Genomic DNA, 72089 nt, shown 5'->3' on the forward strand with positions numbered 1-72089 from the left:
ATTAATCTTATCAGATTCTAACACTCTTAACATATTCTCTCATTGTTTTCCTACTAAAACCCATTTCAGATGAAATTGAAGATATTTGTCTATTTTGGGTCATATTCTTACTTACAACAGACATCAACATCACTTTTCTTGTTGTAGACTTATCTTTAGTTTGAGAGTGTTTTCCTATGTTTCTCAAACCTTGTTTAACTTTTTCAATCAGATCAATTTGCATGTTAGAAAATCTTCTCTTTTTTGATGTTGTGTCTACACCTAACAATTCCGATGCCTCTTGCAACTTCTTTTGTGTAAGCAAAAGTGAAAGCAACTAAGCTTGTTCAAGTGTTTCAGTGTTATCAAATTGAGTCATAATTTCTCTTATCTTCTTATTCATTGACCTTTTCTTAGACAAACTTAATGATTGAACACTAGCTGCAAGTTTTCTCAATTTATCCACATCCATTTTAAGTAAATGATCTAAATTCTTATGAGAAAGACTATTCTTTATAGATTGGGCAATATTTAAGAGTTCATCCATACCAATTCCTGCACCTAATCCCAACCCTTCTCTGACTTCTATTACTGGAATTTCTACAGGGACCGATCTTGAGCCTTCTCCAACATCCATTGTTTGAGATTTTGCAGGGAAAGATTCTGACCCTTCTTTGACTTCTGTTATTTGAACCTCTGTAGGGAGTGATCTTGAGCCTTCTTCAACATTCCTTGTTTGAGATTTCGTAGGGAGTGTTCTTGACCTCTCTCCCATAAGCACTAATTCTACTTCTGTTGAGTCTTCTTCAACATTTCCTTCACCTTGTTTAATTCGATGATAATGTGTCGCAGTCTTCTGAATATTTCTTTGTTCTGCTTCATTAGATCTTTTCCTTGCATATTTTTTTTGCCTTCCTTTCTTGTTTCCCATTATAAAATTTAAAAAAAAAAAAAATTATCCCTTGCCTCAAGATAAATTTCGCGCAATAACCAGATAAAAAAATCACTTTACAGATTTGTCTATTGCTGTCAGTACTTTTAAATTGTTTGACAGAAATCAATAGAATGCAATCGTCTACAACAAGGCATAAATATTCTTCATTATATGACTAAAATCTGTGAGTCGCATTATTTACAAGTGGCAAAGCACCAAATCCTTCTTAAGCCATCATTGAATCCCAAACAAATAACATGGTACAAATACTAGAATGTTTCTCCTTAAAAATAAATTGCTTTTCATTTTATGGAAAAATATCAGTCTATTTTTTCAAGAATAAATTGTTGCATAAAAGACAATGGCATCGGCTATCCAGCCATGAATTTCATTCAGGTTGGATGCCGCCTCATGCCATGGAGATGCCATGCCTATCGCCCCCATCCCATGGCCAAAGTGTTAGACATTTTTTGCCATTCGTACTAGTTAAATTGTCAAATCCTTCTTGAATCTCAAACTTAATGTTACTTGTCATGGGCAAATAGTTAGTATTTTATTAGTTTAAAGAGGTAAGTGACATTATTGGTATTGGTATTGTCTTTTAAATTTTTCTTTCTTATAAAATATATAATTGTTTTGTCTCTTTAATTTTTTCGTTCTTATTGTAGGACTAGAAAAATGGGTTAAATGCATTACATACTATGAGAAATCACAAAACTCAATCAACATACATTAGCACCCACTAGTCTACCATGAAAGCCAAACTAATCAAAAGAAGCAAACACAAGGTTAGAAACCCCCTCTTTCATTTGTAGCTCCCATGTCCTTCTTTCTTCAGAGAGTCACCTCATTTGTAATGTTGAAGGAAAAGTGGGAGATGAATTTGTCTACCAATTCTGACCAAGATTTGATAGTACCAGGAAGCTTGGAGTACCATTCAAGTGCAGGCCCACCTAGAGAACAAGGAAAAAGTCTCAGGAGGTAGGTGGGCTCATCACTGAGTTTGGTACAAGAGGCATAGAATTCTTGGATGTGATCAATAGGGTTGCCTTTTCCTCAATATTTTTGGAATCTTGGAGCCTCAAAGTGTTTTGGGAATGGAGGCATGTACAAACTTTTATCAAATGGATTAGGACATAGGTCCCTTTATGTATATAGAGCCTGTTTCTTCTGGACTCCCAATGCCTCGACTTGTTTGGAAAGTTGTTTGAATTGTTGTAATAGTTCTTCATTAGGGTTTTGCATGATAGTCTTCCCTTCAAGTCTTTTGTGTCTATGAGTAGACTGTTTGCTATGGTAAGAACTATGTCTACTCGGTTCTGACTTTTTTGTATTTGATGAGTCTGGTGATGTGTCACTTGGTGGTGGAGGTATGTTGGTACCTCAACGATAAAAGGGTTGTTGTTGTGATACCTGATGTGGTACTTGTTGTGGTATCAACTGCGATTTTTGTACCATGTTTTGTTGTTGTGTCATGTGTGGCGGTTATTGTTGGGATACCTCTGTTGGTTGTATGTGAGACCACGCATGTGATTGTTGTTGTAGAGGTATTTGCTGAGGTTGTTGGGGCACGTGTTGTTGTTGCAACAAGTGTTGTTGATATGCGATTTGTTGCTCAAGGTGTCTTTGATATTCCAATTGTTGTTTGAGTTGCTCCTGTTGTTTAGCAAACATGGCTTCTTGTTGTTGGAATTGTTGTTGATATATTGCGTGTAAGTCAAGGGGGTTCACAGTGGACTGCGTACTAGGGATGTTGGATGTTTGCACCACTTGAGGTTGTTGTTGTTGTGGTTGATGTTGTTGTTGATATGTCAAATGTGTTTTGAGTGGATTTATACTTGGTTGCACCTTAGAAATGTTATGTCCTTGTACCACTGTAGGCTGATGTTGTTGTAGGAGTTGACTAAGTCCTTGTTGTCAGGGCATGCTGATGCAAGGGGACCTATCTAGGTACCTGAGGACACTTCTGAAGCCTCAAAATGCTGTCTGGAAGCTCAAACTGTGTTCTCAGACTACCAAGTACGCTCAAATAGTACCGACTATGCCCATGGTGCAGTTGGGGCTTAGAAGGGCGCAATTGGTAGTTTAAGAGCGCAGTTGGGAAGCTGGGCTGAAACTAAGGCAATTTTAAGAGCTATGTTTTCCAGATTGATGCCGTAGTGAGGTAAACAACAGAGGACAATGCTAAGACCAGAATGAATACTCAAAATGATGTGTAGGACACCCGAAATGATGGCTAAAGTGGTCAAGATGAGGGTTGGGTATGCAAAGATGCAAGATGGAAGATGCAAAGTGCTGATTTTGGAGGTGAAATGCAAAGGATGCAAGCTTAAATGCTAATGATTGCAATGTGAATATGAGGGATACTAAAAAGGTGCAATATGAAGTCTATATGATGCAAGTATAAGGCTCAAACTATGGAGAATGCAAGTGGATGCTATGCAAGAGTGAAATCTATGTTTTGCCAAGCATGTTTAGGATTACAAGTTGCCATGTTTTCTAAGGTTTGAATGTATTGAACCAAAGTTTGTGATGTTTTGACAAGGTTTTGACAATGTTTGATGTTTTGGCAAGGTTTTACAAGTGTCCAAGGTGTAAATTTGAATGTTGGCTTTTATCTTGATTATGTTTTACACACACACAAGACACATTAAGACAAGAATAGTTGTTGTTAAAAGTGAACAGTCACACCACAACCTAGGCTTTAGGACTATATCCACTGAATTCCTACTTGAACCAAAGTTCAGTCGTGCTTATCCAAAGCAGACAACTTAGGACCTTGGCACCACAGGCTCCCCCTTATAGCGCACTCACTTCTTGGGGCTACCAAGATCCGCTTCCCAAGGGACATGACTTCCCAAGGGACTGTTGTCTCTACTAAGAACCATGAGAATGTAGGATGTCTTCACGGGCATGGGTGACCCCTTGAGCCAGTGGATAGAAAGGATTTTGGCCACTGATACATGGTTTTTAGTAAGGGCATTCCATTCAGCAAGTGAGTGATAAACTTCCTCAGAAGGTCACCCAGCCCCGAGAACCAGGGTTTGATGCACCACAAGGATACTGGAGGAGAGCTATCACTCATCAATACTGTCGACATAGCTTTCACCGTAATCGAGTTTTATATAGCAACTAGAACGTTGACTTGGCTTTTGGCCTGTTACCACTCTGAGGTCATCCCCTAGCATACCCAATATTGAGTATCTTGGTCCAAGGCATGCCTCCTATAGAAGTTACATGAATTTCTCTTACACCCAAGATCCATGAATGGCTAGGGGAGAGGATACGTCCAATGCAACTCCTAAAGATTTAAACACTATATACACGCCAAGCAAAAAATAAAAAGTTCATTTTAAGCACCAAACAAAGTGTTATTTAATCTAATAAATCCACACACATGGTTTTGACAAACACACAATGGTCTTCGACGATGTCCTGCAAAGCAAGCATTAGTAGTTTGTTATGATCATGTCTTCATCCCACGATTGCCACATGCTGCAAGGAGACCATTAGTAACACAAAATCATCTAATCTATGTTCTAGAAGGAAATGAAAACCTTAGATGCAGATTATGTGTTATGTATGTGCTCATTGTGAACCAGTTGTGCTCTGACAAAGTAGATTACACCCCAGAAGGCCAAAATGGCTTAGAACACCCCCAAGTGCACATAGACAGTGTAGAATGCATCAATGACATAGTTGGGGCCCAGTTGGGCATAGTTGGTATTTTTAGGATGCAGTTGGGAGGTCAGGTGTAAACTGTGGGGAAATGGTGCCCTAAATGAGATCTAAAAACTACAAATCTTGAAAGCTACACTCCCAAGTGCACCCAAACAGTGTAGACTACATCAATGACATAGTTGGTAAATTTTGGACGTAGTTGGTAAGTCAGAAACAACAGAAAGAGGTTTTGATGGCTTATGGGGCCCTAAAATTGCTTTCTAAGGGTCCCAAGTGTGCCCTGACAAAGCAGATTGCACCCTAGGACAACAAGCTAACAAGATGTCTAAATGAGAGTATAAAATCATATTACTAGGCCCCCTAATTAGACTAGGTGTGATAAAGGAGAGAGAATAAGCATTATACCCCTCCAAGTGAGCTCCTTCCTTGCACTGACAAGCACAAAACAAGAAAACCCAAGTTAGATATGCATGTTCACGTCGGGTTCTCCAATTGTAGGACTAGAAAAATGGGTTAAATGCATACCATACTATGAGAAATCACAAAACTCAATCAACATATGTTAGCACCCACTAGTCTACATGAAAGCCAAACTAATAAAGAAAGCAAACAATGTTAAAACTCCCTCTTTTGCTTGTAGCTCCCATGTCCTTCTTTCTTCTCCAAATAATGTAGCTCCAAAGTTGCCTATATTGCACACAAAATTGAAGCAAAATCCTATGAAAATGATAATGCTATGAGAATACTTGAAGATGTGATTTGAATGTGAAAGCGAGAATGAAGAAATCAAAAAGCTAAGGGATCGGAAATGAGAGGAAGAATGCCCATTTTATAATTAGCACGGAAGATGAGAGCATTGGATTTGTCACCCTTAGATATGTGATGTGGCAAGAGATTCCTTTGAGAATCCATACGCATATGACACAAGATGCCAAATCTAGGATTCTATGACGCATGGAAGTCAAACTTGGCTAAATGTGGAAGAGAATCTATGATGCGTCATAAGACACCTCAACCCACTTAAAGCCAAGAATCTATGACAAATAAGCCAAATATGGACGTGCATAAGAGAATAAGAATATTGGATTATGACATATCTTTGCCAAGTGTCAAAGGAGAATCCACGAGGTGTCATATCCAAGTGTCATGATGATGTCAATATTTTGTAGAATATTTGAATTAAAAATTCTTTATTCCACAAAATAGAAATTAGTAGAAAATGGAATTAATGATGAAAAATGTGACTTAGGAAATTGAGAATTTCCATGGTTTACGGATGATGAATCAATTAATTAATAAAATTAATTAATTGAGGATGTTAGTTAGGAAGAATAATTAGTAAGAATGATAGGATTAAATTATGGGTTATTTAATCCTATAGAAGAAATTAGTAAATGATTGGCTAGTTGATTAAATAAGTGTGATAGCATCCTTTGATGAAATGTGATGATGATGCAGATCAAATAAGATGATGATATGTAGACCAAAGCCATGGTCAAAATTTGATTGATTGATTGAAATGATAACATGCCAAGGACACATGACATGAATTAAGATACGTAACATTTAACTGACATTGTAAATGCTTCAGGATTGAGGTTGATTGATAAGTTTGATCATAATAACATCGACGGACGCTGTCAATATTATTAAAAAGGTTGATAATGCCATGATCCAACATTGAAAGCCTCAACAACGTCAAAGATCGGATGACATGAATGATAGTTTGACCTAGCACTAAGAGCCATTACAATACTAAGGTTAGATTGATAAGATTGATAGGTTGATAGGTTTCCAAGACACTAAAAGCCACAACAATGCCTAGGATCAGACGAATGATGATTGATTTTGGATGTTTGATATGCTTCATGATGATTATGGTTGATTCTAGGTGATTCCGAGTTGATTTGAAATGGTTTTGAGATGATATGAAATGATTTTGAAATGATATGAAATTGATGTAAAAGAGGATACATACGATGAAATATGATCAATTTGGCCAAAAGATCAGAATTAGTGGAATGAGAAGATGAGATGAGTTAGTATGAAGAAGTGATGAAACCATAGATGCAAACCATTTTTGAGCGTCTACACTTATAAAATATAAAATATAAGAATAATAAAAAATATTTTATTGAAGTCTAATATTTTAAATAAATAAATACAAAATTTTGTAAGACAGTTTTTATTATTAGATTTTTAAACAATTACACTTTAGTATTAAATAATTCTTTTTATAAATTAAAGATTTATAAAAAAAATTATTTAATATTTATAAATTGTTATATTAAATGGTAAGTCACAACTTAATAAATTTCATATTAAGAGAAATCTAATATTTATAAAGAGAAATCTAATAAATAATAATAATAAATATATGTATACATTAAATTCTATTATAAACATCTTGGAAAATATATTTATTTAGATATAATTTTCTTATAATGTGGATTAAAAATAGAATAATAAATAACTAATTTAATTTAGTTAATAAAATTGAAGTATATAAATAAACATTGAAGTTTTTCAATTTATTGTACAATTTTAGAATCTTATTTAAACTCATATTCAACTAAAGTGTAATAGTTCTTAATTAATGTGAGATGCTAAGTTATTTAATATTCAAATAAAAGAAATGTACTTATAAAAAATCAATTAAAAGGAAATATAGTTTTACATTTGATGTTCCTCCAAAGAAAACTTATATTACAAAATTTGAAACATTAAATTAGTTTAAGTTCATTATTATTTTTTAAATATATATATATATATTTTTAAAAATGAACCTTCTAAAATATAACACCACATATAAATACATACGTAGCATTTTTTTCCTAGAAGAAACCTTACAAAATTTAATTAAAAAATAGTTATCTCTTACAAATATGTTACTTTTCATTTCTCCCTTATAAACACATAATCAAGTAAGGATTGTGTTTACATCCTTTAAATTCTCTCTTTAAAAAAAAAAAATGTTTATTTATATCAAGATTTTTTCTTTATAAAGATTATTTCTTTATAGAAATTGAGAATTCATAAAGAGTTACGGCACATTTATTTTTATTGAATGAATATGATTTGAAAATAAAATAAAATACTTTTCATTAATTCAAGTTGTAAATTAAAAAATTCGATTGAATGTAACTACCGAGATAATTAAAGTGAGATAAGTAAAACTAACATGTAACCACACTTTAAAAGTATCTAGTTTGAATCTATTTAACTTCAATGTATCCTTTAAACAACTTCACTAATGAAAGAAAGAAAGAAATATTTTATATTCCATAAAAATAAAAATAAAACATATATATATATATATATATATATATATATATATATATATATATATATATATATATATATATATATATATATATATATATTACTGCTATAATGTTTTATTATAGCCATTATATTATGTTCTTGATAGTTCTTTAATTTTTTTAACAAATTTAAATATTATACTTTTATAGTTTTTTTTATGTGTATTTAATATCTATGCAACACAACAAACTTGTGCTGAATGAGAGAGTGAAAACTGTGTGACAAAGAATAGAGAAGAGTTTGCATATAGACAAAATAATAGAGCTATCTGTGTTTAATAGAAACTAAAGACAAATTTGAGCTCTGTCTTCACCTATGCAAGGTCAAGTTTGCTAAGTTGGAGCATTTATGTGTTCTATATCTTATTTCTCTAAACCATAATTTTAGAAAACTTGATAAACATGCACAAATTTCAGAACTATAACTGATAAACATGCACAAATTTCAGAACTATAAGGCATATACATTAATTTTGTATATATTGATATCTTAAATTCAACTGCAAATATTTATCAGACATAGTCTTTATGAACTCTATTGGAGTGAAATTCCACTAACCTTTTCTCCAATTTTTGCTACTGCTGTCGATGCTCCAAATTTAATATTTTGGGATGAAATTTCTTTTTTGCTAAGTTGATGCTCCAGATTTAATACCCACTGGTAAAATTGTTTTTTTTTTCTACTGCAGTCGATGCTCCAGATTGCCACCCAAATTGCAAATAATGAGCTATCTTCCTTCTACAATAAATAGATTGCGAATGAAGTTTCTCCTGCCATAAAATCAATTTCTCCCACCATAAAAATGATGGAGGCGTAAAGGAAGTCATAGCATTAATGTGGAGATATTGATCGAAGCGTGAACAAAGATAAGAAATATTGATGGAAGCGTGAATGAAGATAGGAAGAACATTAATTTGCAGATATTGAGAAATCTCTTAGGTGCCTTTGATTTGACTTTTGTGAATGAAATTCATGGCAAAGACAGGCAATGCACTACTAGGTTGATGGCAAATAGCTTTACAAATTGAACTTTTTCAGATTTTTTGACTGTTCGCATGAACACCATAGATATAGGCATGTTTGCCAGAACTAACCCTTTAAATTTTTTGGTAGCCATGAAATTTTAGTGGGTATGTTCGTGTGAACACGCTTAACATGTTCACACGAACACGTAAAATAAGGAAAATTTTAACCCTTTTTTCATTTTTTATTTTTATTTTGCTCTTTTGACTCCCATAATTGTAGCAGAATGATCTCCTACTGTAAAATAAAAAATGTCAAAATGTGCTGCTCGGAGCAAGCTTTCCAATGATTATAATTGTAATACATATTTTAGTCATTAAGACTTTCAAATATGAGTTTAACTCATTATAGATTCATTACCGATTGAACATCAACCGACTTCGACACCTCGAGAAAATTAGTAAATCAGGTCTATTTTAAAAAAAAAAAAATGTAGGAACTAGCTTATTGAGATAACTTTCTATTCAATTTTTTTTTTAAAGGTTTATGATAAATTGACTTCAAATTATCTGTGTCAAACGAAACGTATGTTTGAATTACGATTCGTGTCACTTTAAAACTTCATAAACTATACAATATTCAACCAAAATAAATCAAACCAAATGCATCCTCTAGATATTGATGTTACAAATTTAATGCCAAAAGAATTACTTCATTATCATTTCTAAAAAAAAAATTATGTGTGTCAAACAGACTGTCACTCTTTAAAAATATTAAATTTTATTATTTACCACTTTTTGAAGGAGATAAAAAAAATTGACATAAAGATTTTTTTTTTAAGATTAAAAAATATGGTTACAAAGTAGAAACAAAGTACTCAAAATCACTAGTTTATGTCATCTTGAAATTATTTATAGTTTTGGAGATATAGTCACTTGAACGTGACGTTTGTTGCAAAAATATTGATTTAAGTGTCAAAATTGGTCAAAAAGTGGAACCCATTATTGTGGGATCACCCAATATTTTTCACAACTAGAATGATCACATCTTACAAGTTTCCAAGAGGAAATGAAACATATCAAATACATATTGATTGATGAAATGAGCTTCATTGGTCAGACTATGTTAGAAAACATAGATTCAAGGTTAAGGCAAGCATTTCCACAAAGTTTAGACCAAAGCTTTGTAGGTATATTTTTACTTTTATTAGTACATGTTATCATATTATGCCATATTTAGTACAATACATAAATATTAAAGACATTATAAAATCTACACAACTTATTAGTTTTTTTATTTTAAATTTATTTAGGTATATCTATGATTTTTGTTGGAGACTTGGGTCAATTGCCTCCAGTGAGTGACAGACCTACAAATGATAGCAAAAAATAAGCAAAATTATTGTGGGAGGAATTCAAAACTATGGTAACTTTAGATAAGATTTTTAGACAAGAGGGAGAAAACATTGAACAAAAAAGATTCCATCAACTTCTAACAAATCTTAGAGATGCTAACCCACAAATTGAAGACTGAAAATTACTTATGATGAGAACTCATATCAATTTAAATTCTACCACAAATGAAGTCTTTCAAAATTGTGTCCATTTGTTCTCCACAAATGACAAGGTTTATAACCATAACAAGATAATGTTACATTCATTGAAGCATCCTGTTGCATGAAGTCTTGCAACAAAAGTAGGGAGTTTGAATTCAATAGAAGATTATTCAAATGGAGAGCTTGAATTTGAATTATTAATCAGTGACAATTCAAGAGTGATGTTGACTAAAAATCTTTGGGTAGAGGTAGGTCTTGCCAATGGAGCATTGGGGTATATTAGAAAGATTATCTACAGGCCATAAAGTAAACTGCTAGAGCCACCAACATATGTTTTGGTTGAATTTGATAATTACTTTGGGTTACCTTTTGAAGATGATCAACCAAATATAGTCCCAATAATACCAATACAAAGGGGTAGAACTCTTAAACTACCTTTAAGATTGGCATGGGCATTGACCATTCATAAATCACAAGGACTAACTCTCTCAAAAGCTACAATTGATATAGGTCCAAGAGAGAGAACATGTTTGACATTTGTGGCAATATCTTGTGTGAAGGCTTTACAAAGTCTTAGAATAACACCACCATTCACATATGACCATTATGAGAAAATGAAAAATGGCATACAACTTTCCAAAAGAAAAGCTAAAGAAAATAGACTCAAATGGTTAGAAGAATATTGAGGTAATCATTTTATTTTCAAAATTGCTTCAGTTACAATATATTGGTACATTATATAATTTCAAAATATAACGACTTTAAAATGATTGCATCCATATAAACTTGCATGTACATATAAGTGCACAAAATTGAAAAACTACAAATTATTTTATCCTATTGATGTTTAAATTTATTATCTTAAATTATATATACTAACATTGATTTGATTTTGTTTGATTCTTAGGTAACACTTTTCTCTATGGATCTATCAGAGAATGAATTTAAAATTGTTGATGCAAGTCCAAACATCTCAGCCAACTCTACTCCATCTAATGAAACATCTATTGATAAGTGCACAACATCAATTTTACAGTGTTGCTCTAAAATTCTTCAAGATATTGAAAACACTGCATTATCCATTGATTACGTTGAAGAGCTGGAAATAATGAGGATGAAAGATGTTGCACACAAGGTTAAAGAGACATATACAAAGTTTTTGCCTTCACAAGTTTTATGGAACAAGTATATCGTGATCACTTGCATAATAAAGGTCATAATACTGTTCTAATCACTCAAGAATATGTAATGTATTTGCACCATTACAATGAGGTGCTCTTTATGTAATTTCCAGTCTGTTAGCACAAAACTTTTAAATAAGAGTTATTTGAACAGTTTATAAACTCTTCAATTCTAATATAAACTACAAGGTTTGACCTATGTTTTGTTATTCTCTATAATTTACATGCTACCGGTTGTAGAACTTTTTCAACTATTTTGAATCAAATAATTAGTTTGCCTTAAACAAAAAGCTTTGTGTAATGGTTTAGATTGATGATTGTGACTTGTAATATCACAAACTTTTAAATAATAGTTATTTGAAACATTTATAAACTCCTAAATTGTATCAATACACTACATGGTTTGACGTATTCAATTTGTTATGGTTTATAATTGATATAATACCAATTATACGACTATTCCAAATTTTCTGTATCGAACAATTTATAAAAGAAAATATGCATTCATATGTTTTTCTTTTTATCAATGTTCAAAAAATGATAGATAAATTTTGTTTTAATATACATTTTTTTTAATATGTATTTGGATTTAGTAATGAACAAAATATTGTCATTAATCTTATATATATAAATTATAGTTATCATACATGTATATCAGGTGCGTGGTTGCCACTAGCTGATTTATATTTATTTTAATAATATCTATATTAAATACACTGATCGATATCTTTCCGAATGGCTTATATTTAAATAAGATATCAATCGACGTATTTAATATAGATATTATCTGAATAAATATAAATAAGCTAGTAAATTTACAAATATTGACGAATAATTGAAGAATGCTCGATATTTAAGAACTAAGTTGACGTGGAGTTACCTGTACATTGCATTGTGTTCAAAATATATGTTAAAAGTGCATGATTTAAAAAAAAAACTATGTTTACGGCCGTGTGAGAGCTGAGAAAACGATGTGACACTGGCTGTCAAATATGATGTGACAGCAGGGCATGGCATGGATGGGTATCGCATTTACATTGGCACGAAGGCGGTGCAAATCTTCGGCTTTTTAGCCAGTGCCTGTATTTGCATAGCATAGAATAAAGGGGATAAGGTTTTATGCTTGGGAGCAATTAGTCCGGAGATAAACAATTGCAATGGGAAATTCATATGCAGATTATGAGACAAGGCGGCGCGATCCCGAACCACGCAATGCAGCCCTTCTAGTTATAGACATGCAGCTCTATTTTCAGGGTATCGCAACGCCCATTACCCCCGCAATTCGACGCACGGTCGAATCCTGCCGAGCCCAAAACATTCCTGTCGTGTACACACGCCACTCCCACAGAGACCCTTCTGACTATGGAATGCTTGGCGAGTGGTGGAATGAGGTCATTCACGATGGCACTCCTGAAGCCGAAATAATGCGCGAGGTTTGAACCCTGGGCATCGTGCAAGTTACTTTTTAACATTTACTCATTTTCAAATGTATAAGTTTTCCACCATTTTATTTTAAATTGTGTATTAGCTTTTATCGATGTTCAGATCATATTCTTGATCTATCTATGATAGATTATTTTTCACTCTGTTTGCACTCTCTTATCCTATAATAGATGATAAAATATATGATCGAAACATTGATGAATGCCCAATCTAAACTAAAACAAATTACTATTTTTTCAGTCATTTTTAAAATTGTAAGTTCAAACCCTAGCAGAATTTTAAAATTGTAAGTTCAATTCCTAGCAGAATCATATTTTTGTTTATATCCTAATGAAAATCTATCTTTTTTGAAATTTTTACGTGGGCTTTTATGGTATGAAAAATGGAACCCTTATTTTCGCTGAAGCAGGACTGTAACATTCAAACCATAATAGAGCATTCATCCTTTTGTTCAAAGCCTTATGTAATCCTCATTTTTGTTGAAATCGTACCCAACTCTAACGTTGTTTCAATCCTGAAGAGTTATATTTTTTCATTCAAATTCCAACACAAGTTATTTTTGGTTAAAACTGTAACAGAAATCTGATTTTTGTTTAAATCCTTACATAACCCTCTGTTTTCTTCTTTAAACCCTGAGCCCTAACTGAATTATCTCTTTTTAAAACCAAATACTAACATAAACTTTATTTGTTCGTGATAATCAAAGGAGAGGGCTAAATTGAGAGGCTGTAACTCCCATTATGAAGCTGCAGACTGTCCCATTCAGACCAAAAACTTACTGCAAAATTTGGACTGTTATCCCGAAAATGAAGCTTCTGGAGAATTCCAACTTCCGGAAGAGCTTACCAGCTGAAAGTTTGGGAGTGCTAGAAGCATATCTCAAGATATTTATGCCCTATTCTCACTTTTGAAATAATTTCGTGATAAACTAACATGGGAAATCCTAAAATATCGTAACTAAACAGGAATACCATAGTTTACACTTTACAGAGAAACATTGAACTGTAAATAAGACAGACATTTCTCTGCAGCGGTTCCATTTCAATCTGAATTTACTTATGCTTCATTCATACTTCTGAAACAATTTTCTGTTAATTTGACATCCACCGTCAGAAAATCATGTAGCTTATGAGAAATAAATTACTTCTAAAGAACGATAATGTCCAGACAAATTCAAAAAAAATAATGTCCAGACAAATTCAAAATCGTCCGGGTTACAGAATTTTAACTAGGTTGCATGGTACCCATACCTACATTCTTGGATGCGTATTGTATCTAAGTATCGGGTACACATACCTCAGGTATCGGGTACTCAGTGGAGAACATCATAGCTAAAATCTTGATTAAGATTTCTAATTTTTATTTTAGTTTTTTGTTTGCGCATCAACTTTTTGTTTATCAAGCTTAATTAAATACGTAATCAGTTTGGAACTTAGATACAATATTGATTAACAAGAAACTTTATTACTGTTCAAGTCAGAAGAATATCATTAGCAATAAGTCATTGCTATATGATTTATGATCTTCTTGTTCATGTTATAATCTGTCTTCTCTGTTATGCATATAAACATTTATCATATATTATATTATAAACATATTGCAAATCTGAAACTGAAAACAACACATTACATTTGCAAACTTTATCACTGTTCTTGTTTTGAAAAACTATTGAAATTAAATATAATTGCAGATTTTCTAAAAAAATTGACTGATGCAGAGGTAAAACACAACGGAAGCAAACACAATAGCAATAGGAACTAGCACCAGCAAGAGACAGATTATAAAATTCTTCTATTTAATTTATCAAATGAACCGTACATACATTAGCTCTTCCTGCAGATTTCTTCTCTTCGTAACTTTGTTTCCAGAAACTTTGCTCTCAAGCCTGACCTAAACCTAAACCTAAGACTCTACTTATACTTGCTAAGATGGTCTACGGAAAATTCTAGATTATTACAAAATAGAAAATTATAGATTAGTATAGAATGGGGAAGAATGACCCCACAATGATCTGTACAAATCCCAAGAAAATTATCTTATCCTAATTACGAAATCAAGATAAATTTCTCAAGTCAGCTCATACATAAAACTTGACCTAAATACATAAAACTTGACCTACTTGACTTAAATACATAAAACTTGACCTAAATACTTTATGTGGGTTCTCCTGCACCATACTCCCCAGGAAATTTCATCTCAAGCCCACTTGAGATGAGCTCTTGTAGAGTGGTACCTTGCTTCTTGATATCTTGTTCAGTCATCCACACAGCATCTACATCCGAATAACCTTTGAGTTTTACCAAATATTGATTAGACTCCTATCCTTTTTGCTGCTTAATGACTTTGGTGTCAAGTATCCTGTCTAGTTGTGGTGTCTGCTTAAATGGTAGACATTGAATGTCTTCTGTATCAGCAATCTGTCGTGTATCAATTTCTTCAATGGTTGCTTTGAATGGTGTGAGGTCTGCTATGTTGAAGATGGGAGAAATGCCAATCTCAGGTGGCAATTGAATCTCATAAGCATTTGGTCCAAACTTCTTTAATATTTTACAAGGACCTAGTTTTCTCAACATAAGTTTGGTAGATTTACCTTTTGGTAGCCTCTCCTTCTTGAGATTTGCCCATACTAAATCTCCCACTTCAAATTCTAAATGTCTCCGTTTCTGATTTGCATGCTTCTTATACTTGTCAGAGCTGTTTTGGAGTTTTGCTTTGACTTCATCATGGATTTCTTTTATGGCAATAGCAAATTCTTCTCCTTGGGCACTAACTTGTTGCTATGAACTCGTATCCCTTAACTCAAAAATCCCTCTAGGATGAATTCCATATGCCACTTGGAATGGTGATTTTCTTGTACTTCTATTGATGGAGTCATTATATGTAAATTCAGCTTGGGGTAGGATTACATCCCATTTTGCTGCATGTTGTCTTGTGAGGGTTCTTAACAAATTGCCCAATGTTCTATTAACTACCTCTGTTTGGCCATCAGTTTGAGGGTGGTAGGTTGATGAAAATGATAAATTGGTTCCAAGTTTCCTCCATAAAGTTCTCCAAAAGTGTCCTACGAACTTCACGTCCTTGTCTGAAACTATATTGAGGGGTAGCCCATGAATCCTTATGACTTCCTTGAAAAAGAGATTTGCTATATGAGAAGCATCATTGGTTGACTTACAGGGTAAGAAGTGAGCCATTTTGTTGAACCTATCTACTACAACAAATACACTATCATACCCCTTTTGTGTCCATGGCAGCCCCATTACAAAATCCATTGTTATGCTTTCCCAAGGTCTAGATGGTATTGGCAAATGTTGATAAAGCCCAACATTTGTAGTCCTTCCTTTGGCCCTTTGACAAATCATCCATGTTGCCACAAAGTTTCTCACATCAGTCTGAAGTTTAGGCCAATAGTAGTACCTTCTAACCAATTCTAAGGTTTTATCCAAACCAAAATGTCCACCCATTGTTCCACTGTGCTTCTCTTTGATAATGTTTGTCCTCATAGAGCACCTGGGTACACATAGTTGTCCTCCTTTGAAAAGAAGTCTGTCTTGTATCAAGAAATCAGGAAAATCAACATGGTATCAAGAAATCAGGAAATTTCCAAGGAAGAGGACAAAACCATGAGGATCATAAGGAGATAAAGCAAGAAACCAGTCAAAGTGAAGGAAATTTCAGAGGTAACTTTAGAGGTAGAAGAGGAAATTCAAGAGGTGGATTTGGTGGTAGAAGGGCAAGTTCAATTGTTTGTTTCAATTGTAATAAGGAGGGACATTATGCATCTAGGTCTCCAGAGAGAGCAAGTTCAAGTTCACAAGGTGAAAGAAGAACCCATTTGTGTAATAACCCCAATAGGTGATAACTTCTTCAAACACCAAAAATCTTTATACTTAAGTTGTTTGACATTTCGTTAAACACTTTGCAAGCAAGCTCTGATACCACTGTAATGACCCTCCTCAAATCTGCCCTCAAAAATGCTGATGAAAGCTCAAAGAATTTTGTCAAACACTTTGCATACAAGGGGTCATATGACTGATATAACTTTTCAGATTGCTGCAATAGCTCTTGTTTCGATTTGCATCAAAGAGAATGCTTACAAAAGACTCCAAATTTGTCTAAACAATGACCTAACATGAATGTGCAACTAATTTTGGCAATATTCAATACAAATATGTGACTTAAACTACTTACAATATGCAGCTACAACAACTAGTGATTATGACAAATACTTTGGATGCAACCTAAGATGGCATTAATATAAACACTTAGTATGCAAAATTATGACATTGTTTATGCCAAAAAGAGAACTTACAGCCAATTGACATTTTGTCAAACAATTGGCATGCAAACTAATAAGTTGATCATCAGACTCTAGGTTTGCAATATAGATAGTCTAAAAATTACAATGCTCTTTCAATTGCAAAATCCTTGCCTTCCTTTGATACCAATAATGCCAAATGGCAAACAAAGACAAGTACAATATGAAAATAGTGAAGTGCTGATGCTATATTTTGTACTCAGCTGAAAACCTACATTTCTCAGAAAATATGCCAAATGAGAAGTGAAGAACCTGATTGTAGATGGCTGTAATAATTTTCTACAATGCTGCCCCTTCTGCTTTGCTTTTTCTGATTTGCTTTTTCGATTGCTTTTTCGGATTCGCTTTTTTGAACTGCATTTACGGATTGCTTTTTCCGCTTGCTTTTTCGGTTCCACTTTTTTTGGGTTGCTTTTTCGGCCTGCTTTTTCGATTCCGCTTTTTCGGGCTGCTTTTTCGTATTTTCTTTTTTCAGACTGCTACCCTGTTGAATCTCAAGACCATATCTTTCAATGGCGTCAAGATTTTCAGCTTGAAGGGATTTCGTCCTTCGAACTATTGAGACATGATCTCCAGAAAATTTTCGAATTTCTTTGATTTTCCCAATCATACTTAAAAGAAGCTCTTCTATTTCTTTTATAGTGTTTTCACAAGGGCTCCATCTTTCGTTTTCTCAATGTGGGATAAAACATAACTCCCTTTATGTAACTTATGTCTCCAATGTGTTATAAAATAAAGGAGACTCTTTTAATTTAAATATTTCCCACAAACTATAATCTATGCATTAATAAAGTTAAATATTTAAATTTAATTTTATAAAATAGCTTTATCAATGCATAACAAATCTTATCAGTGATAAAGAAGTCTTCTTGTCGATTTTAAACAATTACCATCGACATATCGTTGCCACTGGATGTCCGCCCATGCTTAAGATGACTTACTATAAATAGTAAGTATGCCCAAAGTTGCCTCAAAACCCCTCAGAAAAATCTGCAACTGAAACTATATAGGCCAAATGGCCTCTAAGTCCCATTAATGTCTTGGTTAGTCTACGGGACCGTGGGGAAATAGGCTAACGACAACATCATGCTATGAATGCTAAAAAGGGGACATTACAGTCTGCCCTTCCCAAAATTGCTTGTCCCCAAGCAATGGTCGAACAACAACCCAATCAATCCACCTGGATCCCAAATGTAGTCATGAACTATACTGTTGTCAGTCAACATAGGCTCCTGCAACAACCTCTGAAAATTAACCAAGAGGAATCCATAATCAAATTGGCGAATACAACTCACCCAAACTCCAAAGTCAGGAACCCATGAGAAACAAGCTCTCGAAATATCAGAACCCAAGTAGAGTAGATAACCCAAACTGCCAACATAGTAAATACCATCAACACATCCCACTAGCCTATGTGGAATGTACAATACAGTTCTGCAACAACAATGAATACTCCCACATGAAACTGTACCAAATACAGAGAATCCACACACTGCACACCTACTGCAATTAACACAACTTTGCAGATCACCGGTCACTATCTCATAACCATAACACCCATGCACTGCTGATGGTGAATAGTCATTACACAGTAGATAGCAAAAATGAGAGCCCAGACCAAACTTGTCTGCCATCAACTCCTCAACACATGGATCAAAAGCAAACCGATGAACATATCCTACAGTGTAATGCCGGTAAAAAGAACCAATCCCAGTCAAAGACTCATCCTGCAGACGTGATACAACCAATTGTGTATGATCATCAGCTAAGTCAGAGGATGATATAGCCAAGAGTGCAGAATCAACAACAACATCACTAGTTTCTGTGCCCTCCAAGTCAAACATATCACAATGCTCAGCTGCAGCGCCCAACTCAGTTGAACCTGCCTCCAGTGGAAACGGACCAAATATGCCAATACTAGTGTCATGGATAGATATATCCTCATCTCCACTGCCTCTATCAACCTCGACCATGGACATCCTCGGATCACTAGACACCACGGTCAGTGACTGTACAGAATCTGGTAAAGACTGAAGTCGTTCCAACTCCATGGTCACCTCAGCTAAATGAAACTGTGACTCCTCGAAAGCCAACTGTGTACTCTCAAGAAACTCAGAAGTCACCTCAAGCTACTGAGTAAGCTTACTCGCCTCATCTTCCTTGACCAATAATGCGTCATATGCTGTACTGCCCCACTCCATAAGATAATCTCTATCGGCTACCAACTGCATATAATTCTGTCTCAAAATCCGAATAGTCTCCCATAAAGAGTGGATCTCTGTCAAGGAAAGATAATTGCCTCCCTGCTCATCACTAGCAAGAGAACCCCATCCATAAACTGCTAACAACTGACGAGCAGTATCGAAATGCTCGCAAGCGATAGAAATGTCTCGCTCGCAAACTCTCAGCTAACTAGACACATGATTGTGCTGACTGGTCAAACTCCTATACTCTACCCCTGGTACACTGTCCAAAGGAGTAACCTCAGAATGGCTATCATCTGTAATACTGCCATCCAAATTTTGCAGTCCAACTGCTGAACTTGTATCATCAAACGGAGTGACTGAGGCATCAACATAAACCTCCGTATCAAAGGAAACTGTTGAGGAGACTAAGTCCTCAAAACTGTCCACAACATCCCCCTGGGTGTCATCTGTAATAATCAGATCCTGGGACTCTTCTGTAAACTTTGTCATATCTGAGAGATCATCAACCCATTCCAACAAGAATGGTCGACTGGATACATGAACAATGCTCAACAAAAGTGTGTAAAAACTAATTCCAGCATCAAACAAGCTGCTGGCATGGATGAGAACTACACCTGGCAAGCTACTAATCAAGTCCATGATGGTGCAACAGATACTACTACCAAAGAATGATAAATATCTCCGGTCAGAACGATCCCAAGTACTAAGATAAGGATCCCAACATCTAATCCATGAACGGAAACCAACTGGCAATTCAAGTAAACTTCTCACCTGAGTAATGTAAACAATACCAACTGACTTCATGCACCTGTCTACAGTCTCTGAATCCGGAGTGTGAATGCTAGACGTACTCATATCATCATCAATATGTGACCCGACTGTAAAAGGAAACTGAGTCCCTGCTATATGCGCTAACTCCCGAACTGAACTCACCTAAAGACAACGCTCATCCACATGTCTCTCAGAATCTTGGAGAGCCAACTTCATTGCCTCCATGCCTTCCTTGATCTGCTGTAAGTCGTCACAAGAAGAATGTGTTGTGACTCCTTTCTGTCTCTCCTACAGTTGAATCATCCAAATGTGATTCTCAATCAATCCATGTATCCTCTAATGATGAGATAAAGCCGTGACAATATTCTTGTCCCTTGTCTTTAGCTGGCGTGCCAAACCAAGTAAAGAGCTACTAGCCTCTATCTCATGTGAAGAAGCATCCAACTGTGCTTGATACTCACTTTCTGCAAAGTCCTGAATGCTCACTTTTTGATCAACTGTACTATCCTCAAACATGACAGTATCCTCAACTGCTGTAACTTCATCCAGCCCAACTGTATTGGAATCACTATCTGTGTCAATCGCACAATCCGGTGTGCCTGTGATATCACCTTCTGGCTCAACCTGCACAACGTCTGTAACCCCTTCTACCTATGAAGATGATGCAGATAAACCATTACCTGAAGATATGCTAATGTCTCCCTGTATCGAATCAACATGTCTGTTAAACTCCTCATACAAGTTTCTGCCTGTCATAGGGAAGGTACGATCCTTAGGCCTATCAAAACGTTCAATCAGTCTCTCCTTAAACTCCACATATGAGGTAATGTGTGCATGACCCATAGTGACCATACCATGATGCCACCACTTGTGTGTTAACCCATCCAGGTGAATTTCTGCATACTTAATAGTTTCTTCCTTAGGCATAGGGTTCATTTGAAAGTATGTGTCAAGATTTTGAACCCAAGCTCTTGTTGTAGACTTCCTCGAGCCATCATAATATGGTAACTGAAGTTTCCCTACTTTCTTTCGTAGCTCATAGCTCTGGTTCCTGTCACGTCCACGTGGTATATGCTTCATCCGCACATCTATATACTCTTTAAAGGTAATTGCAGCAGTAAAATCTGGACCTCCAGCTTCCCAATCTCTCCTTAGCTGGTCCTGTATATCAGTGATCTGGGGCTCTGGTACAGGCTGCTTTGGAGCTCTAGGAGGAAATGTGGGAATCATGGGCCTCAAACTCACTGTCCTAGCTTGCTGGGGTGCATGACCGAAATTGTTCCCAACTTGTTCACCTCATTTATGAGTCCCATCTTGATTATTCTCATTCTGATTGTTACCATTCTGATTATTTCCTCCACCTACGTTAGCATTCAACCCCATTTGACAAGCCATCATCTGCATCATAAGCTCCAATCTTTGACTCTGTTCCTGTGCTCTTTGCTCTGCTGATCGCTGTCCTTGTGCTAAGGTGTCTAATAACTGTAAGAATCTTTCCTTTCCCTGATCTGGACTGGCATTCATTTTGTCAAACATTTTTCTCTCTATCTGGCTAATCCAAATTCCCAATAAGACCTCCACAGGATGGTAGGAAACCGCTTTGATACCACTGTAATAACCCCAATAGGTTATAACTTCTTCAAACACCAAAAATCTTTATACTTCAGTTGTTTGACATTTCGTCAAACACTTTGCAAGCAAGCTCTGATACCACTGTAATGACCCTCCTCAAATCTGCCCTTAAAAATGCTGATGAAAGCTCAAGGAATTTTGTCAAACACTTTGCATACAAGGGGTCATATGACTGATATAACTTTTCAAATTGCTGCAATAACTCTTGTTTTGATTTGCATCAAAGAGAATGCTTACAAAAGACTCCAGATTTGTCTAAACAATGACCTAACATGAATGTGCAACTAATTTTGGCAATATTCAATACAAATATGTGACTTAAACTACTTACAATATGCAGCTACAACAACTAGTGATTATGACAAATACTTTGGATGCAACCTAAGATGGCATTAATATAAACACTTAGTATGCAAAATTATGACATTGTTTATGCCAAAAAGAGAACTTACAGCCAATTGACATTTTGTCAAACAATTGGCATGCAAACTAATAAGTTGATCATCAAACTCTAGGTTTGCAATATAGATAGTCTAAAAATTACAATGCTCTTTCAATTGCAAAATCCTTGCCTTCCTTTGATACCAATAATGCCAAATGGCAAACAAATACAAGTACAATATGAAAATAGTGAAGTGCTGATGCTATATTTTGTACTCAGCTGAAAACTTACATTTCTCAGAAAATATGCCAAATGAGAAGTGAAGAACCTGATTGTAGATGGCTGTAATAATTTTTTACAATGCTGCCCCTTCTGCTTTGCTTTTTCCGATTTGCTTTTTCGACTGCTTTTTCGGATTCGCTTTTTTGAACTGCTTTTACGGATTGCTTTTTCCGCCTGTTTTTTCGGTTCCGCTTTTTTCGGACTGCTTTTTCGATTCCACTTTTTCGGGCTGCTTTTTCGTATCTGCTTTTTTCAGACTGCTACTCTGTTGAATCTCAAGACCATATCTTTCAATGGTGTCAAGATTTTCAGCTTAAAGGGATTTCGTCCTTCAAACTATTGAGACATGATCTCCAGAAAATTTTCCAATTTATTTGATTTTCCCAAGCATACTTAAAAGAAGCTCTTCTATTTCTTTTATAGTGTTCTCACAAGGGCTCCATCCTTCGTTTTCTCAATGTGGGATAAAACATAACTCCCTTTATGTAACTTATGTCTCCAATGTGTTATAAAATAAAGGAGACTCTTTTAATTTAAATATTTCCCACAAACTATAGTCTATGCATTAATAAAGTTAAATATTTAAATTTAACTTTATAAAATAGCTTTATCAATGCATAACAAATCTTATCAGTGATAAAGAAGTCTTCTTGTCGATTTTAAACAATTACCATCGACATATCGTTGCCACTGGATGTCCGCCTATGCCCAAGATGACTTACTATAAATAGTAAGTATGCCCAAAGTTGCTTCAAAACCCCTCAGAAAAATCTGCAACTGAAACTATCTAGGCCAAATGGCCTCTAAGTCTCATTAATGTCTTGGTTAGTCTACGGGACCGTGGGGAAATAGGCGAACGACAACATCATGCTATGAATGCTAAAAAGGGGACATTACAATTTGGTACAAGATGATGACTACCAAGAGAAGGAGATGGCTGACTCAAATAGTGTACTTGAAAGAGGAGAAAGTTTAATGATGAGAAGAACACTTTTGAAAGTGCCTACTACCATGGAACCACCACAAAGGAAAACTATCTTTAGGACTGCTTGCAAATCTGGAGGTAAGGTATGTAAAGTCATTATTGATTCAGGATCTACTGAGAATTTAGTTTCTCTTGAGATGGTTGAGAAGTTAAAACTTAGGAGAATACCTCATCCTTTTCCTTATAAGGTTTCATGGCTAAAAAAGGGTCAACAAACTCTCGTAAATGAGCAAGCATGGGTTGATTTTCAGATTGGAAAGTATAAGGACAGAATTTTGTGTGATATAGTTGATATGAATGCATGCCACCTATTATTTGGTAGGCCCTGGTAGTATGATTTACAGGCACAACATGATGGAAAACTCAATATATACACCATCAAGAAGGATGGAAAGGTGATTAGATTGATTCCATTTGCTGATCATGAGGAAGTGGAAGAAAATAAGGAGAGGGAAGCCAACATTATGATGGTTAATAAAAAGGGATTCTTACGAGACATGAAGGATGAAGCTAAGCCTTGTTTTCTTTTGATGCCTAACCCACAACCACAAGAACTCAATGGAAAAGACAGAAAGGAGGTTGAAACAAAGAAAGAAATTCCTAATGGAGTGAAAGAATTTTTGGATAAATATGAAGGTTTGATTTTAGAAGGTATGCCAAAATCTTTACCACCTATACGAGACATTAGTCATTGTATTGATTTAATTCCTTGAGCTACTTTACCCAATAAGGCTGCATACAAGATGACACCACAACAAAATGAAGAGATTGCCAGACAAGTAAAGGAGTTACTCGATTCTGGCTTGATTACGAAAAGCTTAAGCCCATGTGCTGTACCTGCTGTTTTGGCACCTAAGAAGGAAGGAACCTGGAGGTTATGCATTGATTCTAGAGCCATTAATAAGATTACAATCAGATATAGGTTTCCAATGCCAAGAATTGAAGATTTGCTTGATTGTTTGGGAGGTGCAAAGTATTTCTCCAAGATTGACTTAAAAAGTGGGTACCATCAAATAAGGATAAGAGCTGGAGATGAGTGGAAGACAGCATTCAAAACCAATGATGGATTATATGAATGGAAGGTAATGCCATTTGGACTCTCTAATGGTCCTAGTACCTTTATGAGACTTATGAATGAAATACTCAAGGACTTCAATGGCAAGTTTGTCATAGTATATTTAGATGACATATTAATTTTCAGCAAGACAAAGGAAGAACACCTAGAGCACATTGACATGGTTTTGAGAAGACTTCATGAGGAGAAATTGGTAATAAATTTAGAAAAATGTTTGTTTATGCAAGAGGAGCTGACAAATCTAGGTTTTGTGATCTCTCAAGGTTGCTTGAAGATGGATAAAGAAAAGGTAAGTGCTATACTATCCTGGCCACCCCCAAAAACAGTTGGAGATGTTAGAAGCTTTCATGGTCTTGCTACATTTTATAAGAAATTCATAAGAAATTTCAGTCATATATGTGCTCCTATGTTAGAAACTATTAAAGGAGGAAGGAAGTGTAAGTTTGCATGGAGTCAATTAGCAAATGAAGCTTTTGAGTTGCTTAAGAAAAAGGTTAGTGAGCTGCCAATTCTTTCTTTACCTGATTTTAACAAAGTTTTCCAAGTAGAATGTGATGCTAGCAAGGTTGCTATAGGGGCAATTCTTAGTCAAGAACGAAAACCAGTGGCTTTTTCAAGTGAAAAACTCAATGAAGCCAAGCAAAAATACTCTTCATATGACTTAGAAATGTATGCATTGGTTCAAGCTCTAAAAAGGTGGAGACATTACTTATTGCCAAAGGAGTTTGTTGTGTATACAGATAACCAAGTACTTAGTTTTCTAAATAGCCAAGACAAATTAAGTCATAGGCACATGAATGGATGGAGTATTTACAGGCCTATACCTTCACCATCAAGCATAAGAAGGGCATATCAAATAAGATTGTTGATGCTCTTAGTAGAAGGAATCTGACTGTCTCCCAGATACAGCTAGAAAGTGTGGGCATTAAAGCACTCAAGGACATGTATGTAGCAGATCCAGATTTTGGTGACCTCTACAAGGTATGTATGGAGTTTGGTGAGAGATACCATGTTGATTTTCCTGATTTCTTGATACAAGATAGACTTCTTTTCAAAGGAGGACAACTATGTGTACCTAGGTGCTCTATGAGGACAAACATTATCAAAGAGAAGCACAGTGGAATAATGGGTGGACATTTTGGTTTGGATAAAACCTTAGAATTGGTTAGAAGGTACTACTATTGGCCTAAACTTCAGACTGATGTGAGAAACTTTGTGGCAACATGTATGATTTGTCAAAGGGCCAAAGGAAGGATTACAAATGCTGGGCTTTATCAACCTTTGCCAATACCATCTAGACCTTGGGAAAGCATAACAATGGATTTTGTAATGGGGCTGCCACAGACACAAAAGGGGTATGATAGTGTATTTGTTGTAGTAGATAGGTTCAACAAAATGGCTCACTTCTTACCCTGTAAGTCAACCAATGATGCTGCTCATATAAGCAAATCTCTTTTTCAAGGAAGTCATAAGGATTCATGGGCTACCCCTCAATATAATTTCAGACAGGGATGTGAAGTTCGTAGGACACTTTTGGAGAACTTTATGGAGGAAATTTGGAACCAATTTATCATTTTCATCAGCCTACCACCTTCAAACAGATGGCCAAACAGAGGTAGTTAATAGAACATTGGGCAATTTGTTAAGAACCCTCACAAGACAACATGCAGCAAAATGGGATGTAATCCTACCCCAAGCTGAATTTGCATATAATGACTCCATCAATAGAAGTACAGGAAAATCACCATTCCAAGTGGTATATGGAATTCATCCTAGAGGGATTTTTGAGTTAAGGGATATGAGTTCACAGCAACAAGTTAGTGCCCAAGGAGAAGAATTTGCTATTGCCATAAAAGAAATCCATGATGAAGTCAAAGCAAAACTCCAAAACAGCTCTGGCAAGTATAAGAAGCATGCAGATCAGAAACGGAGACATTTAGAATTTGAAGTGGGAGATTTAGTATGGGCAAATCTCAAGAAGGAGAGGGTACCAAAAGGTAAATCTACCAAACTTATGTTGAGAAAACTATGTCCTTGTAAAATATTAAAGAAATTTGGACCAAATGCTTATGAGATTCAATTGCCACCTGAGATTGGCATTTCTCCCATTTTCAACATAGTAGACCTCACACCATTCAAAACAACCATTTAAGAAATTGATACAGGACAGATTGCTGATACAGAAGACATTCAACATCTACCATTTAAACAGACACCACAACTAGACAGGATACTTGACACCAAAGTCATTAAGCAACGAAAAGGATAGGAGTCCAATGAAATGTCCCTTTACTGGTTTTATATGATATTTCACGCCTCTAATCAGATTTTCAAAATCAAACAACTAATATCACAAAGATCCACCAAATTTCTCAAGAAACCCCAAATCGGGTATGCCAGAAATAGTGCCAAAAGCTTCACAGCTTCACCTATTATTAATAAATCTGAAAGTGGACATTTTTACAGAAATTTGAGTAGCATAACAGCCTATAAAATGACATTTCCAGATCTGTATAACATGCACACAATAGCTCCCAAACGGAGGACAAAAACAATGCTCATCGGGCTCCCGAAAATAGAACAAAATAGCCCGGAATCACCACAAAAACTTAATAATCTATCACAGAAGTATAATCATATCCAAATACATATTTTCAGCTCTATTTTAACATTTAAAAGTCTGATATATAGAAGCAACCCAAACTGATATGAAATACTCAATCGGAAACACCAAATTCTTACAAAAAATACACTCGAAAACTCACAAATCTGCACTGTTCAGCACAAAGGCAAACTCTGCATGAGCATGCACATGGAATGGCTTCAAACTCCCGTCCCTAGCCTTCCTGGAAACCTGCAAACTCCCGTTCTTGGGTCTCCCTGGAAACCTGCAAACTCCCGTTCTTGGGTCTCCTTCTCCACAGGTTTGGCAGCCTCTGAAGAATAACAAAGAAATGAGCAAAAAATCAAGTTCTGGAATCAGCCCAAAATGCCTCCAAACCCCTTAAAAGAGGGCATAACCCTAACTCACGTCCAAGAGGGGTTAATAAAACATATTTTAATAATAATCTTCATTTATTAGTCCATTAGCTTCCAAAGATTATCCCTTTTTTCCAAAACTTCACCTTTTTGGGCCTGCCTGCTTTATCAAAGATTATTATTTTTAATTATTTGAAAAGGGGACATGACATCCAATCAGTATTTGGTAAAACTCAAAGGTTATTCGGATGTAGATGCTGTGTGGATGACTGCACAAGATATCAAGAAGCAAGGTACCACTCTACAAGAGCTCATCTCAAGTGGGCTTGAGATAAAATTTCCTGGGGAGTATGGTGCAGGAGCACCCACATAAAGTATTTAGGTCAAAATTTTATATAAAGTATTTAGGTCAAGTTTTATGTATTTAGGTCAAGTTCTATGCATGAGCTGACTTGAGAAATTTATCTTGATTTAGTAATTAGGATAAAATAATTTTTTTGGGATTTGTACAGATCATTGTGGGGTCATTCTTCCCCATTCTATACTAATTTAGAATTTTCTATTTTGTAATAATCTAGAATTTTCCGTAGACCGTCTTAGCAAGTATAAGTAGAGTCTTAGGTTTAGGTTTAGGTCAGGCTTGAGAGCAAAGTTTCTGGAAACAAAGTTATGAAGAGAAGAAATCTGCAGGAAGAGCTAATGTATGTACGGTTCATTTGATAAATTAAATAGAAGAATTTTATAATCTGTCTCTTGCTGGTGCTAGTTCCTATTGCTATTGTGTTTGCTTCCGTTGTGTTTTACCTCTGCATCATTTTTATGGTGCAGGAGCACCCACATAAAGTATTTAGGTCAAGTTTTATGTATTTAGGCCAAGTAGGTCAAGTTTTATGTATTTAGGTCAAGTTTTATGCATGAGCTGACTTGAGAAATTTATCTTGATTTTGTAATTAGGATAAGATAATTTTTTTGGGATTTGTACAGACATTGTGGGGTCATTCTTCCCCATTCTATACTAATCTAGAGTTTTCTATTTTGTAATAATCTAGAATTTTCTGTAGACCGTCTATGGTGCAGGAGCATCCACATAAAGTATTTAGGTCAAGTTTTATGCATGAGCTGACTTGAGAAATTTATCTTGATTAGGATAAGATAATTTTCTTGGGATTTGTACAGATCATTGCGGGGTCATTCTTCCCCTTTGATTTCTTCCTCTTCCTCTACTATTTTGTTCTTGTCTTCTTTTCAATTTGGCTTCCACGTTCAATGCTAGTTGATAACATTTTTGTACTGTATCTGGACATAATAAATTAAGTTCTTCTTGAATGTTCAACCTCAATCCATTGAGATATCTAGCAACTTTTATACTTTCACATTCACTCTGCTTTGACCTCAGGCTTAATTTTTGAAATTCTTCAGTATAGGCAGTGACATCTAGCTCCTGTTGTCTTAAACTTTGTCTCCTTCGATGAAGTTGGATTTCATAATCCTCAGGTAAGTATGTTTCTCTCACCTTGGCACACATCCTTTCCCATGAAGTTATCATGTTCTTACCTTCTTTGACCCTTTCTCCTTGAATGAAATTCCACCAAGTGAGGGCTGGTCCCTTCAACTTTGACTTGGCAATTTTTACCTTATCCTTCTCTGCTATATTTTCACATTCAAAATGGTTGTTCAAGGCTTCTATCCAATCCACAACAACATCAGCATCCATCTTTCCTGAGAAGATGGGTAGGTCACCTTTGGCATCCTTCTTACCAACTCTCTCAAGGGCTTCTATAAAGTATCTCTGATCTGCAGGTAAGTTAACCACCTCCTGCTCTGGGGTATCCTCTTCTTCCCCTTCTTACTCTTGCTCTGAGGAGACCTTTGCTTTCTTTTTCATCCGGCCCTTCATCTTCTCAAATTCAATCTAATAACCACTTATTGATTTTCTCTTGTTCTTGCATCTTCTTTGCTAGTTCAGCATTAGTGACCATGTTTGATGTTTCAGCTTCTGACTCCGATCCAGACATAAAATCTAATTGCTTCAAGAGCTTTCCCCAAGCTTTGATACCAAAAATGATGTAGAGGTAAAACACTACGGAAGCAAACGCAATAGCAATAGGAACTAGCACCAGCAAGAGACAGATTATAAAATTCTTCTATTTAATTTATCAAATGAACCGTACATACATTAGCTCTTCTTGCAGATTTCTTCTCTTCGTAACTTTGTTTCCAGAAACTTTGCTCTCAAGCCTGACCTAAACCTAAACCTAAGACTCTACTTATACTTGCTAAGATGGTCTACGGAAAATTCTAGATTATTACAAAATAGAAAATTCTAGATTAGTATAGAATAGGGAAGAATGACCCCACAATGATCTGTACAAATCCCAAGAAAATTATCTTATCCTAATTACGAAATCAAGATAAATTTCTCAAGTCAGCTCATGCATAAAACTTGACCTAAATACATAAAACTTGACCTACTTGACCTAAATACATAAAACTTGACCTAAATACTTTATATAAAACTTTGACCTAAATACTTTATGTGGGTGCTCCTGCACCATTGACGTATCTAAGTACCCTGTCCCCTATTTTGAAAAATAATTGTACTAATACCTTAATTACCCAAGTACCCCATCACCATGTAACCTCGAACTATTTTAATGATTACCCAGCACATGGGTCCTGTAGGTCAGTTTTGTTCCCATTTTTGCCAAAATATCAACTGAGCTCTGTTTTATTCAAACCCTAAATTTTGCTTCATCTCTTGTCAAAGTTTAATTTTTAATCTGATTGTACAGGTCAATAAAAAAGAAGATGACAAAGTCATTCACAAGCATACCTACAGTGCATTCTATAATACTGATCTGGAGAAGTACCTTCGCGAGCAGGGAAAATCGGAAGTGATTGTTACGGGAGTGATGACAAATCTTTGTTGTGAGACCACGGCGAGGGATGCTTTTCTAAGAGGTTTTAGAGTTTTCTTTTCGACCGATGCCACCGCGACCTCAAATGAGGATTTGCATGATTCCACACTTAAGAATTTGGCTTATGGCTTTGCATATCTTGTCAATTGCCAGAGGTTGGAAGATGCTTTTGCTGGTAAGGTTTCTGCATAAAAAGGTTTTAAATCCAGGGGTTTGGAAAGTGATGCTGTATATACCATGTAGTCTTTTCTGGTGTCAGTAGTCTATAAATCCAAGAGTTTATTTATTAATGGTAGTTGTGAAAACTTTAGCTGAAATCCTTAGTTCAATGCCTATGGATTGAGATATATAGATATGATGATTTGGGCTATTTTAACTTTTAAAGGGTTTAGGTAAACAGGCTTTGGATGTTCTTCTGAGGGGGCAAATTAGTATCAAGATTGCCACTTATTTAAGAAATCTGAAATATATGTATAAAAGTATTATAATTGAGAATAATACAGAAATATAGGTAATATAGTATTGCATTTGAGAATTATGTGGAACAAGCTCTCTTACGCCATGAGGGGCATTAATGCTTAGTAATTGCGAAATTATATTGAGTGATAACACTTGAGGCAATAGATCATGCTCCCTTAAAAGATCTTCGGTGGCGTACAGAATATTTATTACCTTTAACCTATTTTATTTATTTTTCATGTCTGATGACAGGAAGGGAAACAAGTTACAACAGTTAGAGTCAATGTGGCTTAATTTGTAGCAGAGCCTCCTCTATATTTCTGAGTATAGTTGTAAAGAAACAATTTAATCTTTTTTTAAAATCTGGATTTAGATTGTCTGTATCTTTTTGAGCTAACATTTTGGGTCACATTCTGTGAACTATCATTTAAGTTCTGATGATGGTTCACAGAATGTGACCCCAAAAGTTGGCTCAAAAAGATGCACACAATCTAAATTTAGAAGCAAAAAAAAGATTACTATTATGGATAGTGGAAATTAAGAAATAATATAATATGAGTAAATTGAATAGATGAATGCATTTGTAAAACTGAATGATGATTTATGGAATGTGACCCAAAATGTTGGCTTAAAAGGATATACACAATCTAAATCCAGAAGATTTTTTTTAAATTTTTTTTTAAAAATTAGAAAGCAAATAGATGCATGCATTTGTAAAATATTACCAGGAAGACGATTTATTTAAATAGAATCATATAACTTGGACTAAACCTCCTCACTCCCATAGGTAGGGATGTTACATTAAAGCTTTTCATAACTTCTGGAAGAGCAATTTGACCATCACTCGCACACAAATGCTAGCAACACCATTGTCTTCTAGACATTGGCTACAATACTTAAACACTATATTTGGAGATCCAGCATGGTAATCTGCCGCTGAAAATTATTATTATCATTATGAGATAGTAAAACAGCTGTTGCTGAAAATTGGAAGGCAATTGAATTTAAGGGCACTTGGGACCTCCCTGTTGGGTTGTCCAGTTATTGTAACAAGGGCACACTTCTTTGTGTCCATAAGTTCCAGGAGGAACACAGAGACACTTAGCACAACATTTCTTGCAGAAAAACATGCAGGGCTTTCTGTGAGAGGTTGCAGAACACCTGTAAGAACACCTTGGGGCACAATCTGCATGCAATTGATAGGACGAAGCCTTATTATTATTTGTTTGTAATTAACTCAATATCTCCCATGTAAGAAGCTCATGATTTACCATTGTGTTCTAGGCTCTTGCTTCAAAGAAAGGGAACATTTTACCAATAGAGACAAATAAAAAATTGCTCAAACAAACCTGCAGGGCAAAGACTTCCTTCTCCATAATTCTGAGCGGAATCAGCAAAAAGTTTATAAATGGTCAGCATAACATAAACAACTAAGAAAGCAACTAGTCAGACACTCTTAGACATTAATAATTGCCAACTAGGTAGCTACAAATGCTGAATCTAAGTATGTTAAGTTGGGAACTATTGTATGTTTGTCCGGACAAGTTCAAATCCTGCTGGAGAAGCTCTCTTCGGACAAATGAAAGTTAATATTGTGAAAGGAGGGAGGCCCATTGATTGTAAGGCACAAGGAAGTTAGTCAATAGCAGAAAAGGCTTACCATCCTCAACCATGCCATGAAAAGTGACTTATCATTGCTATATTGCACATTTGCCTGCAAAGTTTAAACGTCATATTAGAAATCAAAATCCCAATATTACTTTAATAAATATTATTGCCACGAACACTGCTCCCATTTACAGTGCATATGTTTCTCTGACCAATGCACTATTATATGACAAGACTTGAAATATCAAGGAGAAAGGCATCAGAGGATTGTGCTTGTTAAATGGGAAAACATAAGTGAGTTCCCTCTGACAGCACATCTTTCAGCACATCTTTCTGTAATCTATATACTATTAAATTCTAGATAATGAAACAATAGCTTGTCCGAAAGAAGAAATAAAGCCATTATGACTAATTAATATAAAACACGAATGTGGCATTGCGGTTGATTGATTATGATCAAGAATCCTACTGTAGCATTGTTGAACTGGAAACAAAAAGAATAAGAAGCTTTTGTAGTATTGAGTGAGATCAGTTCTGAGTTGCAATGTACCTCAATATTGATAACAAGCAAGCCCATCAGAGTAAGAAGAACAAAACCAAATGATACTAGATGTGCCATTCTACTGGGAAGAGAAGACTTCTCAACAACTGAGTTGTGCTTGACGGGTGGGAGCTCAAGTGGAACAAAGGACCAATTTATATAGTAAGAATAAACTCAACTCATTTCTTTAAGGACGATCGAGTTAGTCTTTTTCAGTCGGTTGGAAACCGAAAAGAGGGCATTCTGGGTCTCAGTTCTCAATTAGGATGAGGTGATGCAAAAGTTACAGCTGTACCTTTTGTTCATCAATTTTTCAGTAAATGGTATTGGAACTGAGTTGATGCAAGCGGTCAATGGTTGAAAATGAGGCAGTGAGCCAACCAAATAGAGTGCTTACATTCTTATGCAAGAGAAATGCTTAACAAATAGAGGGAAAATCTTCTTTCACTAGGACTTTGGTTTACACCAACTGCATGTGATGCCATGTGCCTTCTATGAGAAAAGCTCAATGTTAGGATTTGGCATCACTTGTTCATCAATCTAATTATGGTGGAGTACCACAGATGTAGGATGAACACCAACTACTTTGCTTGTAAAAAATCTATGCGATGAGACCAACTTGTAAATTATTAAACGAGCAGATTAAATCAATCAATGAAGAAGACAAAATATAATGACAACTATTTATCGTGGTTTGGCAAAATTTTGCCTATGGCCACACTCAAAGCAGGGAACAATTATATTAACGAAATATCTGGTACCATACAATACATGACTGCACAAGTCATTTATAGAAAACTCATCAAATATGAAGAGACGATGGAGAGGGAACAATCATGACCATTGGGCTTCATATCCCAACATTCTCCCCCATGAAGTCCAACTGGCACAACCATGCATCATGGCACTCCCTGCTTCCTTTTCTGCATCTCAGAAAATAACAAGGCCTAGAGAAGACTGCAATGTTGCCAAACCTTGTTCCAGCACACTGCGGATGAGTCTTCTCCAAGTTACATCAGAATTATAAATATCTTCTTTGTAATGCAGCCTACAGCTCACATAATTTGCATCATTCTTATGCACCACTCCAATTCCATTCCTTGTTGAGCAGCGAGTGAAAAATATGAAGGCTGTTGGGACTCGTCCATCGACAGAATTAGCAAACATATTGATTAGGGAAATTGAATTCCCCAAATCATAAACATAGGTGTCCATTAATTGCCTCCTCCTGTGACTCCCTCTTGAGCCACCCAAGTCCATGGGTATTAAACCATTTTGTATATTTGCTTTACTGAAGCAAAGATCAATGCCAGTTACGTCTTCTCCTTCATTAGCTGTCCATTTTTCTTCTTGCTCAACAAACTTTTTGTATGCTCCTTTACATTCTTGCACAGAGAAAACTGCAGTTAATGCATACCATTCTGCTTCTACTGTTGCAATCTGCAACAATAAATCATTAGGGTCGTTATTCTCTAACATGCCAAAGGCATCTGGATCATGCGCAGCCTTGAGCTCCTGGCTCTCTCCAGCCTCCTTGAGCTCTATAATCCCCGTGCTCCTTAAATCTTCAGTTGCGAGGCACTCGGAATCCTCTTGTGGTTTATTTTTACAAAGCGGAAACTTCTCTGTGGGCAAGTCATATATTTGTGCAAGAAAGGGCTCCTCTGTCAAGTAAACCTCAGCTTCCTCGTCTTCATCCTTGCTTGCTGCAGCATCCTCCTCTTCACTCCAATCCAAATTTTCAAGAAATTGTTCAATAATAAAATCAGCATCATCTTCTTCCTCCATCTCCGCTCAAGCCAAACTAGCTCTGATACCAATTGTAAATTATTAAATGAGCAGATTAAATCAATCAACGAACAAGACAAAATATAATGACACAACTATTTATTGTGGTTCGGCAAAACTTTGCCTATGTCCACACTCAAAGCAGGGAACAATTATATTAATGAAATATCTGGTACCATACAATACATGACTGCACAAGTCATTTATAGAAAACTCATCGAATACGAAGAGACGATGGAGAGGGAACAATCATGACCATTGGGCTTCATATACCAACACAACTATGAGAGAACAAATCTGTAACTAAGGAACATGCTCTCAGATTAATAAATTAAACTACAATCTTTTAATATATTTTATTACTTGTAATTTGAAAAAGAAATTTTCAAAAACGAATATCGACAATTCCATCGCTAGCAAAAATTCAAATAACATATCTCTTTCCAACAAATTTGTTTCACATGAAAGAATCAGGTTTTCCAAACTTATCCATCTAGAAAGTTACCAAAACAGTTAAAATGAAGAGAGCTTTCTTTTTTCCAGAAATTTTGTTTTGAAGATAAGAACCTGTTTAACAGATATTTGTTTGTTAAGTTCATTGAAAGTTTACATCTATCAACCGGCCAAGCTGTGGAATCCATTTTATACCGAATTGACGGTGAAAGGGGACTGTAGATAACAATTTATAGATGTGGAAGCCCTGGTCGGATGAGAATTCAACAAATGGATTGCTGTTTGATCTTATCTCTATTTCGATTGATATTAGATACATTTACGAGGTTGCTGAAATATTCAAGAAAACCAGGCAATGTTACGGAGAGAATGCATGATTACCATAAATCCAAGGAATACTACCTAGCTCCGAAGCATTCTTCATCCTTTTCGTTTCTTTCTTCTTTTATTGAATTTAATATCCTTGGAATAAACGACAAGAAATCTTCGGGGAAAATCTAACACTCGTTAAAAAGACTTTTTAAGTGTCTCCTTCTCTACACGGGCTTATGTATTGACTGACATGATAAAGGCTAAATTCGTAGGTAGTATAGCAGTTTTCTCTCAATTCCGATTTAATGTGTTAAAAGGAGGTTTCAAATTGGACGTCTTTTTGATGAAAATCATCATAATTTTCAATGACTTTACTTAGTTCAAGGAAACCATATACATCGGCAAATAAGATATATCATATTTATTAAAGAAGAAAAAGCTTCGAAAATGAAAATAAACCTTTTCTATATATTTGATTATGAAGAATACATTTTGAAGGGCTCTTGAAACCTTGATACAAAAAAGAACTTAAGATAGGCAGAATTACAGTTCAATCATCTATCCAACATAACAAAAAACAACATAGGCCAATAAAGGACAAAAGGTTAGTTTGAGAAAAAGAAAACAACAGAAGGGCCAGGCTCCACACAACAAAAGACAACACTAAACAAGCACACAACAAATAGTTACCCAAGATTCTTGAGTAGCTCGGAAACTTCTTCCTCTAGCTTGTTCATTGTCTCAGTTGCAATCTTCAACTCTTTAACCTCAGATGCAACTGAAGACTCTTTCTTTTTATAGTTGGACTTGGTCCTTCTGCTGGGCTAGAAGGATTCTAACTAGGGGGAGTATTATCATTAGAGAGCTAGATAATAGTTCTATCCTCTGTGTAATTCTCTAGTTTGCCAACTAGAATTTTGACATACTCGTTCGAGGCCTTCAATATTTTGTAGCTTTGGTCTGCAATGCACATGAGAGTAGTTTCTAGACCTACAACCTTATTCTCAAGCACTGTGACTTTGTCTTCCAATTTGATAAAGTCATCCTTGCTTATAGTTGCAATCAACAACCTCATATTTCCTCCATCAAAATTATGTTTGTCCATCCCTTGCTCTATAATCTTAACATTCTCCTCTTGAACATTAGCCCTTCTCTGAAGGGACTTGATCTTCAAATTCACCTCTTTAAGTTCATGGAAGGAGCCTTTGATTGCCCTATCAAAATCTAGCATGCCATTGCTAGCCGTGAGAAGAATGTCCATGCTAGTCTCTCTGTGGGAATTACTTAAGATGAGCATTGAAGGATCAATCAATTGAATCAAATTACTCTCTCCTTTATCCTCAACCCTAGCTGCCATGTTCATCATAGGCCTCGAGACACGAAGCCGGATCTTATCTAGATTAACACTCTGTCACCCATAATTGTTCAAAGAGATGTCTGCACAACATGGGAGGCCTCAGTTTGAACATAAGTGTGAGGTGTAACTTTAGAAACTTGGGAGCCTCTGAGAGCCTCCACATCAGACAGAGAAGTAGGCATCTTCTCTTTCTTATCGTTTTGTCCACTATCTTCTCTGTCTGTGTACATGTACTCCTCGTTCTTATTGTATTCTTCATCAGAAATCTCAACATCCTTAGAAATTCTTGACTTCTTGTTCTCAATCTTACTAGTGTTTGGTGTCTTCACAGATGAGGGAGATTTATCTTTCCCCTTAGAACTTTTTATAACCGCATCCAATCTCCCCTTAGAACTTTTTATAACCACATCCTCAAACCCACTCCCTTTAGTGTGAGAAAGGCCGTTCTCATTCTATGATTTTGAGACCTTAGTTTCCTTCTTAGTCTCCACCTTATTAGCAATGGGAATCCCCATAAGGTTGGGTTGAATATGCTCATAGATAAACACCACTAAACCATCATAGAGGGGGGGATTGGTAACCTCAAGAGAGCGCATCCCATTGATACCAGCATAAAACCTTTTCTATGTTAACTTTAGGTTAATTCAATTTTACTTTTCAATGCAAGTATGATTAATTTAGTCTTCTTTTTATGCTTGTTAATTATTTTGATGTGATTGATGAGCCCCATTTCATCCACACATTACAACAGATTTAAAAAATGAAATTGGATTTGTTCACATGTAAACCACTTTCCCCATTGAATAAATTATCTTGCTTTCACCACACAATACAAATAGGTTGTCTAGTTCCTCAAATTCTGCACAAAACAATGCAAAACTACAGATCCTGGTCAAACACACAATGGGCTACTATGTAGGGGCTGACATCATGGAGAGTCGCTGGGCATCCAAAAGCCCAAGCTCAGATCATGTGTGGCAACACTCTCAAGGGACTCCCTTGGAACCATCACACAAATGCGAAACTTTTCATTATCTTAAGTTTTATTACCACTTAGTGTTTTATTTAGTTGTTACTTATATAAAGCTCCCTCTGCCAACTTTCGGTGCCATGAACACCGAGCTGTGAGATAGAAGCCCCCTCCATATGCTACCCTACCCTACCACGCTCATCCAATGATGACTGCCCGTAGGCATGCAAATTCTCAACCCAACCCCAATGATCATAACTTTTAGAAATACCACGAAAGGTCGAGACATGCAAGTCATTCGACAATCGTACATGCACGTACTCATGTGTGACAGACCATCACCATGAAGATCATGACACAAGGATCAGATGAGAACACAAATCAAAAAGTTCCTCAATCAAATAATAGAATCGAGAGGATGGATGCAACACACATCCCAATGCAACATAAAAGTGCAATAGTGCTTTGACTGATATCCAAACGGATCATCCAGGTCTATGAACCACATTGCGTCGAGAAAACAGGGCAACACACAAAATGAGGTAAAAACCCCAAAATTTGGAAAAATGTTGAAATTAAAACCCATTTGGCCTTTGGGCACAAAAGCTCCAAAAATCCAAAGAAAAAAGAATTTGGACACCGTATGCAAAAACAGCCAGAATAATGGCTCAAAATCCTAAACCCCCATCCCGAAAACAAGAAAAATGTTCATACCTGACCAACTGGGTAGAACCAGCAAACAAAAATGGAGGGGAACACTAGTTCTCAACCTCCTAACAAATTGCTATAAGAAACGAAAGCTGAAATGGAGTGAAAACAATAAAACGAGAAAGCCCTACCTAACAGCAAAAGGGGAAGAAATTGAAACTCGCACAATAAAATAAAATGCTTGCCAAATTTGCTAAAAATCACGGCAAAGTACGATCTACCCAAGCTAAATCCAACAAGACTAACCTCGCAAAGATCCCACGCTCACAGCTCTCAAAACAAACAAAAGTCCAATCCTTCAGAGGAGGATTTTGGAAAATGCTCTCCAAATTCTAAAATCCAAAATAGAAAAGCGAGGAACTAAATTTCTTTTTCAATACTTATTCACTTTTTGAGTGAATAGTCAATTAGGACAACTAGCCAACTATAGCAGCTAGACTCCGAATCGACCCAAATGAAAGTAGGTTATTCCTCGTAACGAAAATTCACCTAAGGTAAAGCTGCTAGAAATTAAATCTGAAAAGATTTAAAACCCAAAAACCCAAAATCACAGAAAATCACTTAACAACTTTCGCTACGAAGCAAACCTCTAAATGCACAGACACACTCATTGGTCTAGTCACATAATGCAGATGAGTTTGGATTTACTAATCATCGAAAGGTTTAATTTAAACAATGAAATAAGGATACGTCGACCATACAGGGATGACATTGGTAAAATATGAATAGCTTAATCACTAACACCATAGGCCACTACCAGGGATGTAAATCCTGCACACTAAAACACACGATCAAGTGCAATTGCATATAATATAATAGCCAAAGCAATTAATGCATTAAATAACTAATTAATCCATTTACACTGATCAAGTTTGCAGAAAGCGTAAAGGTACATGAATGAAGTAAATAACCATAGCATAAAATCCAACTCATAACATAATCAACAAATATGTCCAATAAACCATATAACTAGATATCATCATAGATCTACTATCATCTCAAAATAGCATCAACATGCAAATATGGTAAATTGAATAGCATAGCAGTAAAACATCTATGGTATTGAATCAAAGTATAATATTCGACCCTTAGGTCATTTCAAAGTACATATAATAAGAGTATCAAGTATCTCTCGAATCAAAATAGACAAGGTACAAACTACAAACATGAGAGGCACTACAGTAGTGGCTAGGTACCTATGCATTTTAGTGATATGAATTATTTACCATATACACACTCTTATTCTCGTTCTTACTTTGGTCACAAGCTTCCATGTTCGATTGATCAACTCTTCAGGCTTTGGTGTTTTATGCCATCACTATCTTCGAGTTTAGTTGTTTACCTTTGTGTGCCTCTTGATTTGATGCAAATTATTCTTCTCTACCTAGTCAAGTTCTATTTTAGTTGAAGTTCTTCAGATCAACAATTACTTTTGACAAATCTTTGTAGCTTATACATGCTTCAATGATGTTTTTTATGATAATCTTTTGTTCTTATCTTCTGGGACATTCCTTTTGGAGGCCTTTTCAGTGCTTCACTAGTTCTTTTAGCATTATTTTCATCTCTTTTTGGAGTAGGGTTTTTTTGATTTAGGAGCATCCTAGGCTTTCTTGCAATCCCACATGTTGGAGGAATTCTAGTTTGTGGATGTGGACTCAGTCGCTTTTGGGCATAGTTTATACTTGGGAGCTCGACATACTTTGGGAGCTCGGCATACACTATGTTGCTCGGCATGGTCTTTGGAACTCGACATGGTCTCTAAAGCTTGGTAATGCTTGGAATTTATTGGTGCTTGGCTTGGTTTTGTTGACACTCGGTTTGGTCTTGGTTTTTGTTGGTGTCAAGTTGTTTGTGAGCCGACTTTTGGCATTTAATTTATGTATGTGTATTCAATTTACTGTTGTAGTCGACTTGTGGCTCGACCTATATTTAATGTAATAGATTTAATTTAGTTTCTAATGAGTTGGGTCAACTTGTGGCTTAGTTGGGCATACAAAGAGGTCTCGTAGAGTCTTTTGGCATGATGATTCATCTAGCTTGGAGAAGGGGATGAAGTGTAGATGCGAATTTTGAAGAGCTAGGGTTGCGGCTTAGGAACCAGATGATTGCTTGGTGGACCTAAGGGTACAAGTGTGGAACTCTTCTTGGTTTTCTTATCCAATTGTGGATTTGGACTAGCTGGAATTGGTGTGTGGTAAGTGGATCTTGTGGGATCTTGCAGAACTGATCTTGCATTATTGTTGCCTTGTTGTTGCGTTTTTGTTGTGTGTTTATTTGCTGGGGGTTTGGACATCTCCTTTGGGGATTCTCCTGCCTTGTACTGCATCAGGTGATATCAGAGCAAAGGTTGTTTATGTGTGTGTGAGCATTGCTAAAGCTGAGGCAGTTTGCACTAGGACTTGTAGAGAAGGTTGATCTTGTGGAGCTGATTGATCTTTTGGATTGATGGATCTATTGCTTTGGGTTTATGAAAATTTTGGAAGATGCCTCTAAGAAGATTGGACCCTAAGGCAATCGATGATCTTAATGATGTCGTGGAAGAAAAGATCTCAGAAAAGATTAGAGCAGAATTTTGATCTGAGATTGCTTTGATGAAGAGTGACATGATTGCTGAAATTGTGAATGCTTTAGGTGGTGTACTTAGGCATGCGAGTATTGAGGGAAGTTATGAGGAAGTTGCTGAAGTCTTTGAAGTTGATAGATCTAGTGGTGAGGACAGAACTGATCATGTAGAGAGACCTATTAGAACTAGGGCTGGTCAGTTTGCTAGACCTAGATCTCTGTTGAGGTTGAAACATAAGATGGAGGTTTCTAATTTCTCAGGTACTTTGACTCTTGAAGCCCTGATTGATTGGATTGGTGAATTGGAAGACTACTTTGAGCTTGAGGATATTGAGGATCCACTTAGAGTGAGGTTGGCACAAACTAAGTTGAAAGAGCATGTTGGTCTTTGGTGGAAAGAATTGTAGAGAGCCAAAGAAGAGGAAGGTGAAATGAAGATCACTAGATGAAGGTTGATAGTGACCAAATTGAAGGCTAAGTTCATTCTTGCTGATTATGAACTTGAGTTGTTTAAGAGGTTGCAGAATCTGAAACAGAAAGATATGTCTGTGAAAGATTATACTGAGGATTTCTACAGGTTTACTATTCGGTCTAGTCATAGAGAATTGTCAAAGGAAGAGGTAGCTCGGTACATTAATGGTTTGAGATTCAATATTTAGGATGAGGTTGGTATGTTGAATATTTCTTGAGTTGATGATGCTTATTAGTATGCTCTGAAGGTAGAAGATAAGTTGAAAAGTCAAGGTAATGCTAGAGGGAAGGAGAAGCATGATAGCTCGACATAAGCTAAATCGAGTGTAGAAGGTGAACCAAAACCTATTGATAAGAAAAAGAGGACAGGTAGAGGTAAGTTCAAAGGTAATTGTTTCGGACGTGGTAAAGAAGGGCATATATCTTTTGAATGTCCACTTAGCAAGACAACTGCTATTGTGAATGAGGTTGTAGTTCAAGACAGTCAGCTGGAGAAAGGAGAGTTTGTTGGCTCAGCGAGTATTGGTTGGTCAGAGGACTAGTTTGTTCAAGACTTGTTGTAAATCTGGTGGTAAAGTCTGCAAAGTGATTGTGGATGGTGGTAGTAGGTATAACCTTGTTGTTGAGGAGATGGTTCAAAAACTTGGTTTGAAGATAGTGAGACACCCTTATCCTTATAGGATTGACTGCTTGCAAGGTGAATATGCTTTGGAAGTGAGGGAGCAATGCTTTGTTGATATCCAGATTGGGCCGTATAAGGATCAAGTGTTGTATGATATTGTGGACATGAATAGTTGTATGTGTTGCTTGGTAGACCTTGGCAATATGATTGTAGGGTTGTGCATGATTGTGTTAAGAATGTGTTTATTGTTGAGAAAAGTGGCAAGAAGTTTTCCCTGGTTCCTTTGCAGAATGAAGAGCTCGGTAGGAGGAACTTGAGTATTGGTAGCTGAGTTGAGTTGGTAGATTTTGAGAAGGTTGGAGATTAGTATGGAAGGCAAACTTTTAGCACACCAAAGAAATAGAAGAAGACCAAGGGAAAGATTGTACAAGTGAAGACTTGGAGGATATGTATGTGAAGAACCAATTTGGGATTTATGTGTTGAATCCTAGAAGATGTTCTTCTAGCTACTAGAATATCTTTTCAAACTTGAGGTGTTTGATGTAGGAGCATCCTAGGCTTTTTTGCAATTTTGCATGTTGGAAGAATTATGGTTTGTGGATGTGGACTTAGTTGCTTTTGGGCACAATTTATGCTTGAGAGCTTGGCATACACTGTGTTGCTCAACATGGTCTCTAGAACTCAACATGGTCTTTGGAGCTTGGCAATGCTTGGAATTTATTGGTGCTCAGCTTGGTTTTGTTGACATTCGGTTCGGTCTTGGTTTTTGTTGGTGCCAAGTTGTCTGTGAGCTGACTTTTGGCATTTAATTTATGAATGGGTATTTAATTTACTGTTGTAGCCAACTTGTGGCTCGACCTATATTTAATGTAAGAGATTTCGCTTAGTTTGTAATGAGTTGAGCCAACTTGTGGCTTAGTTGGGTATAAGAAGGGGTCTTGTAGAGTCTTTTGGCATGATGATTCATTTAGCTTGAAGAAGGGGATGGAGTGTAGATGCAAATTTTGAAGAGCTAGGGTTGCAGCTTAGGAACTAGAGGATTGCTTGGTGGACCTAAGGGTACATGTGTGGAACTCTTCTTGGTGTTTTTATCCAGTTCTAAATCTGGACTAGCTAAAATTGTTGTGTGGTAATTGGATCTTGCGAGATCTTGCAGAACCGATCTTGCATTAATGTTGCCTTGTTGTGTTTCTGTTGTGTGGTTATTTGTTGGGGGTTTGGACATCTCCTTTGGGGATTGTCTTGCCTTGCATTGCGTCATTTTCCTATTTAGTTTTCTCTATTTCTCCTCTTTTAAGAGATTTGGTTGTGCTTGAGTACCTCATCAGGCCTTGTTGTTGGGACCCAATTTTACTTTCAGTACTAGTTTCTAGGTTTTTAGCTACTCCTTAAGTTTGTCTTAAGGGGGGTGTTAGAGTAATAAAGTATTTTCGTTTTAATTGAATCAAATTGATTTAATTATTAAGTCACTTATTATCTTTAGTTTACTTAAGCTTAACTTTGGACATATAATAATTAATTCTTTTATTAATTATTATCATGCAACCTAGGTTTTACCTGTTAGGGTTTTGATCTCCTTTTATAAATATTGATCTCTTTGTAATTTATTCATTCATTGTTTTGATAATAATAATCTCTCTTTTTGCTCATCAAGAATGTCTCAATTATGGACCTACAAATTCCAACCTCCATAGCTTTTGCTCCTCTCTTTTTGTGACAATATTTGCATGAGGTGATTCTAGGGAGTTGTGGGGTTGATCTTTCATCAACTTCAACAGTAACCATATTTCAAATCAATTTTAGTAAAGAATTTTGCTCGTCTAAGATGGTCTAAGAGATCATCTATCTGAGGAATTGGATATCTATTTTTCACGGTAATCTTATTTGATGATCTATAATCAATGCAGAGACTCCTTGTACCATCGTTTTTAGTTGCAAGAACAATTGGGCTAGCATAGGGAGATGCACTTGGGCATATATGTCCTTTTTGAATCAATTCTTGTATCTACCTTTTTATCTCATCGTTTTCTAAAATTGACCTTCTATATATACACTAACTCATTAGGCAATGGGGTTCCTTGTATCAAATCAATAGAGTGTCTAACTTGGCAGTGTGAGGGTACCGCTATTGGTAACTCGAACACGTTCTCAAATATTTTGTTAGAATATGATCCATTGATCTTTGTTGTTTTGTTGTGGGAATTACATTTCAAAACATGGGAGGAGAGAAAAATGCCAACTACTCCTTTTATTATACCTAGTTAATGCTCAAGGAATTTTAATATGGCACAAATAGCCTTCTCATTTATGGATTCTTCTAATATATTAAAAATTCTAGCAAAGAAGATTTTCTATGACTCTTCTTGGTGCTAGGGAAACAAAAATGTACTACTAAATTGAAGCTCATAAAATTGAGTATCTAAATCCTTTGAAAAAATTCTAGTTTGGTTAAGACTCTTAAATCTTCTATTACAATTTTGGTGTCATATGTGTTTTGAGGCTATTGGCAATTCCTTGGGTATATTTTCAGAAGATTATAAAGGCTCTCAAGAATATTTCCACATGACCATTTCCTATGGACCTCTCCAAAAAGCCCTAAGTTGATATTTATCTACATATGTCAAATAGGATTTGGGTGTAGCAAATAGATTATGAAGGCATCCCTTTTGCACACATGAAATATTTTTAGACTAATCATTTTGCAGGAAATTGCAAAGGGAAGGTCTCTCTATAATAGGAGACTTGGTGGAAGGATTTCTCCCCTAAAATGTACAATGTGGAAAGGATAATACTAAGGTTATCAAGGCTCCTTCCAAGATAAGGGTATAAAATATCTCAGAAATTGGATTACATTTTTTTGTAGGTTAGATACTTGAAAGGGTTTTCAAGTTTTGGGGAATAATAAGCACAAAAAATGGTAGTGGTGGTATAGTCTTCATAGATGGTGATTAGTCTTCTTAGGATTAGGATTGGGAGCATGCAAGTGAAGAAAATGTGCAGTGATAAAAGGAAGTTGCTAAGATGGAGGTTGGATCATAACTTGTGAAAGGGAAGAAGACCCAATGAAGTTAGTGTTTAGAGTAACATTCAATATGATCCTTCATCTCATGTTAAAGAAGGAATTGTTAAATTATCTTGATGCAATGTCACCCATTGATCTTGTATTGGGATGTTGCTGTTGCATGAGGAGATGGTCCCCCTTGTAACGAATCCCATTTCAAGGTTGGTTTAAAACCCGATTACTAAAAAAAATAGTAACTTTTTACTAACAAGGAAAGAAGACCATGGATTTCAATTTTATTTTGCACTACCAAAGCCACAATAAGGAAATATAGTGAATTTTGTACTATATAAGGGAAACTTCCTCATAACACTATATGCATAATATTATGTAGCATTTTTTAGCACAGTAAATTATTATACAAATTTCTTTTTTATTGCACGATGGTGCCTTCAACTATACATAATGAATCACCGTATAAAGTACCATCATTGAAAAATGCCTTTAATAGTACTTTCCATAAGCATGGTGCTATGACAATGAGTTTTGATTAACTCATAATGAAAATAAATTATGTGAACCAATTATAAGAACACAATTTTTTTCTTTTCAAAATTGTTTTCTTATCCTAAAGTCTTCATGCAAGTTATTTAAGTATTTCAATAATAAAAATTGTCTTTCTTATGATTGGCTAATACAATTGACATCTTATAGACCAACATTTTAGGAATGGAATGTTCTAAGAATTTATTTTAAGAAATTTTACTAAATTTTAGTAATTAAATTTTATTAATCTCCTATATATATCATAAAAAATGTACTAGATAAAGTAAATTCTCTAATTACAAAATCCTTTTTATATTTTAAGATTATCTTGGTACAATTTTGTCTAAAATGATTTACTCATAAAAATACTTCCATTACAACTAAGTCCATATTAAAATTATATTATTTATTTATATTATTATACAATTTAATTTGGTAGTTTTAATTATATATTAAATTTATCTATAATAAACTTAAAATGTTTTATTTATTATTTCATAAAATGCATTATTTTTTTGTTTGGTAGAAGGGCTAAGCCAAAACCTTTAATTAATTAATTACATGATTTCTTCAGTGAATCAAAGATCTCTTAATCCATTTACTTAGTTCATGAATAATTTAGGGGCATTCTCCCATTTGCATCATTAAGAGTTCTCAGATTGCATTCTTGATTTCATAATGAGCTTTGTAACTTTGGTATATTCTTGTTATGGTTATGGCTTCCTTTTATTGCTACATATTTCCTTGCATGCCTCCATAAAATGGCCTGCGTACATTACTTCTTGACCAAAATCGTTGTTAGATTAACCAATTGAAAGATTTAATTGTATAAGGTTACCCTTGAATTATTAGAGAAAGATTTTTAACAAGAAATCAAGACCATATAATATTTAAGATTAAAAAAGACTAACTATAATCTTTGTTGTTTCCTTATTAAAATATTTTTGTTGTCCTTAATTATTTCTTGGTGTGTATGACCTATCTTGATTAATATGTTAATTTGGTGATTGTTATAGGATGAGTTATTGTCGAATATATTCTTATGACCCGATAGTTGATTTTTGAACTGATTAATAAATGTATCTTTGATTATTAGTTTAAGGTTATAAGTTTAGTATGATTGAAATATGTTTTAGGAGGGAATCCTCACCACCTACTCCTTTGTTGGCTAATATATCTGCTTCTTTATTTCCTTATCGATATATATGTTTAATACTATTTTCTTCAAATTGATCGACTATCTTTAACGTGTATTCAAGTTTAGAGTTTAACATCCAATTAGGTCCAATACTAACTTTCTAATGTCCATTTTGATAGGCCAACACTGGGGCAAATAATAACAAAGTAATTAACAATTTTATGATGAAGTTCGGCTGGTCTATACGTGTCAATCCGAGAGCGTAAGCTTGCAAAAAGTGTCCAAGCAATATGCTATCAAGGGATGATAGTTGTGAAATGAGAGATTATGATTGCAACTACAATATGCATAATTGAATCTATGAAAAACTAAAGAAATCCTAGCGATAGAAACTGTCACTTCCTAGCAACAGGAACATTAGAAACAAAAATAAACATTAAAAACTATGATGATAACAAATGTAACAATTCACAAATTCAACTAAATCTATAGAAAACAATACCAACACCAAGCTTATAACTAAGCTAATATAATAATTCCTACCCATCTATGATATTAATTTGTTTGCAAAGCTATTTATGAAAACTAACTATTGAAATGAAGGAAAACCTTATTCTATTAAAGAACTCAAACAAACCAAACGTAAGCTACTGAAATCATTGGCATTCTTCAGAGTGGGCCCTTCCTCCTCAGTTTGCTGAGTGATGAGATTCAAACAGTTCTTCCTTAAGAAATTTTGATCATGCTAGGTCTATATTATTGATCATAATGTTTTTCATATACAAATGCTCTTCTTGAGTTGATATATAAATCTTCAATATAATAACAAACCCCAACTACTAGGGCATAAATTAGCATGGTTGGGTTTTAACTGATGACTAATAAACCCACACAATTATAGACCATATATCATAAGATGGATTTGTTTTCTGTTATAACAACATTAAATATGAGGGAAATCTTAGCCCACAGGTTTCTCCTTTGGTGGATAAAAACAAGCTTGTTATTGAGGAGACAGTAACTCACACCCATACCATAATATCCAACATTTTGTAGCAACAATATTGTCTTCAGCCAAAACAATTTGCAACAATATGGATTTAAAACAGTTTGTAATATACTGATTAGTGAGTTTGCTTTCCACATGAGACTTGCACTATTAGTAGCAATATGTAGTAATACTTGATCAGGTTTGTTTTTCTATTCACTCATACACTATCCTTCTTAACGTCTTCTTGCTGTATAGAATCTTTTAGCACAAATTTGCTGTGGAGAGAACATGGTTTTTTTAGTTGATAAATATGCAACACGAGTTTCTTAACATCTTCACTTAAATCTCCTTGCTGTCATCTCCATGTATTCATGTATGGTGGATAATATTTGCAACAAATGTGTTTATTTCATACTTGATACTTGATGGAGCTTTGTAGTGATGAAAGAGCTACAAGAAGATGATATAGCAAGTGACAGGAAGAACCATAACACATTATCAACATGTTAGATAAAGACACATTAACTTATAATTCACATACTTTATCTAATAACTAAATTGAATATTACTTACATATATTAGATCATATGTGACATAGAAAGAGAAAATGGAATATTAAAAGAGATATTGAAATGAACTTGAAGGCTTATATGAAGGGTAAAATATGGCATAATCTGGGACATAAATTGCTCTCATCACATTTCCAAGCTAAGTTTTATACCTTTGATCAAGGCCTCTAATTCTGCTAGATTATTAGAGAGTACCCCTAAGGGCTTGGCACATTTAATAATCCAAGAACCTTTCTCAAATGTATAATACATTCTAATCTAGTAGGCCCTAGAATGCTTCTTGAGGCCCCATAATAATTAAGTTTTGTCCAACATACTGGAAGGGGTTCCCATTTGCAATCCGCACTAGCCTGATTATTCATTTTTTAGTATATCAAAGGTGGGTTAATAAGCCTAAATTGGTTTTTGTTGATCCAAGAACATCCTAGGCTTTCTTGCAATCCTGCATGTTGGAGCTGAGTGCCAATGATTTCCAATTTTTCTGTTGTTGCCAAGCTGTTCAGTGGAGGCCGAGTTACTGTAGGTCCTAATGGGTGTCGAGTTATGTAGCTCTTAGTGGATGCCAAGTTACTGTAGCTCTTAGTGGATGTCAAATTACTGTAGCTCTTAATGGATGCCACATTACTATAGCTCCTAGTACATGCCAAGTTACTGTAGCTAGTGGATGCTGAGTGTTCTTGTATGTGCTGAGTGCCAGTATTGGTTTTGGTTCTATTCGTGTCTAGTTGTCTGTGGGCTGACTTTTGACATTTATTTATGTATGGGTATTTAATTTGTGTTGTGGCCGACTTGTGACTCAACATATATTTAATGTGAGTGATTTAATTTAGTTTGTAATGAGCTAGGCTGACTTGTGGCTTAGTTGGGTATAAGTAAAGGGTTTTGTGGAGTCTTTAGCATAGTTGGAGAATTCATTTTCAGAGGAGTGAAGGGGATTGTGTAGATGCAAATTTTCAAGAGCTAGGTCTGCAGCTTGAGAATTAGAGGATTTTTTTGGTGGACCTAAGGGTCCAAGTGTGGATTTTCTTAGTGTTCTTATCCAATTATGGATATGTACTAGCTGGAATCGAGTTTGTAAGTGGATCTTGTTGGATCGTGCAGAACTAATATTGTAATTACTGTTTGTATTTGGCCCTAACCTGGAAGGCCTTATAGTCAGGCATATTGCATGTAATCAGTTATATCTATGACTAAAGAGTTTTGATTTGGTATCAGATCTTGCATTATTGCTGTTTTGTTGTTGTATTTTTGCTGTGTGGTTGTTTGCTGGGGGTTTGGACATCTTCTTTGGGGATTCTCCTACCTTACACTGCATTAGATGGTATTAGAGTGAAGGTTTTCCTGAGTGTGTAGATACATTACCGAAGTTGAGGCAGTTTGCACTAGGATTTGCAGAGAAGGTTGATCTTGTGGAGCTAATTGATCTTTCGGATTGGTGGATCTATTGTTGAGGGTTTGCAAAATTTTGGAAGATGCCTCCAAGAAGATTGGACCCTAAGGAAATTGATAATCTTAGTGATTATGTGGAAGAAAGGATCTCAGAAAAGAGTAGAGCAGAGTTTAGATTTGAGATTGCATTGGTAAAGAGTGACATGATTGTTGAAATTGTAAGTGCATTAGGTGGTGTACCTAGGCATGTGGGTATTGAAGGTAGTTATGAGGAAGTTGCTAAAGACTTTGAAGTTACTGGATCTAGTGGTAAGGACAGAGCTGATCATGTGGAGAGGCCTATTGGAACTAGGGCCGGCCAGTTTGCTATACTTGGATCTTAGTTAAAGCTAAAGCATAATATGGAGGTTTCTAATTTCTTAGGTACTTTGACTCTTGAAGACCTGATTGATTGGATTGGTGAATTGGAAGACTACCTTGAGTTGGAGGATATTGTGGATCCACTCAGAGTAAGGTTGGCACAAAGTAAGTTGAAAGGACATGCTACTCTTTGGTGGAAGGAATTACAGAGAGACAAAGAAGAGGAAGGTGAAATGAAGACCACTAGATGGAGATTGATGGTGACTAAGTTGAAGGCTAAGTTCATTCTTGTTGATTATGAACTTGAGTTGTTTAAGAGATTGCAGAATCTGAAACAAAAGGATATGTCTATGAAAGATTATACTGAGGAGTTCTACATGTTGACTATTTGGTGTGGTCGTAGAGAATTGTCAAAGGAAAAGGTGAACCAAAACCTGTTGTTTAGAAAAGGAGGATAGGTAGAGGTGAGTTCAGAGGTAATTGTTTCAGATGTGGTGGATAAGGGCATAATCTTTCAAATGTCCACTTAGCAGGACAACTGCTGTTGTGAGTGAGGTTGTAGTTCAAGACAGTCAGCCTAAGCGAGGAGAACGTTTGTTGGCTCGGTGAGTACTGGTTGGTGAGAGGATATTGAATCCTTCTCAGAGGACTAGTTTGTTTAGGACTCATTGTAAGTCTGGTGGTAAAGTCTGCAAGGGGATTGTGGATGGTGGTAGTACTATTAACCTTGTTGCTGAGGAGATGGTTTAAAAACTTGATTTGAAGAGAGTAATACATCCTTATCCTAGGATTGGTTGGTTGTAAGGTGAACATGCTTTAGAAGTGAGGGAGCAATGCCTTGTTGATTTCTAGATTGGGCAGTGTAATGATCAAGTGTTGTGTGATATTGTGGACATGAACAATTGTCATGTGTTGCTTGGTAGAACTTGGCAGTTTGATTGCAGGGCTGTGCATGATTGTGTCAAGAACGTGTCTACTATTGAGAAAGGTGGTAGGAAGTTTTACTTGATTTCTTTGAAGAATGAAGAGCTTGGTAGGAGGAACCTGAGTATTTGAGTTGGCAAATTCTAAGAAGGTTGGATATCAGTGTGAAAATAAGACCTATAGCACACTTAAGATGGATGTGAAGAAGCAGAAGAAGAACAAGGGAAAGAGTGTACAAGTTGAAGATTTGGAGGATATGTATGTGAAGAACCAGTTTGAGATTTATGTGCTGAATACTAGAAGATGTTCTTCCAATTACTAGAACATCTTTTTGAACCTGGGGTGTCTAATGTAGGAGCATCCTAGGTTTTAATGCAATCCTGCATGTTGGAGCTGAGTGCCAGTGGTTTCCAATTTTGTTGTTGCTGCTGAGTTGTTCAGTGCAGGCCGAGTTATTGTAGCTCCTAGTGGGTGCCGAGTTACTGTAGCTCCTAGTAGATACCGAGTTACTATAGCTCTTAGTGGATGCTGAGTTACAGTAGCTCCTAGTGGATGCCAAGTTATTGTAGCTAGTGGATACCAAGTGTTCTTGTATGTGCTGAGTGCTAGTATTGGTTTTGGTTTTGTTCGTGTCGAGTTGTCAGTGAGCCGACTTTTGACATTTAATTTATGTATGGGCATTTAATTTGTGTTGTGGTCAACTTGTGGCTTAATATATGTTTAATGTGAGGGATTTAACTTAGTTTGTAATGAACTAGGCTGACTTGTGGCTTAGTTGGGTATAAGTAAAGGGTTTTGTGGAGTCTTTAGCGTAGCTAGAGAATTCATTTTCAGAGGAGTGAAGGGGATTGTGTAGATGCAAATTTTCAAGAGCTAGGGCTGCGGCTTGAGAACCAGAGGATTTTTTTGGTGGACCTAAGGAGACAAGTGTGGATTTTTTGGTGTTCTTATCTAGTTGTGGATTTGGACTAGCCGGAATTGAGTTTGTAAGTGGATCTTGTTGGATCTTGCATAACTGATATTGTAATTACTATTTGTATTTGGCCCTAACCCGGAAGGCCTTACAGTTGGGCATATTGCATGTAATCAGTTATATCTATGAATAAAGAGTTTTGATTTGGTATCAGATCTTGCATTATTGTTGTTATGTTGTTGTATTTCCGTTGTGTAGTTGTTTGCTGGGGGTTTGGGCATCTCCTTTGGAGATTCTCCTACCTTACATTGCATCATTTGCACATTTTTGCATCCCACTCACAGAAATAGTTCTCTTTCTTATTAGAATTTTTGAGGTTATTATTTTCTATCTCTATAATACATGCTTCCACTTTATTGAGAAGTTATGTTAAATCCAAACTTTTTTTAGCAAAAATTCTTCTATACCTCTCCTTCCATATTTTCCATAGAAGTATGGATGGAGAAATTTTTCATAAATTACTATAGACCCTAGAATTCTCATGTTTGAGCCAACGATTAAGAAAATTCCTAAAGTTGATAGGAAAGGTTGTTGACCAGTTAAGCTTTTGACATAACAGTCCCACCATTTTCTAGCAAAGGGGCATATAAATAATAAATGCTTAGTCCTCTTAGTTTCATTTTCATATAAATAACATCTCGAGTGCCCCTCAAAGCTCATCTTAGTAAACCTATCAGTTGTAAGGATTCCCTTTTGCAACATTATCGAAAGAAATATTCCTACCTTGGGTAGACATGTTGTGTCCCAACATAGATTGAGGGGAACATATATCTTTTCCCATTTATGAGAGTTAATTATCCTTTCATATCCCCTTTTGACACTATATTTCCTTCTCTTTAAGGCACCCCATATTAATTTACCCCTCCTAGCTTTGTGATTAACTTATTTATTTTCAAGAATTTTTTTCATAAATTTTCTTTTCCTGAGTTGACAAATTTGTTTCTTCAACTAATTTCCACTTCCAACCTCCATGTTGGTCCTCATTAATAATTCATTTGTAGTTGCTAACATGGTATCCCCATAGATTTATTAGAGTATTTTAAATATTAGCATGCAAGATAAGGCTATCAGGTGGAGGAAGACCATCCCATATATCTTCCCAACATATACCATCCTCACATTGGCCAATGTCCCAAGGAAGATAATTGGATATAAGGTAATGAAAACGCAACATGAAATTCCATGTTCTTTATCCCTTAGGTGGGTTTCTAATTCAAAACAAAGATAAGGGATTTGAGCTATTCAATTATTGTAAATTTTTTGTTTTCCTATTTGCTACAATGTTCTTGATACATCCTCAAAATTAGTTTTGCTCATAGAGCTTCATTTTTTCTAGATTCAGTTCTTTATGTCCAAACCTCCATTTTCTTTAGGTCTTCATATACTTTCCCATTTGATCAATGCTTATTTCTTTAATTCCTTTCTAGAAGAACTTCCTTAACATGTTGCCTAAAGTTACTTTTATTCCCTTGAGAAGTGGAAGACATGACATTTGGTATGTTGGAATGGAAGATAAAATTGTTTTAATCACATGATTGTTATTCAAGCTTTAGTTAGCCATTTCCCTTTCCATCTTCCATTTTTTTAATCTATTTTTTAGATATAAGATTCCATGTTTTACATTCTTTGGTACCTTTTTCCAATTGAATGCCAAGACATTTACAGGGAAAAGTTCCTTTTTTTAAAATCCCATTGTATTACATATATTTCTTCATATTTCAAGAGGAGTATTGAGAAAGAAAATCTTTGATTTATCATAATTTACTTTTTGTACTGATGCTTCCATATACGTTTTAATTATTTGTTTAAAGTTAATGCATCTTCCATTGCACTTTCTCCTGGAAGGATGATGTCCTTTGCTAATTGTGGATGTGTTATTTTAGGGACTTCCTTTGTTATTGTAATTCCTCTAATTGTTCCCTCTAATTTAGCCTTTTTTTATGGCTCTTCCAAATTCTTCTACCATTATGATAAAGATGAAAGGAGAAATCAGGTCTCCTTGCTTAATACATCTAGAAATGCTAAAGAGACCTCCAAGTGAGCCATTAATGAGGAGAGATTTTGGGAGTTGAGATCTAATTATATATTAAATTGATCCAATGGTGAGAGAAGCCAAAAGATTACATAGTTTTACAAAAAATCTCTAATGGAGGTACGCTCTGATACCACTTGATGAAGGGCCACACCACCCTTACCAACTCACAACCAAGAATGCAACAATATGAAGACAATTTTATTATACTTGACAATCCAATAGTAATTACAATAACATTTTTGCAAGATCTCTCAAGATCCAATCCAAACCCAAGCTAGTCCAGATCCACACTCTGGTAGAAACCTCTGAGATCTCAACTTGTGCTCGCAAGCCACCAAGCAACCTCCTTGTTTCTAAACTGCAATCACTAGCTCTTCTCACAAACCTAATCCAAGATCCAAGTGTAAATTGCCTCACATTCGGCGCTTTGTCTACACACTCACAATTCCACAACAATCCTACTGTAAACTGCCTCACATTCGGCACTCTGTCCACAAACTCAGGAAAAATCACTCTTCACTTCCTCTTTCTCTTTCAGACCCTCCAACTTTCACACCTTTCCAAGCTTTACCTTCCAAAGCTTCCACTTCTCAAGTTTCTCCTTCTCGAGCTTCTACTTCTCAAGCTTCTCCTTGAGCTTCTACTCCTCAAGCTTCCCCTTGAGCTTGATTAGAAATGCTCATATGCATTGCTTAAATAGGCACTTACCACCCCATGCATGACTTATCCACAAGCTTCTAGAATTCCTCCACAACCTTCTACAACTTCCAAAACTTTCTACAATATTCATAACTTTCTAGAATTCTTCCCACACACCTCGATAAATGGAATGACAACCATTTATTTTTTATTTTTTTCTATTATGCGACCTATGCACCTCGAAAATAGAAATCCTCTTTTTCTTCATTTTCTCCTTTTCCCCCCTTTTTTATTTTTTTATTATTTCTCCTCTAATTTTCGTCACTTCCTCTCTCCTCCACAATTTTTTTTTTTTAATTTTCAATTTTTTTTTTTTCCCCAATAATTTTCCTATGCAAAATGCTCCTACATCAGACTCCCCCGGTAGATAGAAAAGTGTGTCCCACACTTTGACGCCAAAAGAAAGATCTACCACCACCTTCATCTTCACCAAAGGTTTCCACCTCAACAGGGACAACAAAACCACCATGCAAATCTTCCACATCTGCATTACTCTATCAAACACCAGAATCTCAACCATCCAATTAGCATGCTCACTCCCAGGAACAAACTGAACATAATTCTTCATTACTGAACTCCCATTCACATCAACAACTAGTGAATCCATACCAGCAATAACAAGCTCCCATTAGCAGCCACATGTAGATTTCCATAAACACATGCCAAACTCTCAACACCAGCAACCTCATTGCTCACAACAAGATGCTCTACAAGATACAAGTCACCACCAACAATTGGATCATCCACGACTGAGTGCTCCACAATCTCCATGTTAGACTCAACCAACTGATCATGAAAACCAACCTCTGTCCCAATATCTTCAGCAACAACCTCTAGTTGCTCTGCAGGTTCTGCATCCGGCTCTACAAACTGATCAGCAAAACCATCCTCTTTGACCTTGACCTTCTTAGCTTGATCAGCCAATCTAGCATCCAATCGAGAAAACATCTTAGAAAAATTCCTCTCCACTATATCATGGATTTTCACAATCATTTTAGGGTCCAATCCTCTTGGAGCCATCTCCCAAGATCTTCGTTAACCCTTTGCAAAAAATCCTTCCCTTGCTCCTTGTGACAACCAAATTGTTTGCAAGTCAGATCGCAACCGGCCACCTCGCACGAACAATCAGGAACCGCATCACAAGTCTAGGACAATGGATTTGCAATCCACAAGCTCTCTACGATCATGCCTCAACAAGTCTTCCATCTCTGCATCCATCAATCAATCTGCATGTCCTCCCAAGTTCTTGGTGCAAACTGCCTCAGCTTCGGTGATCTGTTTACATGCTCAAGAACTCCCACTCTAATAAACTTCACCCAACCAAGGTCCTGGTACAAACTACCTCACACTTCGGCGATCTGCTTGTACACTCAGGAACTCCTGCTCTGATACCACTAATGTAGTACGACTCTGATACCACTGACGAAGGTACGCTCTGATACCACTGATGGAGGTATGCTCTGATACCACTTGATGGAGGTACGCTCTGATACCACTTGATGAAGGGCCACACCACCCTTACCAACTCACAACCAAGAATGCAACAATATGAAGACAATTTTATTATACTTGACAATCTAATAGTAATTACAATAACATTTTTGCAAGATCTCTCAAGATTCAATCCAAACCCAAGCTAGTCCAGATCCACAATTTGGTAGAAACCTCTGAGATCTCAACTTGTGCTCGCAAGCCACCAAGCAACCTCCTTGTTTCTAAACCGCAGTCACTAGCTCTTCTCACAAACCTAATCCAAGTTCCAAGTGTAAACTGCCTCACATTCGGCGCTCTGTCTACACACTCACAATTCCACCACAATCCTACTGTAAACTGCCTCACATTCGGCGCTCTGTCCACAGACTCGAAAAAACTCACTCTTCACTTCCTCTTTCTCTTTCACACCCTCCAACTTTCACACCTTTCCAAGCTTTACCTTCCAAAGCTTCCACTTCTCAAGTTTCTCCTTCTCGAGCTTCTCCTCCTCGAGCTTCTACTTCTCAAACTTCTCCTTGAGCTTCTACTCCTCAAGCTTCCCCTTGAGCTTGAATAGAAATGCTCATATGCATTGCTTAAATAGGAACTTACCACCCCATGCATGACTTATCCACAAGCTTCTAGAATTCCTCCACAACCTTCTACAACTTCCAAAACTTTCTACAATATTCATAACTTTCTAGAATTCTTCGCACACACCTCGATAAATGGAATGACAACCATTTATTTTTTATTGTTTTCTATTTTGCCACCTATGCACCTCGGAAATAGAAATCCTCTTTTTCTTTCTTTTCTCCTTTTTCCCCCTTTTTTATTTTATTATTATTTCTCCTCTAATTTTTGTCACTTTCTCTCTCCTCCACAATTTTTTTTTCCCCCCCCCAATAATTTTCCCATGCAAGATGCTTCTGCATCAATCTCCAATCTACTTTATCATAAACGTAACCAATGTCTAATTTCATTTGCATAAATGATTCCTTTTTGATTTGAGACAAATGTATTAGTTCTTGGATAATAATTATACCATCAAAGATTGACCTACATGGAATGAAGTCAATTTATTCTTCATAAATCAGTTTAGGTAATACTATTTTCATCCTATTTGCTAATGCTCTGGAGAGTACTTTATAGATGGTGTTACATAATGCTATAGGTCTAAAGTCCCCTAGTTCCTCATGTCCTGATTTTTTCGAGATTTACATTAAAAAGGTAATATTTTGTATTTTGATAGGTAATCAACCGAAGCCTAGATTATTTATTACTCATTTATTATTATTGTTAAGATTAATTATTATTATGCGTTAATCTCAAGTAGATTCAAACCCAAGACATGGATTTTCTATTTTGAATTTACCTTGTTGTCCTTTATTTTCATAATTCTATTTATGTTCCTTCTTTTAAGAGTGTTGCGAATTTTTTTTTTTGTATTTTTATTTCCTTTTGAAAACCATGTTTCACATGATTTTTATTTTTGATAAATTTATTCTTTAGCTAGAATGTTTTCTTGTTTTGCAAGAAGTTCTTTTTCTCTAATATATTTATCATTATCCATTCCTACTTTTATAATTTATTCATTAAGCTTTTCTAGTTACTCTTAATCATCTAATCTTTCTATAAATATGTTGTTAAAATGCTCTTTATTCTATTTTATTCTTTTTTCTTTTGTCAATTTCAATTTTGCAACAAAATCAAACATTTTTGACCCTTTAAATATGCCCTCAAGTTACCACTGCATTATATTTAAAAAAAAAAAATCATTTAAGAACCACATTTTCTCAATTATAAAAAAGGATTCCTAGATGGTTTATTCAGTTCACCAATTTCTAACCTAATAAAAAAATGATAAGATCCTACATTAGGAAGGATGACAACATTAAAAAAGAAATTGAAAGTGCTTAGATCTCCTTTATAAATGAATTTGACTATTCTTTCTACTATATGGTAGTGTATGTAGAAATTAATGACAATACCTATACAATCAATCTAAGCTAACAAATGCATGCACAATGAAGGATTAGAAAAAAAAAAAAAAAAATCTTTACCTTTCTTTACCAGTCGTAATGTGCTTCCATTGTCCTCCTAAGCTTGAGTTTCTTGATTCGTGAGCCCTCATATCATGATCAACTGCCTTCTTCAAGATGCTTCAAGGTTTTGGAGATTTGTGAAATTCAATGTAAGATTCTATCCAAATGATACTAAAATGCTAAATGCAAATGATGAAGATGTATGGATGAGAAATTAAGATTCTAATGGATATTGGATGAACACCTATGGAATTGATGGATAATTGCTTGTAAACTCTAAGTATTCTAGTTGTAAATCAAAGTGTAAGTGTATTGTGATGGAATGTGGGTTCCTTTTATAGTCTTTGAGAGGACCCTAGCTTAGATGGAAACATCTGATGGTGGAGAGATAATCTAGGACACATGGACGAATGAGATTGACTTAATTGAAGGAGTTGAGAGAAATTAGGATTTAGTTGAGATGTGAGAGAAAAGATAGGAAGAAGAAAGATACATGGTAGACTTCCCATCTAGACTTCTTAAGAAGACTCTTCCTTTAAGGAGGACTCCACAGACAAGTGTCTCATGAGTCATCCTTGACTGCATGAGGTGGGTTGACTGACTCCATCTTAGTAGAAGTGGAAGAAAACTTTGTCACTTAGAGACGCGTCTCAAAGACTTAGCCACACAAGGCCACATACCCTTTTCTAGCCCCATAGAATAGGACCCATCGATGAGGATAAGTATGATTATTTAATAATTAATTAAAATTAATTATTGGTGTAAATGACGTGGTACGTGACATGGACTGACTAGGTGGACTAATAGACTCAGTCATTTAAGTGAGTGGATAATTAAGCAATTTAAATAAACCACTCAATAGGATTATCTAGAAGACTTAGAATAGTGTAACTGACTTAGGTGAATTAGATTAATAAATTAATTAATTTATTAATACTAATAGTCGAATAATATGAGTTAAATATAAAAATATATAATTAATTAACAAAAAGTGAATTAACTTAATAGATTAAATAATTTATTAAAGTTAATAAAGGAAAAATATTAATTAAATAGTAAAATATTTAATTAATTGACTTGATAATTTTTAAGTGTATACTTTTTGCCCCTCTTTGAAATAATGTGTGGACAACACATTGTTTCAAAGATAACCAACACTTGACCCTATTAACCCTACCCCAAGACTTGGAACAACATAGAATGTATAAGATGCCCCCTTGAAAGATTGATCAAATTTTTATGAGGATTTTTTAATATAGAAATTTAAAGTTAATTTAAGCAATCTTCCGATAAGGGAATAAGGAGAAATGGTGAAGTTGAAAGAAAATGGATCAAAGTAATGCTGTGTAGTAACACTCCCAAGAAAAGGGTCCCATGGGTATAAATAAGAAAAAGAAAAGGTGGGTGAGTCATCATTTGCACACTTGGCTTTTGGAGATTGGAGGAGAGCTAGGAGAGCGAGGATGTCATTTTTGATTGCAGATCACCATTTTGAGTGAGTCTAGAGGTAATAGCGGCCGACCAACTATAAAGAACCGTTATGTGACTGATTGCTCTTAGTCAATTGATATGTTTAGCATGAAATTTTGATAGATTTGATAGGTTGATAGGGTAGGTAGATTTCTTTTTGGATTTTTCAATTAGCATGGACAGATGTGCAGTTGCAGCATAGAAATGTGCAGGTATACTACGTGAATGTGTAGTAGTCGAAGATTTTATGGCATAAATATGCACATAGATAGGATACAATCACACTTCTACTAAATCAACACATTTTTGTATATTTGGTTCACATATAGGTATGATGGCTACACTTTTTTTTAAACTGCGCTTGTGTGTAGGATTGATGCGCAATTGTTCAGGGATTGTGCTCATTTGTTAGAAATGTGCTTTTGTCAAAGGATTAATCACTTTTGTTGTGTATAGCTACAAAAATATGTGCAAATATGGTAGGATTGTGTGCATTTGTGATTCAAAACTGCATATCTATCTTTAGTGATGAAATATGGATAGGAAGATGAGGCACTTAGATAACCGATAGGGTAGAATGATGGTCATTCTATTTAATGAGGATAATTGATAAGACTAATGTAGGTGTTATTGTAGAAATGTGAGCTAGACACCCAATTAGGCTTAGAAAAATGATAGATTTGTTGGTAAACATGTGATAAAATCAGTTGTAGGATAAATTAGTTAGATCACAATTCTAGATGATAGATGTTCGGGATAGCTAATTTCATGCTTCATTGATGTGTGTAGGAGGACTTGTCAGATATCTTGATGTCAAGGGAGAGATTGCCTAACATGCAGTCATTGAGGCCTATGTTGGCTGAGAGTGATCGGATTTTGATTGTTGCATATGGACTGCATCATGCATTGTATAAGCTCGTGATCAGGGCCAACCTTGTGTTACTGATAGCACTAGTAGAGTGATGGCACTACGAGATGAGTTCTTTTCATCTTCCAATAGGGGAGATGAGTGTGACACTAGAGGATGTATAATGGATATTAAGACTTCCTATCAATGGCGAGCTTGTACAATATGATCAACATGACGAGTTAGAGGAGTGTAGAGACATTTTCAGAGATGAGGTCTTGGATGATTATGAGAGTAGTTGGGAGTTCATGGTAGAGGTGTACGATCCATTACCTGCGGTATTAGTTGGTATGATATTAGGTTATATTTGTTCACACAAGTGCTATAGAGGACTCCTAGTGGGATGGGGATGTACTTTATAGAGGATGATAGAGGAGGGGACCTATTTTGAGTGTTTTTGTTATCACACTTATATCATGATCTTCATTAGGTGGTGTACCATAGTGGTGCACTGTTATCAATAGGTGTGACTTTATTACATGTTTGGGCTTGGGAGTACATAGCTATCACATGACCAATCCATATGAGGTTCATAGGTGTAGGAAAACTATATGTTCATCTATATTCCATGATTCAGTCCTAACTTAAGCTAGGACGACTGGATTATTGAAGATATGTATTTGATGCAAAAGCATCTTGGATTTTCTCGGTGACTACTTTGGAGTTCAGGGGAAGAGACTCAATAGTTTCTTTGAAGGGTGCTTGGACTAGTACTCGGTCGAGGGAGGAGTGGTGCTTGGTCGCTATTGGGTTTAGTGTTGGCCAAGGTGCGTCGTCATTGAAGGGAGCTCAACATTCACTGTGGAGCTCGATATATATAGTGGTGCTTGGCATTCACTATGGAGCTCGTCATATACTATGGTGCTTGGCATTCACTGTGGAGCTTGACATATATTGTGGTGCTCAACATGCACTAGGAGCTCGACATGTGTTGGTTGCTCAACAATGCTTGGGAGTTTGCTTATGCTTGACAGTGTGGCTTGCAGGATGAGTTCTTGTGGATTGGATCTACCGACTTGGTTCATTTAATGCATGTAGCATGTGATTGTGACATAGTTCACTTTGAGAGTTTGTGTGGACCTATGTATGGTCTTGGTTATCTCTTCTATGCGCATTTAATTAGTGTTGTAAACTTGAAGCTTGTCCTAAGTATTTTGTGTAGTTATTGCGTGTTAATTGTAGGTTAATAAGAGGGTCAACATTTTGTATTTAATGTTTGTTGTGAGCCAACTTGTGGCATTAAATATGCATTTAATGCAAGGGGTTTATTTAATTTATAATTGCTAGGCCTACTTGTGGCTTATTTGGGTATAAGTAGGGGGTCTTGTGGAGTCTTTATTCATTCATTCGAAGGAGTGAATCATGATTCATCCAACTTGGAGAAGAGGATGAAGTGTGGGAGCAAACTTTGAAGGGCTAGTATTTGAGGCTTGGAAAAAATAGGAGATTGCTTGATGGGCTTGTGAGCACAAGTTTATATCTACTTTGGATGTTTCTATAAGAGTGTGGATCTGGACTAGCTAGGATTTGGATTGGATCTTGAGGGATCTTGCAAATTTGTTCTGTATTTGTTGTTGTATTTGGCCCTAACCTAGAAGGCCTTACAGTTGGGCATATTGCATGTAAACATTTATATTCATGAATAAAGTATTGTGATTTGGTATCGAATCTTCCATTATTGTTGTGTTTTCATTGTGTGTTTATTTGTTGGGGGTTAAGACATCTCCTTTGGGGATTCTCCTACCTTCGTCAGTATTAGACACACTAGACTCAATCACTTGGAGACCTTATTTGGATTGCGAGGACTAGGATGATGAGAGAGAGCTTGGATACTGCTTTGAGACTAGATGGTTGATAGGGTGGACATTTGATGCAGGAGCATCCAAAGGTATAAGGGCAATCCTGTGTGACCCAAAAAAATGTACTTAGACTTAGTTTCTGTTTCATGTGTTTTCATTTTTGGATACCCATTTCAGTCAAATAAAGGTTCCAACTCTCACAGTTCCACTATCAGTGTGCTAGAAAATCTTGAAAAAATAGGAGCATGTAATTGGGCCATCATTTTGGTGAACTAGAAGGTGTGAATTGGCCAGATGAATGTAATTGTAATTTAGAGCATTCCAGAAAAAGAATAAGGTCAAAAGGCCCCATGGTTTGAAAGTTATTGCAGTTTTTCGAATTTTGGAGACCTCGTAAGAATGCTTCAAAGTCAGGTTACGGGCATTAAATGACCTCAAAAAGGGCTGAAAAATGGGGGATGAGCGAAGCTAGTCCATCGGGCTATAGAGCGCTTTGAGAGCTTTTCAAAAATGTAAACAGTTCGTCAATCAGAGCTACGTTTCAAAAGTTATGCCTCCCGAAAGTTCGATTATCATTTTTGGATTCTTCTAGATTTGTGCCAACTTCTAACGCAGCTTCCGAAACCTTCTATTTGGTCGGTGGATGCCTACTAGCAGTTTCTAGAATGTACTCCTAGTCCTTAACCCTTCAAGGTCTATTTAAGGAGATTACTGGCATTGTAAAAGGCAGTTCGGAGTGGAGTTTGAGAGGAGGTACTGAAAGGAGAAATTATCTCCACATTTATGCTATTGTAAGCCCTTAGGGCATGTTTTGAAGTTTATTTTCTCTGTACTGAATGTACTAGCTTATTTTCAGTTAATACAATTTCCCTTTTCTGTTGTGTCCATTCCGTTCTTGGGTTGTGTCCCCATCAAGTGGTATCAGAGCTGGTTTTCCTAAGTGTGTAGATAGAGCGCTGACTGTAAGACAGTTTGCACTAGGACTGTGTGGTTGTGGGTTTGAATTAAGAAGATGCCTCCACGAAGAGAGTGTGGCCGAAGGGCCAGAGCTATTAATCCTGAGGACGTTAGAGCCCTTCAAAGGCAGGTACATGCATTGCAGGAGGAGCTTCGTAGAGGAACAATTGTGGCCGCAAGTGATGAAAGTGAAGATAAAAACGAAGAAGACGAAATTGGACCAGAAGGGGAATTTGACGGGGAAGTTCTAAATCATGCAGAGGAAAGGCTTTTTAGGGCCATTACTAAGTTTGGGAAAAGACCTACAATTGAAGTGGGTGTATTTTAAGAAAATCTTAAACCAGATGAGTTGATCGATTGGATCAATGAACTGGAAGAATACTTTGAGTATGAGGATATTAGGGACCTAGATAGGGTTAAGTTTGCAAAGGCCAAACTAAAAGGCCACGCCAAAATCTGGTGGCAAGAGGTCCAATTGGAAAGAAATAGAAGAGGAAAGGAGAAGATCACAAGATGGGATCGCATGGTGGAAAAATTGAAGAAGGAGTTCATTCCTATGGACTACGAGCTTGATTTGTTTAAGAAGATGCATGGGTTAAAGAAAGCAAGAAGATTAGTCTAAGAATATACAGAGGAGTTTTACTGACTCTTGATTAGAGAAGGACATGCAGAAGCAAATAAGGAGAAGGTTGCTCGTCATATTAGTGGGTTGTGACCTAGCATCCAGGAGGAATTAAGTCTGGTAAGAATGACCAACGTTGAAGAGGCATACCAGTTTTCCCTACGAGTTGAAGAGAAGATGAATAAAAGGTTTGAAGGAAGACAAAGAGGGCACGGTCAAGGAGGAAGGGGAAGCAGTAGATCATCTGGAGGCCGCAATGAAACCCAAAAGAAAAATGAAGATTTGGGTACTAGTAGGAACCAGAGGAATGAGGGTTTCAACCGCTCCCATGATCAAGACTTTGGAAATCAGAGAGGAAGAGGTAGAGGACGTGGACAAGGAAGAGGCAGCTTCTGTGGTACCTATTTCCATTGCAATGAAGAAGGTCATTGTGCCTTTGAATGCCCTCAACGACAAGGAAGGACAGATAGGAGAGTTGAGGGCCAAGCTAGGGTTGCTCATGTGGATGAGGATGCACAATCATCACATTCAGAGGATGCAGAAAGAGGAGAGACCTTGGTAAATGAAAGATTCCTACTAAGTGGTGAGATTGAACTAGGACAACAGAGGAGTTTGTTCCGTACCAGATGCAAGTGTGAGGATAAATGTTGTGATGTGATCATTGATGGCGGTAGCACTGATAACTTGGTATCAGAAGAGATGGTCTCTAAGTTGAAGCTCAAGAGGGAGAAACATCCCCAGTCCTATCAGATTGCTTGGGTAAAAGATGATCATAAGGTCCTGGTAAGTGAACAATGTTTAGTGAAATTTAAAATTGGGAGTTACCATGATGAATTTCTCTGTGATGTTATTTCGATGGATGTTTGCCATCTATTATTGGGTAGACCATGGCAGTTTGATAGACATGCAGTACATGATGGACATGCAAACACATACTCTCTGACAAAGGATGGAGTTCACCACAAATCGAAGCCCATGAAAAAGGAAGGTGAAAAGGTTTGTAGTAGTGCTAGGATTTGTCTTGTTGATGAAAGGAAGTTTTTAGATGGCATGAAACATCAGTGTATGTGCTATGCATTGATTCCTAGGAAAGATAAAGAAGGTAGCAGTGAAATACCACTTGAAGTTTCAGATTTACTAGGTGAGTTTGGAGATATTATCTTTGATAATGTTTCAGAAGGATTGCCACCAATAAGGCAAATCAGTCATCAGATAGATCTGATTCCAGGAGTTAGTTTGCCTAACAAGGCTGCTCACAGGATGACTCTTACTGAAATAGAGGAGCTAAATAGACAGGTTCAGGAGCTATTGAGGAAGGGCTTGATTTGGGAGAGCCTAAGTCCATGTGCAGTACTTGCAGTACTCGCACCAAAGAAGGATGGAGAGTGGAGGATGTGTACAGACTCTTGAGCTATAAATAGGATAACTATCAAGTACCGGTTTCCTTTGCCAAGGATTGATGATCTTATGGACTGCTTGAGTGGAGCTCAGTACTTCACAAAGATAGATCTTAAGAGTGGCTATCATCAAATATGGATACCCGAAGGAGATGAGTGGAAAATAGCCTTCAAGACCAAGGAGGGTCTTTATGAGTGGTTAGTCATGCCCTTTGGATTGAGGAACGCCCCAAGCACCTTCATGCGGCTAATGAATGAGGTACTTAAGAAGTTCTTGAGAAAATTTGTTATTGTTTATTTGGATGATATTTTAATTTTCAGAAAGACTTTGGAAGAACATTTATTGCATATTCGTAGTGTCCTTGAAAGGCTAAGGGAAGAGAAACTGTTAATTAATCTGAAGAAGTGTATCTTTGAAAAAAGGGAGTTAGTCTATTTGGGGTTTGTTATATCACCCGAAGGTCTCAAAATGGATCCGGAGAAGGTAAAAGCTATCTTGGAATGGCCTACTCCAAGGTTTGCTACTGAGGTAAGATCATTTCATGGTCTGGTTAGTTTTTACAGGAAGTTTATTAAGAATTTCAGTGGCATATGTGCACCCCTAACTGATACAATAAGAGGGGATAGAAAAGAGTTCAAATGGACTGTAGCAGCTACGAGAAGTTTTGAATTGCTGAAGAAGAAGGTAACAAAACAACCTGTGTTGGTACTTCCTGATTTTAGAAAGGTTTTCCAAGTGGATTGTGATGCCAGTGGCAACACTATTGGGGCTGTATTAAGTCAAGAAGGTAAGCCTATTGCATATTTTAGAGAAAAATTGAATGATGCAAAGAAGAAGTATTCTGTTTATGATCAAGAGTTCTATGCAATAGTTCAGGCCTTAAAGAAATGGAGGCATTATTTATTGCTAAAGGAATTTGTTTTGTATACTGATCATTAGGCATTACAGTACCTAAATAGCCAAGGTAAATTGAATCAGAGACATATGAAGTGGGTAGAGTTCTTGCAGAGCTATACATTTGTGTTGAAGCATAGAAGTGGAAAATCTAATAGGGTTGCAGATGCACTAAGTAGAAGACAGTTGTTGCTTACAGTAATGCAGGTTGAAGTAGTTGGGTTTGATGAACTCAAGAATTTATACCCCGAGGATCCTGATTTTGTTGAAGCATGGAAAGCTTGTAAAGAGCCCGTTACTGTAGATAGAACCAAGTGGTTAGACTATTTGATTCAGGATGGCATGTTGTTCAAGGGTAGTCAATTGTGCATTCCAAGGAGTTCCATGAGGGAAAATCTAATTAAGGAGAAACACAGTGGAGGGATGGCATGACATTTTGGTCGAGATAAGACCATTGCCATTCTGAGAGAACATTATTTTTGGCCTCAAATGTCATAGGATGTGAAAAGGTTTGTACAGAGTTGTCAAGTTTGTCAAGTTGCTAAGGGATTTAGCCACAATACTGGACTATATCAGCCATTGCCTGTTCCATCAATGCCATGGGAGGACATAAGTATGGATTTTGTTCTTGGATTGCTGAGGACACAAAGGGGAAATGACTTAGTATTTGTGGTGGTTGATAGGTTCTCCAAAATGGCACATTTCATTCCATGCCACAAAACTCATGATGCTGTCCATATTGCAGACTTGTTCTTCAGAGAGGTGGTGAGACTACATGGTCTCCCAAGAAGTATAGTTTCTGACAGAGATACTAAATTTGTGGGGTATTTCTGGAGGACATTGAGGAAGAAGTTGAGAAAAGACCTAAAATTCAGTTCCATGCATCACTCGCAGAATGACGGCCAAACAGAAGTGGTAAATAGAAGTCTGGGCAATTTGGCGAGATTTTTAGTTGGGGATAAGGCCAAGGGATGGGATTTGATTCTACCACAGGCAGAGTTTGGTTATAATAACTCTATAAATAGGAGTACTGGAAAATCACAATTCCAAATTGTATATGGGAGTAGCCCAAGGATTGCACCAGAGCTAAAGAAGATAGAACAAGGGGAGAGGACAAGTGCTGAAGCTGAGAAATTCGCTAAACATATCAAGCGTCTACTTGAGGAGGTTCAAGCACACATTACCAAGATGAATCAAGAGTATAAAGCTAGTGTTGATCAAAGGAGAAGACATAAGGAATTCCAAGTAGGGGATCTAGTCATGGTGCACTTACAAAAAGAAAGATTTCTAGTTGGCACTTACAACAAGCTGAAAATGAAGAAATTTGGCCGCTGCAAAATTTTGAAGAAACATGACTCAGGAAATGCATATGAGGTGGAGCTGCCAGATGGTATTCACATTTCTCCCATTTTCAACATTGCAGATTTAACAGAATATCATGATGATGGTGCAGATGAGGAACTGGTGTTAGAGCCATGTCCGATTCCTGCTTCTAAGAAGGAGGAGATAGAAGACATTCTAGATCATAGTGTGGGTAGGAGTACCAGAAATAGACAGTATGAAGAGTATTTGGTCAAATGGAAATGACGACCGATCAAGGACTCAACTTGGATTTTAGTAGCTGAGGTTTCCCATTTGGGATTTCCTCTACCATTCATAAAGTGACAGGGTCACTTTTCAATCTACCTTGGGTGTCTGATGCAGGAGCATCCAGAGGTATAAGGGCAATCCTATATCACCCAAAAAAATGTACTTATACTTAGTTTCTGTTTCATGTGTTTTCATTTTTGGATACCCATTTGGGTCAAATAAAGGTTCGAACTCTCACAGTTCAACTATCCGTGTGCTAAAAAATCTTGAAAAAATAGGAGCATGTAATTGGGCCATCATTTTGGTGAACTAGAAGGTGTGAATTGGCCAGATGAATGTAATTGTGATTTAGAGCATTCCAGAAAAAGAATTAGGTCAAAAGGCCCTACGGTTTGAAAGTTATTGCAATTTTTTGAGTTTTGGAGACCTCCTAAGAATTCTTCAAAGTCAGGTTAGGGGCATTAAATGACCTTGAAAAGGGCTGAAAAATGGGGGATGAGCAAAGCTGGTCCATAGGGCTATAGAGCGCTTCGAGAGCTTTTCGAAAATGTAAACGGTTTGTCAATCGGAGTTACGGCTCAAAAGTTATGCCTCCCGAAAGTTCGGTTACCATTTCTGGATTCTTCTAGATTTGCGCCAACTTCTAGTGCAGCTTCTGGAACCTTCTATTTTGTCGGTGGATGCCTACTAGCACTTTCTAGAATGTACTCCTAGTCCTTAACCCTCCGGGGTCTATTTAAGGAGATTATTGGCATTGTAAAAGGCAGTTCAGAGTGGAGTTTGAGAGGAGGTACTGAAAGGAGAAATTATCTCCACATTTATGCTATTGTAAGCCCTTAGGGCATGTTTTGAAGTTTATTTTCTCTGTACTAAATGTAATAGCTTATTTTCAGTTAATACAATTTCCCTTTTCTGTTGTGTCCATTCTATTCTTGGGTTGTGTCCCCATCAACATTGGACATTCCAGAGAGACAGTTGGTAGGTTGCACATTAAGACAATTTGGACGACTATAGGGGATGCCCCAGGGCATTGCAGAGTTTGTGTACACCCATTAGGAGAGGAGAGATTGGGGTTTGATGAATTCCTATGAGGTAGCTCTACAATAGTTTAGGCTGATGCCATTCTAGGCATTGACACCAAGGAGGGATGTAGTGGATCTAGGGTTGACTAGAGAGTACAAGAGATATCTACAGAGGCATCTGTTTCCATAGTTATCTGCACCAGATGAGCCACCTCCAGTACTTAGATTTGACAGGAGAAGACAAAGAAGGAGACATTGTAGGAGAGGTGGTGGCATAGGCTAATATGAGGGGGGTGATGGTGGTAGTGGTTATGGTGGTGATGATGGAGATCAAATTAGAGCACATACACAAGGAGGTGGTATGGTTAGAGGATTGAGACCAATTCCTTGACCTACAGTGCAGAGACAAGTGCCTGTGTAGATACCGAGAGAAACACAAGAGGGAGAGGAGGTAGAGAGATCGATTCAGGATGATCTCACATGGCGTATGCCAGAGGATGTGGAGATGGAATAAGAGGACCCATATGTTCAGTTGCAAGATGATCAGGATGAGATGGAGTGGGCAACAAAGGAGTTTTCCAAGGTGGAGAGGTAGGTGGCTAGGGTGCCTCAGTTAGAGTAGTGGATAAAGTGGTTGGATGGAGAACTGGCAGTTGTGCTCAATGAGCGAGATAGGGGACTATAGAGACTATGTGCAATATAGGCTATACTGGAGCAAATGGAGAGGGCTCAGACATTGGATCCAAACACAGAGAGCATGAGATTGATACCAAGTGTGAGTAGGGAGATTACATACTAGAGGGAGGCCTATGAGAGAGCTATCCTAGAGGACCAACACATGGGGAGTTTTAGAGAGCCCTTATTATTGCAGGGCATCCGATTGAGAACATGGAGAGAGTGAAGATGTAGGTTCGAGACCTCCTAGGTTGGAGACTTGGGGACATGTAGAGGTAAGTAGAGGGATTGGTGGAGGGGAGGGTGTAGGATCATCTATGTTTTGACATCAAGATCGACACACAAAGTCTACTGGCAGTGCCAGTTAGACCATTTGTATACACTTTTGATAGACACTTTGTATTTTGATGGACTATGCACTTTGAGACATTTTGTTATTATCATGTGATATCATCCACTATTGGATATTGTATATGATTTTGGATCATGCATAGACATATGATTATGGACATTGGACACTTATTATTTTGTTGATTAAATGAATTTTATATGGTACTTATTTATGATGGATATAGACACATGAATATGTAGGATATGATATGACATGATTTTATTTGCAACTATAGACATGTGTTCTTGATGTTCTATGATGGGATTCATTTATTGTGACATATTGTGATATTTTGATTTGCTTATGTTCTAGATGCAATTAGGATGATAGCTAATAATATGTTATTGATGATCTATTTTATGCACTTGTTCAAAATGTCTTATGATGATTGCTAGAATTTTCATTAATGCAATTTAATTTACCATGTATGGATGCCTAAGATGGAAAACATTTAACTAAAGACAAGTAAAATGAATGATAATGATGACTTAACCTAAAATGATAAATGGATATAAAAAAATACAAAAGTCAATGGATCCTCTAATCATGGAATTCTATATGAAATGCAAATGTTTTATTAATGTTCACTAGCTTAAATTTGGATAATTACAAAGTCTCATCCTAAAAGACCTAATGGAAGAATTTAAAGACTTATAAGAATGGACCCATAAATCTATAAAAGGAACCTCACACACTCAAATGAAATGAATATGAATGGAATGGAAAATATGGACAAATGGGTAAATGTAAACTATAAATGCAACACTAAAGTTTATATTCTCCATTGCTTTGTAATATCTTGATCCAAATGTAACATGAATTTTTGTCATCATTGGGATTTTTATTGTTGTAAGAGAACAAAAGAATCCTGGTATAATTAAACCAGGATGACCAGAGTATTCTTACATGGATTTTAATACTGCAAGCTTGACAAGCATCTAGGCATAATTGAACTTAGATGCCCCGAGTTTTTCTTGCATGATCAACAGACAGGGTGTCATGTACCCTAATTATGGTAATATAGGTGAATGAAATAAAATAGTTTAATTATTTTAAATAAATAAATAAATAATTATTAGAGTAAATGACTATATATAAACATATTATAATTTCATGATGAATAAATATAATTATAAAAATATTTTTTATAATATAATATATTATTAAAGAATAAAATTATATATTATTGATATAATAATAAGACGTTACTAATGTAATAACTAATAAAATAATAAGGTCAAATAAATATTAATAAATAAAAATAGAAATTAATATAATAATCAACAATAATCAATTCTTATAAATATATTAATAACACTTAATCTTAATGAAAGGAAAATATGTTAATAAATGAATAAAGCATATAGACTCAATTAATAATCAAAATATTATATGAATGGGAATAAATAAACTTAATGATTATTGATGAGATAATGCATATTTGAAGACGTAATTGAATGCAAATTATCAAGGGACATCATGGTGGTATAAATATACAGATACTTTAAAAAAAATTAAATAAATAAAAGAAAGATCAACTTTCAAAGAATTACATAAGAAAGTGTCAATAACATCAAACAGATAGTGCCGAGCATAGTACAAAAACTATATGACTAGAAAAGATAGATACATATTACACAACAAAATCATTCTTTTAAATTCACATAGAAGGGTCTTAGTTGCCATTCAATATTGCTAACAAAATACAATATCCCATGAGAAGTCTCACAAGGATGTGCCAGAGTAGAAAAAATAAAGAGAAAT

The 72089-nt window shown here is 36.0% G+C and overlaps 3 protein-coding genes across 3 annotated transcripts; 1 reads left to right on the plus strand and 2 right to left on the minus strand.

Moving 5' to 3' along the window:
* The first annotated feature begins 12590 nt into the window (after window positions 1-12590).
* LOC149553869 (nicotinamidase 2-like) lies at window positions 12591-31141 on the plus strand. Its single transcript, XM_089789229.1, has 2 exons — window positions 12591-13050; window positions 30481-31141. The coding sequence occupies exons 1-2, from the start codon at window positions 12775-12777 to the stop codon at window positions 30796-30798; spliced, it is 594 nt and encodes a 197-aa protein (XP_089645355.1). The 5' UTR covers window positions 12591-12774; the 3' UTR covers window positions 30799-31141.
* Window positions 31142-32069: 928 nt separating this feature from the next.
* On the minus strand, window positions 32070-33797 carry LOC149553870 (protein RSI-1-like). The gene is made up of 4 exons (XM_089789956.1): window positions 33224-33797; window positions 32726-32779; window positions 32415-32445; window positions 32070-32251 (listed from the first exon to the last, which is right to left on the minus strand). The coding sequence occupies exons 1-4, from the start codon at window positions 33290-33292 to the stop codon at window positions 32070-32072; spliced, it is 336 nt and encodes a 111-aa protein (XP_089646082.1). The 5' UTR covers window positions 33293-33797.
* Window positions 33798-33897: 100 nt separating this feature from the next.
* Window positions 33898-35914, minus strand: LOC149553871 (uncharacterized). Its single transcript, XM_089789955.1, has 2 exons — window positions 35858-35914; window positions 33898-35024 (listed from the first exon to the last, which is right to left on the minus strand). The coding sequence occupies exon 2, from the start codon at window positions 35000-35002 to the stop codon at window positions 34145-34147; it is 858 nt and encodes a 285-aa protein (XP_089646081.1). The 5' UTR covers window positions 35003-35024; window positions 35858-35914; the 3' UTR covers window positions 33898-34144.
* Window positions 35915-72089: the final 36175 nt, after the last annotated feature.

The sequence above is a fragment of the Cupressus sempervirens genome, chromosome 6 (assembly GCF_028749045.1).
Source record: "Cupressus sempervirens isolate cs-2001-9-10 chromosome 6, ASM2874904v1, whole genome shotgun sequence".
Lineage (NCBI taxonomy): Eukaryota > Viridiplantae > Streptophyta > Pinopsida > Cupressales > Cupressaceae > Cupressus > Cupressus sempervirens.

What these genes read in the sequence shown, in the direction of transcription:
- LOC149553869 (XM_089789229.1), top strand. Translation starts at nt 12,775, where the DNA reads ATGGGAAATTCATATGCAGATTATGAGACAAGGCGGCGCGATCCCGAA. An exon ending in AAGCCGAAATAATGCGCGAG is followed by an intron (nt 13,051 to 30,480) that starts GTTTGAACCCTG and finishes CTGATTGTACAG; the next exon opens with GTCAATAAAAAAGAAGATGA.
- LOC149553870 (XM_089789956.1), bottom strand. Translation starts at nt 33,292, where the DNA reads ATGGCACATCTAGTATCATTTGGTTTTGTTCTTCTTACTCTGATGGGC. An exon ending in TGCTTGTTATCAATATTGAG is followed by an intron (nt 32,780 to 33,223) that starts GTACATTGCAAC and finishes TAAACTTTGCAG; the next exon opens with GCAAATGTGCAATATAGCAA. An exon ending in TCATGGCATGGTTGAGGATG is followed by an intron (nt 32,446 to 32,725) that starts GTAAGCCTTTTC and finishes GATTCCGCTCAG; the next exon opens with AATTATGGAGAAGGAAGTCT.
- LOC149553871 (XM_089789955.1), bottom strand. Translation starts at nt 35,002, where the DNA reads ATGGAGGAAGAAGATGATGCTGATTTTATTATTGAACAATTTCTTGAA.